The 72,089-nt window shown below is 37.1% G+C and overlaps 1 protein-coding gene and 1 long non-coding RNA gene across 2 annotated transcripts; one reads left to right on the top strand and one right to left on the bottom strand.

Moving 5' to 3' along the window:
* The first annotated feature begins 25,256 nt into the window (after positions 1–25,256).
* Positions 25,257–31,156, top strand: LOC131073724 (disease resistance protein Roq1). Its single transcript, XM_058010226.2, has 5 exons — positions 25,257–25,986; positions 27,199–28,333; positions 28,461–28,736; positions 28,857–29,846; positions 30,028–31,156. Exons 1-5 carry the CDS (start codon positions 25,445–25,447, stop codon positions 30,580–30,582), a joined length of 3,498 nt encoding a protein of 1,165 aa, XP_057866209.2. The 5' UTR covers positions 25,257–25,444; the 3' UTR covers positions 30,583–31,156.
* Positions 31,157–33,220: 2,064 nt separating this feature from the next.
* Positions 33,221–36,495, bottom strand: LOC131073725 (uncharacterized). The gene is made up of 3 exons (XR_009112966.2): positions 36,445–36,495; positions 33,675–33,770; positions 33,221–33,504 (listed from the first exon to the last, which is right to left on the bottom strand). It is a non-coding gene; the product is annotated as an uncharacterized LOC131073725 (long non-coding RNA).
* Positions 36,496–72,089: the final 35,594 nt, after the last annotated feature.

The following is a 72,089-nucleotide window of genomic DNA, read 5'->3' as shown; positions in this document are numbered from 1 at the left end:
AAATGTCTTCTTTCATCCAAAAATGTGAATTGTTCTAATCATTTGTGTGTTAAAAAATGAAAAAAATTATATATTTTTATGTGACTCTACAAAAATGTTAAAAAAAAAAAATTGAGTTGGCCAAGGTTCGAACGAATGCTAATAGTTAGAAAAGGTCAGTTCGTTCAAACCCAGTCATTACATAAATGTGTGCGTCATAATTTTGCATGTGGGTTCAAGCGAAGGGGGGTCTTTTTGCACCCCTTAGGGTTCGAGTGGACCCCCCTTTGCTCGAACCAGGGTTCATTCGAACCCTCTTGTTAGAGGTCTCTCCCAAAAAAATTCAGAGTTCTGAGGAATTTTTGCCTTCAGACCTCTGGTTTAAGGCACAAATGAAATAATCTTGATAACCCAAAAATATATGGTAGTACTTGGAGCAAGCTTTCTAAAGAGTATAATTTTATTCCATTGTGAATTTATTATGTTCTTGTTTTTTTAATTTTATGAAATATTGGTTTTTCACTGAACATGAACTTCTCTGTTCAATAATGCATTGGGAAAAATAGGAAACTAATTCAAAAAAATTCTGAAAAATATATATGCCCTAGGTATTGATGTCTTCTTTCTAACAAAAAAAATAAAATTGAATTTCGATATATATAGAACAAGTTATGTGTTCAAACTTAAACCTATGTCTGAATTATGACTAGTCGGACTTCAAAACTTAATAAAATGAAAAATATTTAACATATCACTATCAAACCAATTGCAAGCCCTAGATATTGATGTTACAAACCAAAATTTGAAATAATTGAGTTTTTATCATTTATAGAAAACAATTATGCATTTCGGGAGGCACATCACTCTTAAAAAATGCAGTTTGTTGTAAAAAACTACTTTTTGAGGGAGATGGAAAAGTTATACAAAAATCCTTCAAAAAAATTTGAAAAAAATAAATATATAATCTACATACAAAATGCTACAAATCACTAATTTACATCATCTTCAAATTTTTAATAGTTTAAAAGTTATAGTTCTCAGAAGTTGAAGATTACTTTAAAAATGTTCATCTCAGTGTCAAAAGTGGCAAAAAAGTGGGAACCATTATTGTGAGTTCACCCGAATCTAGTATGTTATTTATTGGGAATGGTAAAAGAATGATTTCATATTTGAAGTCTCAATTAGTAGCATAGTTTGAACTGAAAAATCTAAATGCAAGGATATATATTCTGGGGATTGTGATCATTAGAAAATAGAGCTAGTTGAAAGCTTTGGTTGAGCTAGAGTAAGTATGTTAACTCTATGTTGGGGAGATTCAACATGATAGCTTGTAGGTAGTTAGTTATTTTGGTGTTACAAGGGACAAATATTTCTATGGAGGATTGTCCAAAATCTCCTACTAAGATGGAGAACGTGTCTAATGTACTTTATGCAAGTGTTGTAGGCAATTTGATGTATGTTATGGTTTGTAATAGGCTAGACATTGCTCAATCAGTGGGTTTCCTTAGTCAGTATACAGAAAATCTTGGTAGGTGCATTAAAATGTGGTTAAGAGAGTGTTCAAGTATTTGAGGGCCTCTTGTGAGTATTCTTTTTTATTTTTATGATTTTCCTATTAGACCTTGAAATTTAGTTTGCATTCATGGATATGTGGATTCATAATGGGTAGGTGACATTGATAATAGAAGATCCACTAGTGGATATGTTCTCATGATGTTTGGCGGTACAGTGAGCTGGATAGAAAGTGGAAAGTTATAGTTAGAAGTAGAGTACATGGCAACTAATCATGCTTGTAAGGAATCCATTTTGCTTAAAAGATTATATTCTAATATTGGTTTTGATGCTACTATTTGTTGTGATAGCCAAAGTGTTATTTCTTTAGCGAAGAATCCTACTTTCCATGCCAGGACAAAGAATATTGATTATAGTTTCATTTTGTTTTTGATATAGTGGAAGATGAAAAAGTAAAGTGGGAAAAAGTTGATCAATACTTTGGTGAATATTGCAGATGCATACTTTGTTGAATATTGTAGATGCACTCACCAAGCTAGTAAATATTGAGAAGTCCAAATCATGCACACAAGTTATATGGGCCTTGGGGCCTTGAACAAATGACAAAATATTTTAACTCTTGACAATTATTTGAGAAGTGGGAGAATGTAAGGATTAAGGTGTCTCAACCTTAGAGTCCAAACATTGGTATTTAATTATTTATTTTATTTTCACCCACTTTGGAAGTCCTAAAGTTTAGGGAACTAGTGTCGTAGGTTTCTATCTTGAGACTATGATGAATTTCTTTTATAATTTTTCTAGTTCGATGGAAGAGTCATCAAGAGCTATTTTTTGGGAGCTTGCATTTGTGGTTTGAGTTCACTTTTGACAAGTGGTGTGAGGTAGGTGTTGCATATGGCAAGGTGACTATTAAGGAGGATATAGGCATTGTGTTGAAAGTTTCTATGTGAAACATGCCATGTGAATAGCAAGGTGTTGTTTGTGACACAACTTACCTCTTGGACATTGAAGATGATTTTGGAAACCATGGGTGCATGCTTCTTTATGTTGATTTCTATTTATATATGTTTGTCTTAGTTCATTTTAGGGAGACAAGTTGGTTATTTTATAAAGAACTGTTATGTTGCTGAATTTTTTTTGAATTATTTGTTGTAGCTAACCCTCAAGAGCATTGGCTGTATGCATTGTATTATAACTATTGGTGTTGCTAATAATAGAATTAAGTCTAGCTTTTGGAGTATGATTTATTTCCCAGAAAAGGTTTTTCCATGTGTATTTGGTGTTATGGTTTTATTTATTTATAATTATATTTTATAAGTGTTTATCTAATTTGTAATAGTTTATGAGTTTGTAAGAATTTTTGCATCAACTTTCTGATTAGATAGCATTTGGAAGCATTATTACGCACTTTGACTTCCCTTTAGTGATATTTGAAAATAAGTTCTATTGAAGACAGTCATTTATAAATTAAATTATTAATATGTATTTAATAATAAAAAAATATTTATATTGGGATGATGCCATTTTACAAATAAAAATAATAATATTTTATAATATAAAATTAAAATTTACATACAAAAGATAAAAATTTATTTGATTAAAAAATAAAATAAATAATGTAAATAATAATATTTTAGTGTGGATTTTTGAAATTGATAATTATCTTTGCTAAATTTTTCGAGCAAGAGAGATGGAGGCATTGTGTGTGGAGGGAGTCGAATGCAGGCAAGGGCATCGTAGCTTTAGCTCATTGGAGGGCCTGCATGTTGGTGCGGCAGCGTGAGGGTGGCGGTTACGTATGGGGGTGTTGTTGCGGGAGGGGTTGGCTTCGGGGCTGTGGGGGTAAAGGTGGAGCAGTGGCTGCAGGTGGTGGGAGGTGCTATGGGGGGCAGGGGATCAAGGTTCCTACGAAACTGCAGCTTGGGCATGAGGAAGGGTAGTGGGGGGCTCAAGCTGCACGGTGGCAAGAGGGTGTTTGTTGCAAGAGGGTGCAGAGTCATTGGCCAGTTCCTTTCAGGAGGTGGGCTCTCTGAGAGGTGCGATGTCTAGATCCTTGATTCCTATAGTGTGGATAATGATGAGAACTTGAGCATGAAGATAGTGATGGATTCAGATTTCTAAGACCTAGCACTAAAGCTACCTTGGAGTTGATTGGTTTTTTTTATTGTCTGTGATTTCCAAGATAAATAGAGGTGTTCATTCTACATGAGTTTCTTGTATCAAAATACCCACCAACACCACACAAATGTATCAAGGCGGTAATCTTCTTGTAGGTGGATACTTTAGCATATCATACCTAAATTTTAAAAATACATTATTTATGATTTTTTTTTTCTTTTATGTTTATGCAATGAACTTGCGTAACCTTGTATTCCTTAATTGTTGATGTTTCTTAAGAGCCTTTCTTAGAAGAATCTACATAGGGTTATCCCATGTTGTTTGTTTAATATATCATGTATGAAATATTTCCTCTAATTAAAACATCTTTGGAGGCGATGGAATTGATTTTTAATTAGTTCGTCACATGATCTATCATATAATTAAACTATTTTTAAGTCTTGGATAAGGACAATTACACAATAAAATTTAGTAAATTTTTTACATGGATTTCATTTTGATATGGTGAACTTTCTCTTGAGGATTCTTATTATTATCTGATTTTGTGTAACTTGTGATGTTATTGAATTGTGATGACCTATGTCCAAGCTAGAATTCTTAGTTTAAACTTGGATAGCATTTAATCATACCCATATAAAGACTACCACTATTCCAAGTACTATTCCTCCTTGTCATGTTATGATAATGCTACATTTATAGAATAATTTTTCCTTCCATTACCATTTAGTTCCCTCTTATCTCTCACTCTTTTTATACATCCTTCATTCTACCCATGCTTCTCATTGCTACCCACACTTCTAAACTCTCAATACACTAGTCAAATATTTTGATCAACTAAGAATAAAATTGTAACTTTAACTCTATTACTTTTAATTCTCCACACTGAACATGTTTTACATGTGTGGTTGTTACACATCCATTGCACATCAACTTTATTGTAGCTATATTTTACTTATAGAAAAGGTGGTCACAATATTGACCTACAATCTTTTAATGATACATGTCTAGATGTTACATATGAAGATAAAGTCTTACCTAAATTATTTTTATGAACCCTAAGGATTATGCATGCCCTTGAATAATTTTAATGCAAGAGAAGGATAGCTTCTATTTATATCCATTATTTTGACATGCTAGCCACCTCTTTCTTACAATGCTTATGTATCAATATGCTCTTATAAATGACTAACTAATTTAACTAAATATTCTAAAATACATACATTTGAGTCTACTATTGACTATGAAATCAGCTTACAATATTTATAGCTCATAATTACATAAGGTACTAACCATTGAAATGAATACTAATAGGTCCTAGAGATTGTCATGTGGCCAATTGATGGAGATTTGAAAAATGGATCTAATCTTTATATTCTTGTATTAAATTTGATATTATTGACTTGCATGCTAACAATAATAAATTTAGTAGCTAGATAGTATGGACCTCGAGTTGATTTTGGATCCTTAGTCCCTACATGTAATTAAGTTGTATTTTACCTTCAATGAAATTCCAAGTATTTTTAATATTGATTTATGAATGGATTTATTAAGCATCACACTCCATGTACAAAAATTAAAATTTCACTAGAGTTGTACCATCCCTTGGAGAGATTTAAAACTTTACAAATTATCTTATTAGGTTTTTATTATGGTAGTTATATATTGAAGGGAATACTTATCATTAGTGTCCTAAGGCTCTAATGTAATGTCATTATGTTCATGTGTGTGTTGTGTAATGTCACATAGTCAAAGATTTGACTTAGGTCCATATTTGTTTTTAATTTAGGACTAAGATAAGACATCAATAACTAATTTGTAAATTAAAAGTTTAGGGAAGAAAGTATAATTCATGTCTAAATTTGAAGATACTTTTCATGAGCTTATTTCTTGATGTATTTTTTCTTTTAGGTGCTTAGTTTTCTTAGTTCCTTCCTTGTCTATTTACAATAATTCCTCTATATTTTATTCTCTCCTTCCTCAACACCCTTCATATAGTAAAAGCATTTTCTACACAATTACCAACACATTGAAAGATATCTACACTAGCTTCTACCAATCCTCAAATTTTATAGAGGGTAGAGATCTTTTAGTTGTAAACTTTAGTCAATGTCATGTGATGTTTTCATCTCTCCACAAACCAAACCTTAGGCTATGAGACCAAAGTTTGTACAACTATAATGGGAGGTGTCAAGTGACAATGTGTCTAATCATATAGAAAAGAGACTCATAATAGAAAATATAGTAGCAACAAGAAATAAGATTATCATTTAATAAAATAATACATTCAAAACTTTAGCCCAAAATAGTACAAAACTAAAATAAGTAGTTCTAAACATGAAAAACAAGGATATAGATGAAAATAAGAACATAATGAAGAATTGCATGGTGAAAAATAATTTTGAATGAACTTACCATCTTTGTCAATAGGGAAATATATATTTATTGTAAAAATTAAGTTGACACTCAAAAACCATCAACCTTTATTGAGGGTATGTGCAGGATCATGGTGTGCCGAAACAGGCCCTTAAGTGGCAATGAAATTTCAGAAAATCAGAGTTATGCAACTCGACATGAAAATTTGAATCAATTGTGAACATTATTTTTAAAATATGTAAGAAGAGAATCTATAGAAAATTGGATGTAGTTTCTAAGCTACTAGTTGTTTTTTGAAAAAAAAAAATCCTATTTGATGAAAATTTCAAATTTCAATGCAGTGGTACTAAAATTTTAGGAAAAAGATAAGAAGTAGATGTATGTCACACCACCCTAATCACAATCAAATCATAATATTTATAATATAAGTATTAGACTCATGTCCGGATGTGACACATATATTTTTATAATTTTTTAGAACTTAGTAAATAGTTATTTATGAATTTTTTACTACAAATTTTCAGAAATTTAGAAACTCCTACGTCTGACCACCTTAACTTGGTCAAAACCTTATGAAATTTAATTTTTTTAAATTTTTCCCTATAGTAGATGAAGCATAGGATGTGATGCATGTTTTGGATTCAAAAAATGTTATACCATTTGAAAGTTATGAGTGTTTTTCAATCAGTCAATCAATTAGGACTATTGTTAGAATTCAATTATAAAATAAATAATAATTATATATTAAAGTCGAAATAAGACAAGCCTTATATTGTTGGAAATCTGAGAACGTCCTTAAAAAACTCTTTTCATTTTATCAATTTTGGCTACAAAAAAAGTCGTCAACCACAAGTGTAAAGTCTGGAAAATCAAGGAATACTGAAAAACAAATTTTTTCAGTTGACTTTCTAGGCTTGTCACTTCCAAGCCAAATCCCAAAGCATTCCCGAGCCAAAATTTCAAATTTGAAATTTGTACAACAAAAATCAGATATCCGATTGTAATAAGTAAATTCACTAACTAAATTTGCACATAATATTATTTATTAATATATTAATATATAATATTTTAATATATTAATTTATAAATAAATTATTATATTATATTAGGGAGAGGGAGAGGGGGAGTGGGTGTGAGAGAGAGAGAGAGAGAGAGGGGGGGTATAGAGAGATAGAAAGATAGGGAGATGGGGAGTGGGAAGGGAGAGAGAGATGGGGAGGGGTAAGGGAGAGAGATAGAGAGATTAGGGGAGAGTGAGAGAGAGATTATGGGTCCTATGGTGTCCTAAGGGGTCATATTGTGTCCTACGACCCCTTACGACACCATATGATCCCTTAAGACACCAAATTTTGTTGTTATGGGTCATATTGTGTCTTAAGGGGTCATGGGACACCATATGACCCCTAAGGACAACATACAACCTCTTATGACACCATATTGGGTCGTTATGGGTCCTATGGTGTCCTAAGGGGTCATATTGTATCCTACGACCCCTTAGGACACCACCAGATATGCCATGTCCAAATCGATATACAATAAAAATGTAGAATATATCTACATGTATTGGTCATTCTATGACCACAACTAAGACTATATGATCCTAAACTTGTGGTGGATCATCAAAATTGAGCCTCTTTGATGTAGTACATGGCTCTGTAGATGGCTGCAAAACCACAATTCAAAAGTCAAGTTAGAATTCTTTTGTAGAAAATAGTTCAAAATTAAAAACATAACTATGCATTTAACTATAATTTCTTTGCAATTGAAATGGAGATTACCTCATCGACTGATCTCGAAGCTAATGTCTTTTCTCTCCTCTCCTTGTCACTCTTAGGAGTTTTCTTGAAGACAAACTTAAAAGGATCCATGTTATGGCCAAACCGCGAAGGGGGCTATTGTAGATTAAATATACAATGAATACAATGTACTAACATAAATACATCAAAAACACTTAAAATCTATAATATAGAGAACAATGAGGTATCGGTGCCTGAGATGCTTCTCCAATGGATTGAGGATGGCTCACCATCGATGGAGAAATTGTCGCTATTACCTATACAAAAAATGATCAAAGATTAAATATAATTAATATAATGATAAGTATTGTAGGTTAAAAACAACTAATTTAATATATCAAAAAAAAATGTACCAGATCCTGAGATGCTTTTCCAATGTATGAAAGAGGGCTCACCATTGAAGAAGCAGTTATAGATATTTCTTGTATGAAAAAATTATACGATTATAATTTATCACAAGTTCACATGTACACGTGCATATAATCATGAAATCAAGAAAATAAAGTAGAGATACATACCTCCACCCTCTTTCGATCCACGGGTGAAACAGGTGCATTCAACAAATCCACATAGCTCAATAGTCGTTATACATGTAAAATAGCCAAAAAACACTAATCAATCTACAAACCCCAACTAAGACTTGATTTCAACATTTTAAAACAATTGTACAACTAAAAATGTGTTCAATTACCTTCTTCCCATGTTTTTGCGTCTTCGAGGAATTCTTTTGCTTAGGATGAGGCCTAGATGTAGAGGGGGCACCCTAAAAAAACAAAATTAACATGAGATATTAGTACAGATAATATATTAAACATAATTTTAAAAATTTAAAATGAAATGACTTGCATATTCCATCAAAACAATACATAAAAAAGGTTGTACAAAATATGATACCATATAGCCTTGTAGGACAAAATTGATTGCTAAGAGTGTGATGTCATGAATCTGGGACATTTCATCCCCTGTCAACACCTACAAACCAAAAATTGGACCAAGCATTAAAGATAGTTAGTATATCTTGTAATTTTTATTTAATTCAAAGTGTACTATTCTATTTTAACATGTTACAAAATTTGTACTTTAGGCATCGAAGTTGTAGTTGTAGTAACTGCGGGAGGAGTATGGGATACTACTACTACATCCTGAAATGCATATTATTTGTCTCAATTTAAATCAATGTATAAATGAAAATTCATTTATGTAATTACAAATTTAAAGTGACTAATAAGTAAAATGCTATGAATTCAAATCAATACACCTGTGTCTATCACCAATGGGCAAACACCATGTCCATCAACTCCTATGTTAGCGCCAAATCTTTAGTCATGCAAGCCTGACATCTACTCCCGCAAATCATGCACAAATGAGATGTGGATCCATCTGCAACAGCCTCGTCATCCATCCATGAGCATATCCCCGAGTAACTGACACACATATGCTGAATGGGCTCTCTGTCGCCACTTGGAGCAACTAATGGCTCATCATCCAGTACAAGAGGGTGTGCTAATGACGTCCCATGTTGGATGATGGCACTAGTCAATGTTGTGGCCACCTGAAGAGTTTGCAGCTCCAACGGCTCTTTCAACTCTACTAGGATAGCCTGATGCACCTTGGGTTTGGGTGCTAGGGGGTGACGACTCTCCGGGGCTACTCGCCTACGAGCTCCAAGTCTATCTTGGGTAGAGTTGCCACCTCTACCATGGAAATCTCTCATGTCAAAATAGTTTGGCCGCACATTGAGGACAAACTCATAGTATACTTTTCTCAAAAAATACAATGGCACCTCATAATTATTACAAGGTGGATCATTAAAGACCATCCACCACCTCTGCCAAAAAAGATTCTTCATCTTCACATTGGCACACCAATGTATGGGAAACCTCTTTGCATTAAGAGGTAATGACTCACTAGTTTTAGGATCAACAAAAAGGGCACATATTTGTTGGTTACTAATATTTTTGTTTTTCACTCCCTCATATGATAAGCCATCAACATAGTATTGACGACACCTATTCCTAAAGTTTCCCCATTTTCTAATTTGTGTGAAAACGGTTGTGGCACCACTAGCTAATGTTTCTAGGCTAGTGGCAAGGGATTTATGATGCTCAAGGTCATATTTTTTCAATTTATTATTCAGTCTATTTATTTTAGACGTGTTTTGCCCTAACTGATTAAATAATTGCTCATGTGTTTTAGGTGTACGATCAAAAGGAGGAACTGGAGGTGTATCTTGTGGGTTTTCAAGAGGTGCATTTTGTTGTTCTTGTTGTGGATTATCAAAATCTGGTTTTCGAAACAAAAAATTAAAAAACTAATCAAAATAAATTAAATTAAATTCAAAATGTAAAACAAATTGAATAAGCGGGAAAGAAAGACAAAAAATAAGAAAAACTAACCTCGATCCATACTGTCTGGAGAAGAAATGAGGCAGCCCGTTCATGGTTTCATGGAGGAAATGGAGGAAAAAATGTCATGGTCATGGGAAAATAAGACCCAGTTTTTTTTTTTTTAACTTTTTTTGATAGGTACCGCATATGCGGTTCTTTAGGGCTTATGACCACGTATGCGCTCACTTTCCTAAAAGCAATGCATATGCACTCACTTTCCTAAAGATAGCACATACGCCCTATCTTTTTTAGGCTCGAGAACAATGGACCTAAGCACATATGGGGTGATTTCAAATTTTAGAACCGTGTACGCGCTGCTTGTTTTTTCATGTTTTTTGGGGTGGTGTCCACTTTTTTGACCATCATCTTTGTGCACATACCCATAGGTCTCTCCACAACTATCCATCATTTATCACTCTTGCTTGCAAATTCCTTAAATGTGGTTGTCTTTACAATTTCTATCCACTATGGCAACTCCATCCTTCCAGATCGCTTGATATGTGCACCATAGTTAGGGAAAAATACAAGAGGAGAAACATCTTTCACTATGCATGTTGTCATCATGAAGGATGCAAGATGCATCATGCTACCCTGCACCGCCAATTCCCCAACCAACTTGCACTTACATATTCACTCCACTTCACTTGAAGTGTTAAGGTTGCAAATTAAAAATGAACAGAGCACACATAATCAAACTTTTAAAGAGACAACCAAGATCTATTCCAGCTTAGAAACTCTCTAAACCTGAGTGTATTTTACCAAATCTAAAAAATAAACCTTTTCACCTACAAAAAGAATCTGTTTGGAATAGTCTTATTCAAATCCAGCCAAATTTCCCAATACAAAACCCTCAATTTTCTCGCTATAACCTTTTTTAAATCTTTTACCAATCTACACTTCAAAAAAAAACTGCAAAATTCTTGCACCTTCGAGAAGATATAAAAGATTGTGAGAAAAAATGACAACGCACAATCTCTATTTTTAGTAATCAACCTCTCTGTTAACAATTCTTTGCCACTTCTTAAATACTAGATCATCATCCTTCACAGTGTGACACGACAAAGGCTCTGTTTTCTCCCTCGAATTCTTCTCTTCTTCTCTTTGCTCTCTCTCACCTAGCTTGGAGTGAGGGAAACATCTTCCACGTCATCCTTATCTCACTTTTGCGACACACTTTTTCCTTATATCATTTCAAACTCTTTTTGTTACGACCATGCTCCTACACCCTAAAATCCCATGGAAGAAAAAAATAAAAATAAAATAAACACTGGACACTTTCCTCATTTTGTCTTCTACTGACTATTTACATTCGGAGATTCTGTTGCAAGTGCTCCAACATGTGTACAAACGACTGCAAACTGCAAAGACATTTGTGGAATTGCATTATGACCTGCAAGGACCAATCAATTGAATATGACAACCATAGATTCAATGAGCTTCACAAATACACCAACACATGGAAACACTACTTTGGACATAGTTGTCGTCTGCTCTATCTTGAATCCTCCTATCTTTTAAAGCTTGCTCTCCCTAGATCTTGTAACCACTCTGATACTAATTGTTAAAATAATTGGATAAATTGGGAAATAAAAAAATATACACAAACACAAGAATTTAACTTGGTTCACCAATTTGACTACATCCAAGAAAGTAGAGCAGAGATCTTTAATATTATTGCAACTTACATACATAGGGCTTTGCCCTTATTTATATACAATAGCCTTCAAGAGAAGACAAAGAGACATGAAAGGGAATATGAAATGAACAACCGAACTTCAAAATCCAACACCTTGATTAGCCATGAAGTTTACCACTTTATTTTGGATTCTATAGCAATGAGAGATCCAAAAAGAGAAATTTTGAATGCTACCATCTAACTTTTTCTAAAATTGTTTTAATTTCTAGTTTTGACATTTTAAACCCACATAAAAACTATTTGAGTCCTCTTCAACTTCCATTTTTAAGAAATCTAATTTAAAGTACATTTGAACTCAATAATAAGAATTATCCATTCCACAATGTTGTCATTGCTCCGAAAAACAATAAAACTACTCTAACATAAAGCCACCTTTATTATTACATAACACATATCTAACTCAACCCTTTGATGGCTACCTTTAGATACTCCTTAAATTTCAATTTCACCTTCCACTTAAACCTTACCATCTAACATCTTCCTTCCACACCATTTTTCCTATTCACCATAAAAAATTATAAAAAGGAGCCGGCGGTGACCCAGGTGCTATTTTCTTTGCGAAACGCGTATATGTCACAACTAATGAATGTGCTATATGTCATATGATGATGAATTATGTGGGTACAATGGCAATCCATTGTCTATAATGAATGTGTTGCCTTGGTGGTAATGGTGGGCCTATTCTTCTTATGGAGAAGTGTGGTGGGTTCCATCTTCATTAATAAAATTCAACAAATTTTGTCTAAAATTTTGAGGGTGCCCCATGTATTCTCATTTGAAAAAGTTAAGAATGTTATAGGGCATGGATATTTATGGCTCAAATTCATTTTTATCATATGTTGCATGTTAAGGGAGGCTACTTAATGTATGATTCTATTGATGGTGCTAGTTTCTCCACATTTATCTGGATGAAATCAAGGGATAGGTATACCATGCTTTCTCTTACTCCACATTTGTTTGGGGTAGAACAAGGGGCACCATTCTTTCTCTTAAGGTTGTTTATTTATCTTGTTGGTGGCATACTAATTAGTTAGGTATTCATTTGTACGATATTCTAAAATGTGTTCAAATGCATTGGAAACAACCCTTTTACTTTATTAAATGGTTTAACTTGTTTACTTATTGATTTTTTAAATATGGTATATCATAAATGTTGTTAGCTATATATGAATATACTTAAATTGTTAGTTTGATATCTCCAAGATTATAAATTACATTTCTAGTTCTCATGTAAATTTGTCTTACCCATGTATTTTTATGTGAGGCCTGATGTTTAAACCAATTGTCCAAATGAGTAGTGCACAATTTCTTTTTCATGTTTCTATCCACCATTCCTAAAATATTTAATCATCTTGCTTCTATTATTAGCTGGTATTAGTACTAAGTTTTTTCATGTTATACAATTTACTACATAGATTATATCTATTAAGCATCTTGAGTTTTTGTGGGTGAGCATATATTTCATAGATATTTATTAGAGATCTTAATAGCACGTCTACATTTTATATGTTAAGGGGAATCACCTAGAGCAATGCATTTTTTTCCATTCATTTTTTTTATGTATTCACACATGATCCACTTTACATGAGGTTTTGTTGATCTTCACATGGTTGTGATGTGAATGATTAGTAAAGGGTTTTATATTTTGTTATCTTGGTGTGATCTCAAGAGAAAAACCTTCCCAAGTTTAGAAAATCCTAAATAAAGAAGAGAAGGTGTACTCTTCTACCAATTAGCCCAAGGTTGTTCATTTTTTGTTGTTGATTATTCCCTCATTTTTATAGTTCTTGTTCCATTTACATACCAAAAAGCATCTTCCTTATGGTGTTAGAGATACAATTTTTTTGGTTGATAATAATTGATATGTTATTAATATAAAAGTAAAGATTTTACAAAAAAGTGGTACTAGTATCTAGCTTTATCGACTGGTGTAAAGATCAAAAACCAATTTCTCTACCCTTAAAACCATCACTACCAAAAAATGTATATACCCTATCCCATCCATACATACTCTCAGCCTCCAATGATTATACAAATTTATAGTTCATATACACTTCCTTCGAACCCAAAATCCTTAATCACCTATACATTCAATATAGTTTCAAAGATAAAATCTACAAAAATGAATAGAAATTACATCAACCTATAATAAAATCTACCATTTATCTTCAAACCTGGCCTACTCCCAATGGTTCATTCACCCAATAGTCCTCAAATGAGAAACCATATTCCATAAACACCATCTTCTCCACACCCTTCGACCCTTCTGAACCAGCCACTTTCTTCATAGTCTTTTTTTTCTTTTTGGCCTTCTCCATTTATTTCTCTCACAAAAAACTCTTCAACAAATTCCAATTGATAGCTCGCTCAACTTTCCTTGCATTTGTGTTAGCCCCAATTGCTCATCTCATTAAAGGCATCAACAAGTGGATTTCTTCCTCCTTCATTTTCTTCTCCTCATCTCTGATGTCAAAACTAACACCCATTATAGCCCTTGCAAGCACCGATTGAAGACCATAGAGTTAATCATTATCAACATGTAAGCCTTCATTACCCATTCAATTTCCTGCTTTTGACCAACCTCTAGTCCCCATGCCACTATCATTGTGACAATGTGAGCGTTTATGTTGTACCTATGCTCTGTTTGCAAAATATCCTTCCCTAGAAGTGTTTCCAAGGCCTACACAAAGGGCTTCTCATCAAATTTAAATATTGACTTGATTCTCCTTTTAGAAATCTAACCAAAAAAATCCAACTGCAACTTTGGTGTGTATAGTGTGAAAGTCACCTCCATTGTATACTCCTTACTGTCACTCACATTGCACAATGGCCTCGCATGAATATAACTCCAAGTATTATTCTCTCCCTATAGATCCTCTATACATCACCTATCCACCTTTACCAGCAATGATTTCTTCTCTAAATGGTGGCGTATGATCAATCAAAAGGTTTGAGTACAAGATCTTGAAAATCCTCAAAAACACATTCCCTACCTCATCTTTGAATGAAGTTCCCATTTGGAAAGAATATCTACCACTTCATTCCCCAATTATCCTACATGCAAGATTTGGTAATCCTCAAAGGTGGATACAATTTTCTTGGGAATGAAGATATATTTATTCAAATTATAGGAATCTATTTCTCCATTTGTAATTGCATTCATAATAATTAAAGAGTCTCCCTCAAGCTAGATTTTTGATAGTCCCAATTGTTTGCCCATTTTTAGTGCTTGAATATAGTCTAGGCTTTAGCTTCATTGTTTGTTCCATATCCAATGCCATACCAATCCCATAGACGTCTATGTTGGCCAACACATCTATTTTGGGCTTTACCTTCCCAATCCCATGCCACCCAACCTGCACCTAATGAGCCTGGATTACCCTTCAACTCACAATCAAAATTTATTTTCTACCAGCCTTCTTGTAGTTTAGACCACTTGACCATTTTTTCCTTCCTATTTCCTAGATGAACTTGAGAAAGCCCATTAACAAGTCAATATTTGATACCCAACCATGATTTTTGGATCCAACCAATTAATACCCTTCCTCTAATGGCCAACCTTGTAAAATATTCTACATTTGGGAGGTAATGTTTACCCCAACATAGACATGTTGGCCAATCATTCATTGCAACTACAAAGTCAATAAGTTGATATCCTAGAACTTTTCACTAAATACTTACTATCCTTTTCTCCATACCAAACAACTTTATCTTCTTCTCCAGTCAGCAATATTTTTCTTTCCTTGAAAATGCTTTGCATTATTACTTTGTGGCACTCACTTAATCCTAATCCTTCTACGAATTTCCAACTCCATTTGTTCTTTTTCATTAATCTCCCTCTCCATATTTAATCAATAACTCTTGTGACCTATCTTTGTTTTAAAACTTGCTTCAAATCCTCCAACTTGCGATTTTTGCCCAACATCTAGAGGTTGTCCCAAGAATCCTCTCAAAAATTTGTAAATTGACCACTGCCCAAATGTAAAATTAAACGGTCTATGATCATTGGTCTACAAGACACAATCAAGTTCCATATTGTCGATCCTTTTGGTGTATTCTGAATTGTGAAAATTATTTCATTTGCATTCATTTGCTTTGTTATCAAGATACTCTTCTTTTAAAATTTCCACCCACAATTGGTTTGGGTTAGATTACATACTCTAAATAAACATTTCTCCCATTGCCTCATTCGTGATTTTCTAGTTGCATAGACCAACCCCTTCATCCTTCTTTGGCCCACATATCTTTTCTCATGCTAAAAGGGGAATTTTTTCTAGATCCCTAACTCCATTCCAAAAGAATTTTTGCATCTTGTGTTCTACAACTTCAATGACTTTATGCAAGATTTTTAGGCACATCATTGAGTAGATTGGAATTGTAGAAAAAATTATCTTAAGCATCAGACTTCTACCAATAGAAGAAATCCATTTACCTTTCCAACCATTGATTCTTTTCAAATAGCCATCCTTAAGATCTTTACACAATTTTGTTTTATTGACACAACCAAAAAGGGTAATCCCAAGCTACTTACCAAGGAGAGAACCCAACTTGATTTCAAGAATCTTTGATATCTTTCTCTATTTGTGAGCAGCCATAATAAAAAAAGAATCTTAGACTTTCTCTAGTTTTAATATTGTTGAGAGATTCATCTATATTTGTAAATCATTATCTTCATAACCCAAGCCTCACATGGAGATGCCTCACTCAAGAGAATGGTATCATTTGCAAATTAGAGGTGAGAGATAGGGTTTAAGAGCTAAGCAACTGTAATTCCTTTCCACACTCCATCCAATCTCTTTCTTGATATTAACCTCCCTAAAGCCTTTTCCATGATTATGAAATGGAAAGGGGATCTAGGGTCTTCCTATCTCAAGCCTTTAGATGAATTAAAAAAACCTTATGGGTTTCCATTAACAAGGATTAAACACATAGGAGAACAAATGCAACTTTAAATCTAGCCCACCCATTCAAAGTAGTAACCAAACTTTTCAAGCACTTTGAAGAGGAAATTACTATTCACTTCATCATAAGCCTTCTTGATATCAATTTTAACCATCATTCGTTTAGTACTGCTAGATGCACCAAATGAATGGCCTCATGGGCAACAAATAATACCTTACACTGTGGACTTTCTTGGAGAAAATCCAGTCTACTCAACCAATATCACCAATTTAAGGGTGCTCTTAAATCCATTAGCAATAACTTTAGAAACTATCCTATAAATTGTATTGCATAACGATATTGGTCTAAAACTATTAAAAGTAGATACTTCATTCTTTTTTCAAAATTAGAGCAATAAAAGTGTTATTCAAATCTTTCAAAATAAAACCACCTCTTCTGGATTCCTCCACCACTTTCCAAATATGAATTGCAAATTTCCCATAAGTTTTTAAAGAAAATTATAGGAAAACCATCAAATCTCAAGGCTTTTTCTCCACCCATCGAAAATAAGGCAACCTTAATCTCGTACAACTTGATTGGCTCCATAAGCATCTTATTCTGATCTTCAGAGATGCATTTTGGGATCATCTCCTAGATATCATCCTCTAACCTACCATCAACATTCCCTACATTCAATAATTTACAAGTGCATCTTACTACCTCATTGTTAATGTGTTCCTAATCTCTTAATACCTTTCTTGCTTCATTTTCATCAAAAATATTTTATTAGACAACCTCCTTGCTTTTACCAAATTACGGAAGAACTTTGTGTTGTAATCTCCCTCTTTCAACCAAGTATCTTTGGATTTATATCACCAATAAATCTCCTCCCTAGCAAGAATCTCTATACAACTTTGTTTCAACCTCTTTTCTTCAATAAAATTAATCTCCTCCATGCCATCACGAATCACTTTGGAATGAAGATGATCCTATTTCTCTTCCAATAAAACATTCTTAGAGAAGATATTTTTAAACTATTCCATATTCCATTTCTTAAGGTGCTCCTTTAAATACTGTAATTTTATAAAGAAGATAAATGCCATGTTACCATACCTTGATGTTGTTTAGATCCACTAGTTGATAATGAGCTCCTAAAGCCATCAACCCACATCCACATTTTATCAATCTTGAAAGGACATCTGGCAAGATCCATATCTTCATGAATTATCAAATTTATAGGGTAATGGTCTGAATTGGACACCAGAAGAATCTTAGACTCAAAGACCCATTGTAGATCTGCCCAGCTACTAGTAGCAAAGAATTGATCTATTTTTTCTGTAATATTCAAAAAAACCTTACCTATGGTTGGTCCAAGTATAGTCTCCTACTTTAAATTTTATGTCCAACACTTCATTATCATTTACAAAGTTATTTAAATCTTTCTCAATTGTTCCAAGCCAATCAACACCACCCTTTTTATTTGAGGGAAGAAGGGTGGCATGAAATCCCCTCCCAATATATATACTATTTCTTCATCATCCTAGATCAGTTCTGAAAGTTGTTGCCACAAAAATTTCTTGCTAATAGTGCTTGTAGGCGCATATCTATTTATGAAAAAAAAACCCTTATTAAGTGATTTTGAGAAAACTCCCACCATTAGCCAATTTTTGTCTTGCTTAACAATTGAATAAGAATTGTCGACTCATTCAATAACACACCCAATCCACCTAAAACAACCTTTGCTTCCATGAAGATCACATTCCACACATACATTTTTTTCTCGAAATCTTTGATATCATTTCTCTTAAGTTTTGTCTCTGTAATATAACCATATTTGGGTGCGACTGATAAAAAAACCTCTTGATCAATCAACATTTGTGAGGGGAATTGTAGCCCCTAACATTCTACAAGAAGACCGTCATTGCTCATAGGAAAACACGTAGCCTTTTTCTGATCTAAGTTTGCTTTCTCCTTTTTTATTTCCAACATTTTCTAGATGCATCTTAATATTTTTTTGCCCTTTCCTTCTTTTCTCTCCTATCTTAGATTTGTCCACACTAGTCTTAGATTCATGAAACAAATGCTTTTCTAGAATTCCCTCCTTTTCAAGATCTTTCATGCATCCATTAGGTGAGGAGCCCAAATCCCTTACTTCCTCTAAAGAGCTCTCCAAATTTCTAACGAGGAAAACTTGAATATCTTTTAAGTGAATATCATTCAACAAACCATTATTCCTTTCCATCTCACTATCCATTATTGTACTTTAATAGAATCTATCTTCTTCCCATTCCCCTTGAGAGAGACCACCTCCTTGGCTAATTTTTTTTTTTTTTCTAAATATCTCCCACATATGCTAATTTGAAGTATTTTTGTTTACTAGAGCATTCCTCTGATCCACCAATAGTTCCTTTCTTCTCATACCAAAATAGGTTGTATCCAATGATCCTTTCTCAAGATCAATGAGTCCCTAAGAATTACTTTGTAGTGTAGAAGGGGAACAAAAGCTTTGGGCTCCCTGATGCATCTCCAACACATCCCCCCTATCATCATTCTCTTCTCCTTCCTTCAGTATACTCTCCTTTTACACCTTAGAATCACTACAAATATTTTCCATTGATCTCTCAACCTTCTATGTATTCCTAGGAGATGTGTCATTATTCAGGGGGTTTGTAGTCAAGGTTCTTTCTGCCTCATTTATTTCATCTGAATAACTTTCCATCTTGGGGTACTTGCAACTCCTTTTATAGAGGACCATGCCTCCCCCATCTAAAGCATGGTATCTATTGATTTACTTTGTTCTCTAAGCCCCACACCTTCCCCATCCTCATGATTATCAGACCCTAATTATGTTGTTATTTTAGTTCCAACACACATTTCTTCGAGTTTATTTTGGATCCGGTCTTGTTCCAAATCTTTACATTTTTTATCAACAATATAGTACTTTGTATGGTGCCTTGTTCTTTTACATTTCTTACAATTCTCTACAATTTCTTCAATCTCTATCTACTATACCCATTCACCATTTGTGGTACACATTTCAATAGCCTTCGGTAAAGGAAGATGGGGCCTCCAACTTCTTCAATTTCTATCAGCTATTAGAAAAATAATTTTGAAATCTAAAAAATGACAACTATAAGCTAGGGAATATATTTTAGTGATTAACTTTCCTAGCCTACTATACATTGTCTGACTCTAGACTAGTCATGATCAAGCCCAATTTCATTTCCACTTAAATATTTTTCTTGCTTTAAATTTTTACCATTTAGTAAGTGGAAAATCTAATATATAAATTTGTATATATTTTACTCCAACAAATTTTTTCATAATATAGGTTTGATTTGTAGCATGTGATAGTACCCTATATGGTAAGAAGGTATAGGTCATTGTATTTCAATAGCATACAAAAATTTTAAAACCTAGATCCCAGTGAAATCAAAAAGCACTTATCAAAGTTCTATGAAAGAAGCGGAGATTACAATGACAAGAATCTTGAGACCTTCATTAACCTAACACATAACTATGAGGTAACAAATTAGGATATGGTGGTAATTGTTTTTGTTTAATCCTTACAAGTTGACGTTAGAGAATAGTATGGTAATTTATTTAATTTTTTTGTTTATATATGGGATGATTAAAAAGTAGTATTCTGAAGTATATTTCTTAGTATGGTGAATGCCAATTTGTCAATTAATATATTCAAAAACATGCAAAGAGATGAAAATGAATATATTTTCACATTTAATTTCACATTTTCTAAGTCTTTGATGGAGATCATAGATAATGTTATATCTATTGATATAATGAGTATAGTCTTATATTTTGGCACATTTCATTATGGGTTAAGTTTTCTTCTAAGAAATAATAACCCTACAAGAATTTGGAATGCATGTAGCAAATGACAAGTGACATTGATGAGAACGTATAAAGACACTTTGCTTATAAATATGAAAATTGCTTGTTGTACTTTTTTTTTACCTCCTACAAAACCTTCAAGTAGTTGGGAAATCTTTGCAGGTTGCACTCACCTTTAGTTTCCACTATATTTTATCACTATGAAGTTTTAGGATATACATGCGCAAAATTGCATATTACTTCCTATCTCTACAAACAATCTTTGCCTATAAACCTTTCTCACCCATTTACAACCTCTTGTTTCTTATTGTGCTCACTAGAATCGTCCCTCCCATGCATGATTTTGTTACTTCCTTACTTAGTTACCTTGATCTTATAATTTCTATTATATATGAACTCTCACTCCCTTCTCAATTTGTAAATGGTTTCTCAAACTTCAAGTTTTGCAACCTTTTCGAACAAACCTTTCTAGTCCATCTACAACTTGAAAATCCTTTTCCTCTTGCACCTCCACCATATGCTTGTTGTTGGGCTCATTTCTCCATGTGCAATTTATAAATTGCTTTCATGTTTTTGCCTCCCACCAATCTCCATATGCAATTTTGCCTAATTATCATGTGTTCATTCTTCATGTCTATCTAGATGATGGATTATGAGGGTACAATGATAATACATTGTCTATAATGAATATGTTGCCTTGGTGGTAATGGTGGACCTACTCTTCTTATGGAGAAGAGTGGTGGGGTACATCTTCTCTAATAAAATGCAACAAATTTTCTTTAGGACTTAAAGGAGACTACAATTATAATAGATGATTTATCTTTATAGATTTGACCCTTCAAATCAATTGTGATCATGTTTTGTTATTATTTGTAGTTGCATGTATGATATAAATTTAAACATGAACCTCTAACATACATTACTAACAATGACCCCCAAGGTAACTTAAATTATTTAAGATAAATTACACTTTTAATAAATATTCAAAAGGACAATATGCTCCATTGTTAAAAGTTTCTTATTCATACTATAAAAATGATAATGATATTATTATGTTGGTTGGTGACTCACATATATAGACCAATGGGTGATTTTCCCCTACTTAAAGTGTTTTGCATGCTTGGCCATGTGTTTCTAAAAGTATAATATTCTCTATTTTTAAAAGTTTCTTCTCCACAATGTGAAAATAATAAGGATATGATTATGTTGGTCTGTGGTTGATGACTAGCATGTATACGCCAATGGGTGATTTTCCTCTACTTAAACTATTGTTTATTCTTGGTCATATTATTTTTATGGATGATTTTTCATTGGCAAGTCCTATGTAGTGTACTTATTCTACCAAGATCAAATCTTCCATACTAGATCAAATTTGTTACATTGATGAAAGTGCAAAATATTATTGGTAAGAGATATGTGTGTAGGAGGATTCTTAATCAAATAAGAAATATTTTCCCTCATTCTTGGAGTGACATACTATGAGGATATCCTATTTGGTGCAAGATCAACTCCAATTGAGGATAGTTATAGTTGAATTTTATAATTGAGAGTTGTAACACATAAAAAAATCATGAAGGTTGTAGCACATCAATCCTTATGGCTCAAATTCAATTTTCTTATGTAAACGTATGTTGCAAGTCAACAAAGGGTACTTAATGTAGGAGTCTCTTCACAAAGTTATTTTCTCTAGATATTTAATTGGGTGAATTAAAGGGATAGGTATAGCATGGTTCCTATTAAGGTTGTGCATTTACTTTCTTGGTGGAATATTAATTAGTCGGGAAATCCTTGCAAGATTTTTTAAAATGCATTATAAACAATCGTTTTATTATATAAATTGGCACAACTTTTTCCCTTATGGATTTTCAAATATATGTTATATAAAAAATTTGCTAGTTACATATGGAAATACTTAAATGCTCATTCAAAGATCCTAGCTTATGACTTATAAATTATGTCTCTAGTACTAAGGTTTAGTTCAATTTCCCAAATGAATAGTGCACTGAATCTTTGTCATGTTTCTATCCTCCACCATTCCTAAAATATTTAATCATATTGCTTATATAGTAAATTGGGAATAATATTATTTTTTGTGTTATACATACTACATAAATTATATCTATTGAGCGTCTTGAGTGATTGAGAGTGGTCATATATTTTGTTAGATATGCATGTATCAAGGATCTTAGTAGCACATACATTTTATATGTTAAGGGGAGTTACCTAGCGTAAAGCAAGTTTATTTTCCATTTGTTGTTATATGTGTGCACATGTGATCCACTTTATGTGAGGTTTTGTTGATTTTCACATAGCTATCATGTATATGGCTAGTAAAGGGATTTACATTTTATTATCTTATTGTGACCTCAAGCAAAACACCTTCCTAGATTTAAAAAATCCTAAAGAAGAATAGGAGGTGCAAGCTTCCATCAATTAGCCCAAGGTCATTCATTTTTGGTTGTTTCTTCTCGCCTCTTTGTAGTGTTCTTGTTCCATTTACATATCAAATAGTATCTTCATTATGGAATTAGAGCTACAATTTTGAAAGCTAAAAGATGACAACTAGATTCTAGGGAGTTTATTGTAGTGATGATCTTTTCTAGCCTACAATATGTTGTCATATTCTACTGGTCATGGCCAAACCTAATTTTATATGTGTGCTTGAATATTTTTATTTCTTCAAGTTTTCCCTATTAGTAAGTGGAAACTCTAGTATTTCAAATTTAATATGTTTTACTCCAACAAAGTTTTCCATAAAACATTCTTTTTTTGTAGCATGTGAGAGTTACTTATATAGTTAGAAGGTATAGGCCACTGGTTTTCAATACCATCCAAAAATCTAATGTTATGATTAAGGTGCATGATGGTTTCACTTGTCTTGCTATAGACTTTATCACTCTTCTAATTGACCATGGCTCTAAGTGCTTGAATGTTACCTTAGCTATTATCCCTACTTAAAATCATTTTTTGTGAAGTTGGGACATCCTTGACCCTCTTCCATGAAAGCTATTCATTCTACCATACATAAGTGTTTTAATTTCCCTCATAATGGGTCTATTATCACAATCAATCATAGTCTTTACCAACCAGTTGACAACAAGATGTGGAAGTTTTACCCTTGATTACTTTTGGCCTCAACAACCTAAAAATTTGAAACCTCAAAATGATTCTCTTTTTTTATTTTATCAAAAATAGAAAAATTAGATTATATCGACCTTGAGTAAACCTAAGGATCCTTCACCTATTGATATTCCTCGTCCTCATCCTGTACCTAGACTTCTTCCTACTCCTTCTATTCATCCTCTCTATTTTGCAGTCCCACCACGTACATCATATAAAGGAAAATGGCCTCTATCCTGTATCTCTCAACCTAGTGAGATTTCTTCCATTCCTCCTCTTATGAGGGAAGAAAAGAATCCCATGTTGATTAATCCTCAACCTTCACAAGTTTTGAGTCAAACTAAGAGAAATCCTAGTGTGAGAGAACACCAACAAAGACTTCATACCAAGGATTGTGAACTTGCTTCCCAAACCAATTCCTCCCCAAAGACACCAAATGTTGACTTGGTCCCATTTTTCCAATCTTAGCTTGACCCTAGGGAGAAAGTTCAAGTTAATCCACCACATCAAAAGTTAAAAATATCTATTCAAAATGAATGTTCATTTCTTTTATGTGTTAAAGATCCTATTGTGATTAGCTTAGATGATGATATTGATGTTGATGCTAATGCTAACAATGTTGATCCCAATGATTTTGATGATATGTATGAGTTTATTGAGATTAATCGTGAACTATCTTTAGAATTTTCAAAAGCATTAACTCTAGTTGCTAGTGACAAACAAAGTGACTCATCATTAGATCATGGTCCTTGTCTAGAACATGATGTAGCTCCATCTATTTTGATCACTTTTTCTCCTCTTGCATCTTGTCCAACACATCTAAGTGATGTTAAGCAAGATTGGGGGGCAAACAATTTGCTTGACTAGCTTCACTTGTTGAATAGACTCTTATGTGTGTTTGCTTGTATGTAATGTGCTTCCCCAATAATGTGTTACTTGAAATTTTTATGCTAGGCTATCTTGGCCGAAGCTATTCTGGCTCCAAAACAGACCTTTTGTACAGCATGATAACGGCGTGTTAGTCAATCACAACCGTTTATTGCAAAATTGACGGTGTAAAACGCATGACTAACACACGTGTTAGTCAATCCGTATTGCCATTTTGGAGCCAAAATAGACGCATCCGGCTATGGCCGAAGCTATTTTGACTCCAAAACAGACCTTTCGTACAACGTGATAATGACGTGTTATCTTTGGATGACCTTTATTGCTCTATTGACATAAGGTAATAAAGAGGTTGAATATATTATGACATTTTCTTATTTGTATCTCAATACTTGTATATGTCATATCAATGTGATATTGTTCATAAATGTTCGTTTGTGTTACTTGAGGGACAATGCAAAATGTTGAGATCTCTCTCTTTGCTCTGTAGTTGTACCATGTTGACCGAAAAATACTTCTTTTTGTTCATCTAGCGTGTCACATATATTTGTTAGGTCACAGATCCAAACCGTACCTGCAAGAACGACATTTGTTGTCTTCTTATTGCAGATAAGTGCTGATTTTTTGCAATAACCTGGAACCAAGTCATTGTCGACTCGATCATGGGTTGTCGTGTTCTTGCAGGCGTGCCCCTGCAAACAACCTACCAATTTAAACTTTCATCGCTTTTTCTGCATACTTTACCTTTTGAAGCACTGAATTTCTTTTTTTCAGCAATAGGGCGTTTCTAACATATCCATTCTTGATTTTGTTTTCTTTTTCACCAGAGCATCAATTTTCTGTTAATGGCTTCCACTTCAACATCTGGTCGAGGACAACAGGAACGCGATCCATTTTGGGTGCTTGAACCTCCCAAAAAAAAGATAAAATCCTCCTTGACTGCAAAACAGTTTGATGTATTCATCAACCATCGAGGCCCGGACACCAAAACGAAGGTGGCTCAGCAGCTCTACGATGCTCTACAGGAAGCTGGGATCCGGGCATATCTAGATGCTCCAGAGACTGAACTCGGAGATTATTTTCCTTCTGCCATTAAGAATGCCATATCCTCTGCCGTAGTGCACATAGCCATCTTATCACCGCAATATGCAGAGTCTCCTTGGTGCTTAGCTGAGCTTGCTTTGATGTTCCAAACCAAGGCTAGAATTATTCCCCTCTTCTACCATGTTCAGCCATCAGACTTCCGCTACATCAAAAATGGAGTTGCGGAAGCATTTTCCAAACACGAAGAGAAGGGCAGATTTCCTAGTCATGACATTCAACAGTGGAAAGAATGCCTGCAGAATGTTTCATGGCTCAAAGGCTACGAACTCAACAAAGAAAATGAGTAAGACATCATCATGTGCTTTCCATGCATATATATTTCTATATTTTGTTAATTTTTGTTTTCCTAGAAACTAGTTTAACTAGTCTAGGAATCGTTTTGTATTTACTATTATAGCTTTTATACTTCACCCTGGACAAAGTGTTGGTTATGTAAGTCTAAAATGGCTATTAGTAAAATCAACTCTATAATGACGGACTTTCTCTCGAAAAGTTCAGGAGATCCTTTTGAACTTTGTTTTGAGCCTCGAATAAGATCTGTGTAATTAGAGAAAGGGGGCGCTTAAGATTTTTAAAGTAGTCCTGTTGGCTAACTTGCGTGGCCAGGAGATTTATTTCTCTCAATAAGAGTGTTTATTTGATCTGAATTATTTTGCCAATTTAGAGGACAATACCTAAAGCAGAATTGGTGGTATTGTAAACACATAATAAATCATATAAAAATTTCATTTCATTGAAAATATGTAAGAACCATACAATTTTTGGCAAATTCTGTGAAAGAGAGCTGTATGCCCTTGAATCTATCCAATTTGGGCAAACTCTGTGAAAGAGAGTTGTATGTCCGAGCCCTTACAAGTTAGGCAATCTTGTAAAGGAGATGTATGCCTGTGGACTTCATGAGAGCTGATACAAATTGGCTAACTCGACAGAAGAGATGCATGTCATAGCTTTGCAAATTCGTCTTAAGAGTTGTATGTCTATAACTTTGTAAATCTATAACTCTTCAACTCTTTGCAATTGGATTCGAATTGGGCTTATTTTTAAGCTTTCAAAGAAGTTGAACAACCACTACATTTATGTCCTCATCGGAAATCGAAAAGACAATCCAGTATTGAAAGGTCATTACATTTATATAAAGACAAAAATTAATTAAAGATTAGAATATTTAATACTCTGACTTATTTCTGATCATTATTCTTTCAAATTTGCTAAGCAGACTATTTTATAGTTCTTTATTTTATGATTTAGACTGAAGTGTTGTTCAGTTTTTAGATGGTTTTTTCGCCTATTCGCCATATACGGCTCTGTTGTGGAAAGTAAACAAGTTTTCTCTTCCATTTTACTGTACAAGTATTTTTATACGCTCCGACTGCTTTTGTGCTTCAGCCACTAAGCTTTTTCAATTCGATAAATATTTTTGTTTTATAAATTGAAAAAAACTAAATTACTTACAATATTTTAATTATATTTTTGTTTTAACTTTTCTTACTTTCAGCGATCCGAGCAAGCTGTGCGATGATGTTCTGTCCGCTGTAGTTAAGGAGAAGCAAAAGAGAAAAATTCCATTCCAAGTTGCACAATATGCTGTGGGACTTGACGAGCTTGTGAAAGATTTCCATAGCCATTGTCAGAGAAATGGGCAGATGAGAGACAAGATAATTGGCATCTTTGGAATGGGAGGATCTGGCAAGACCACTCTCGCTAAATATTTGTTCAATAGCAAACATTCAGAATTTAGTGGATCAGCTAGTCTGTTTGATGTGCGAGAAAACCATGTCAAAGGTAAGCTGACTTCTTTGCAAAGTAAGCTTCTCAATGATCTGTTTCCTGGAAATCATTATTCATTTTCTAGTATAGAAGAAGGAACAGCCTATATCAAGCATGAGCTTCAAGGGAGCCACGAATCAAGGTTCCTTATAGTTATAGATGATGTTGATCATCAAAAGCAATTGGATGCCCTGTTACCCAAGGATACCCTCAATCCCAATAGTTTAGTGATTGTCACAACCCGTGACGAGAGACTTCTTATAAAGTTCGAAGCGACAGTCCGTTATAAGATGAAAGAGATGAATCCAGAGCATAGCAAAGAACTCTTCTGCTGGCATGCGTTCCATACGCAATCTTGTAAAAGGGGATTTGAGAATTTGGTAGATAGCTTTGTCGAAGCGTGTGGAGGTTTACCTCTTGCTCTTCAAGTAATGGGTGGGCATGTTTTTGGAAGTGGCGTGGCTTATTGGAAGTTGCAATTAGATGAGGCTAAGGCAAGACTAGACAAAGACATAAGAGATACGCTTAAAATAAGCTATGACGCTCTGGAAGAGGATCAAAAACAGATCTTTATGGATATAGCTTGTTTTTTTACAGGGGAAGATGAGAGAAAAGCCATAAGTATATGGAAGGCTTCAGGTTGGAGAGCCGAACATGCACTTCAGACCCTCAAAGATAAGTGTCTTATTGAAGTGCAAGATGGGGTGTTTGCCCCTGTAGGATGCCATTATGAGCCAACATTTGTTTTGAAAATGCATGACCACCTCCGCGACTTGGGGAGGGAAATGGCAGATAAAGAAACGGTCCAGCCAACAGATAATCAAATGAGCCATCCTCGTCGGCTGTGGCGTCCTGAGGATCTTGTATGTGTTTTATGCAGCCTTAAATTTATGCTCCTAGTTGCAAATGATTTGTTTTCTGTAAGCTGTTAGAACATTTATAGGTAAGTTAGAGTGAACATTTTCTAACTACAAATAATTTTGAGTTCAGATTGGAATGAGAAAAATCAAGGGATTCCAAAGCACCCTCGCTGGGTCCGAAGGAAAAAGTTTCAGATGTTTCATAAATCGGGTCGACATTGAAGATGATTTTTATATGAGATGTTTTCTGGGGAGTTCAAGGACATCAACTGATTTACAAGTGCTTGAACTTTCCTCTATTTTTGGTCATCGGCGTATTCCTGAATACCCGATTCCTCTACAAAATCTGCACACTTTAAGTCTTGAAAGAGTATCACCTGTGATATTGTGGCAAAGGGATGACCAGGTACATGCTTTTTCTTGATCAAAAATTAAATTTTGGTCGCACCAGCAATTATTTCGGTCTTGTGAGATTTTTTATCATTGAAAAAAATAGTAGTTTGAACAAAGTGGTTGTAAATTCCAGGTTCTCCTCAAGTTGAAAGAGCTATCTTGCATCTTTGATAGTATCTTAGACTCCAGTCTTCAAAATATGTATATGAGCGATTTCAAGAAACTGCTGAGTTCGTTTGGAATGTTCAAAAATCTGAGAAGTCTGCAAATAGAATGTGGACCTGAGTTCTTAAGATGGGAAAGTATTATTGAATGGAATCGCTTGCAGAAATCTATAAGAGAACTCACCTATCTGCAAACTTTAAGCTTGAAATCCTTTAAGGTAGAAGGGGAATTTGCTCTAAGCAACAGGGGAAAGACAACTGTTGATCTGTTTCCTATGAGAAATCTTGAGGCCATAATTCTGTGCGGTGTATTGAAAACAACGGTGGTCTCCATTAGTGGACAGTTCTGTCCCAACCTTAAATCTCTTCAGCTTTGTTGTATGACAGATCTGATTGAAATGGATTTGACAGGGATAACCACACTGGAATGTCTGACACTGTTGAAATGTCAACAATTGAGAAAAGTATTGGGCAATGATCTGCTAAAACTTGAATTTTTCAATATAAAATTATGTCCGACTATGAGAGAGTTCCCAAATTTTGGGGGTGTCAATTGTCTCAAGAGGATCTATATTAGCCAGTGTGAGAACCTGCAGGATGTATCAGCTTTTGAAAGATTGGAGAGATTGAAGAGGATCTGGATCGCTTATTGTCCAGAGCTGAAGCGTATAAAAGCTATTGAACACTTGAAGGGATTGAAGAGAATCTGGATTCAGGGCTGTACACAGTTGCATGATGTAGTTTGTTTTAATGAATTGAAGGAGTTGAAGAAACTCTTCATTGGGAAATGTACAAGGATGCAGAATATGGAAGGCATAGAACATTTATTACGCCTGGAGAGCGTTATCATTGTTGAATGTCCGAAGCTGACGAATATAAGAGGCGTTGAAGAATTGGAAGGACTGAAGGAGATGATTATTTCAGATAGTCCTATTATAAGTTGTGTCGAAAGGTTGCAGGTACTAAACACAAACACATGTAGTTACTCATCATTTGTCCATTATTTCCTTTCAATATAGTGGCTATGTTGCGTGTTAATTTTTTTTGGAACAATTGCATCTCAATAAAGTATTTCTGTTCAGTTTTCGACTTTCCATATGTACTGTTGAAAATAATTTATCGAGGACACTATGATTTCAGAGATTGCCATCTGAGCATATAACTATGGTGGGGAGATCAGCTATGTCAGATTTTATTTCAAATGAGGGTGATGAAGATGAAGATGAAGAAGGATTTAGATTTGGCTATGTGAGGAGATCGTCCATATCATATTTTACCGCAGATAAAATTGGGAACACATTGTCTATGGTGGATGCTTTTTATGAAATAGAGCGTGAAGGAAATATAAATAATATTTTGGACTGGTTTCATAAAACCCATCGCTCACTCAGTACATTCATCTTCTGCGCTTTGGTTTGGGATTCTCCTCAGATAGAGGGCGATATTTTTAATGGGACCAGGATTGTGCGTCAGAGACCTCATCACCTAAGACATATAAACCTGTTTAGTGGTGCTGCAGACTGGATATATATGTGCGTAGTTAATGAAGAAAGGTTCTCAGAATATGACTCCTGGATTCCATCCTCTCATTGTATAAAGAAGGCGTTTATAATGGGAGTGAAGGCAGGCGAAGAAAGGAAAACCCTTCACATACTGCAAAGCTTATTTGCTAAACTATGCATTCACAACAGCTGAATATTCTGAAAAAGATCTGTTGCGCTTTGGGCGTGTTGATTGGTGTGAGAGAGTGACAGTGATCTTGATTGCTCTGAGAGATTGGCTGCAGAGGAGCATGCTCTTTCTGATTTCGCCGACGATGAAGAATACATTGGTGGTGGTGATGATGATGATCATAATGCAAGTGACTTTTAATTCAAAATTCACTTGTTGCAAATGAGATTATGTAGATCTTAAAATACAGATTTTTTAAAAAATCATATGGGTCTTTATATAGAATGATCTTTTATTGGAAAAGGTTTTATACTCAATAAAACTAGCAGTTGCACGTTTTTTTTCGTGCAACAAAAAGCCAATAGGCTGTGTTTTTTTGTGTAGAAGGTAGTTTGAGGATCAAAACATGAGAGGCAAAAAGATGAAAGACAATATCCCACAATCATAATACCAACAATTGTGATAAAGGAATTAATAAACACCAAAATGAATGGTGGGGCTGAATCCTTGCTCGAAAGAATAACCTATAATTTGGTGTTTATCGACTTCATTTGACATCAGTAACCTAAAAGTGACATTAGACTTGTAATTTTTCAAATAAATTTGTGAGGCTTGACAAATTATCAATTTTATAAAGAGGTATACAAACAATACCATTTTTCCTATGGCCCTTCCATACACAGATCAAGATGTCGCAGAGAAATATGTTATAGCGTGTTTTCCATCTGTGGCAGGGAATTGAAGGAGAAGTTCGATCAATGAAATAAGCCTTGTGTAGACAAGGTGATCAACAATAGACATGCCTTGCCAGATGGTAGGGAGTAAATAGGGGTGGTGTAGCTTTTCAAGAATTAGGTTTGATATTGTGTTTGGTATCTCTGTTCAGGTGTATATGCTGGTTGTGTTATGGTTTCTATGTCTGAATATGTGTTTTGTCTAGGATTTCAAGAGATTTGCTGCCACGGAAATTTTTAACAGTCTTTGTATAATCTTGCTAGATCGCAACTGTTCTTCGGAGTAGATTTTGATAGTTGTATCTATGTGATCAAAAATGTTATGCAATTGTTTTTATATCAAAGGCGTATGTACTTGAAACCATATGCATCTATGAGTACAATTAACAAGAACTTACGACATACATGTTATGGATTGAGCTCCACAACCTTTGTCTAACAAAATCATCTCTAAAACAATTCCAGTGTTTTGAGTATAAAAATAATATCTACAAAAAATGACAATGTGCTGGATAACGGTAACATAACAAAATGACCCTAACAAGATCTCCAGGGAATGAGATTATAAACAATACTAATCAAAGGAAATTATGCACGCTCAATACCAGAGAACCTTTTTTAAAAAAAAATAAATTTACAGATTACATAAAGGAAAAGTTCAGGCTACAAGTATAACTGTGATCAAACATCAAAACTAGAACACACACCCCAAAAAAGCCTTAGCAAAGTTGCGTTCGTGAAATTCATGATAGAAAAAGATAATTATGTAATGAGTGATAATTGTTACAGTTTTAGTGTTTAATGATACAAAAGCAATTGAAACCCCTTTGCAAATTCCAAGCATTGGGAAAATGCAATTCACAAATAAAATGGTTGTTTACCTTCAAAATTAATCTCCTAAAAATGGAAAAAAAATTTGTTTTGTAAGAGCTCAAGAAAAGACAGGACCCTCAGGGATCTGATCTGGTCAACTTTAGTAAAAGTTTATAGAACTAATTCGGGGTCAGGGTTAAGGGTTTAAGATCCCCTATGCATATGTTGTACACACATCTCTGAACTTCTAAAGAAAACTCGATAAAAATAATAAGCGTCCTATTCCAGTATTTCCACATTCACCACAAAAGGACTGAGTGGAAAATTGGTTGAACGCACTCTTCAAGGAAATGCAATACAATTCTAATTGTGAATAGTAAGAAAACAACCTAAGTTCATATCTCTGTTTGGCTCATTCAAGTCGGCTATATCTAAAAACTTGAACGAGGCTTAAATTTACTAATAATAACTTAAAAAGGCCACCGCTACATATGACAGGGATCAGCTTACCATAGCGGAGTAAACTCATTCATGCGATTCATCGAGAATAAGATTTGAGGCCTGATCAAAGCCCCTCAAAATACCCTGCATGTTATGTACTTTCAATTCTCCACCATAGATACAAAGCACATATTTGAATAATCTTTTTAACAGAAGAACCCAAACAAAAAACAAATATACAGTGTATAGAGCTTCTATTTGGGAACTCCGTAAAAAGACTGTTCATATGCAATTGATTGTCTATTGGCAATATCAGACCTTATGAAGCATGTAGATATTGTATTGTAAGACTTATGAAAGTATCGTAAATTCACTTACAAGTGTCTATTTTAGAATGATCTCCTCAACATCCCGTACCTTGAAATCATGAAAACAAATACAGTGTATAGAGCTTCTATTTTAAAACTCCATACAAACATTATTCATTAGCAATAGATTTATGATATAAAAGAAAGATTTTGTAATGACAAATAAGAATACATGCCTATATATTCAAAATTCTCTTTATGCCACAACTTAAAATTTATATATTCTTTTACAATATTCAACAATAAATCATATGATATAAGATAGATTTTACTATGTTTATATCTTATAGCCTATGTGCTAGAACAAACATACAACTTTATCTCCAATTTTCCTATTGAAGTTGAGTTCAATTAAGCATTCTCTCCAACAAATGTAGCATTCATGGTTTCTGTTCTAACCACTGTTGTATAATTGACTCATTATGGCCGGAAAACAACTTGTTCCCTGTACTGAATAGAGTAAATGAAAACACATAAGAGCTTGTAAAAATCTAGCTGGAAGTAAACAAGGACATTGCCAAAATTCGAGAAAACAAATTGATAGAGCAATTGACAATGATCCATTGTGGTTGAGAAACTTCTTCCCTGTACTGAAGAGAGAAAATGAAAATGTATAAGAGCCAGTAAATATCCACCTGGAAGTAAATAAGGACATTGCAGAAATTTACGAAAACGAATTGACAAAGCAAAGTATATGCCTCCTAAATCGAATCCCCCAAAAGATAATTTAAATAAGTAAGATGAGAAAGATATGTCTAACCAAAATAATAGAAACCATTCTCAAATTCACATGTGACCGCCATTTTTTATGGTGCTTTCTTACTTTTTCTTCAGAGAAATTTACAATAAGTGCATTCTGCATAAAAATACAAATATGCTTATCATGAGAAAGTAAATATTATTGATCCTAGCGATGGATAAAAAATGACTCTCTTTGTTTTGATTCAGATTTGACAAAAATAAGGTATAGGCAATCCGAAACAGAATACTGGAGCATATATGTTGTACTAATATTGTGTTATTTAGCAATCACAAATCTAAATATTAATTTAAAATTATTATTACTGTATTGGATATTCCAATCTAAAAAACTACTGTAAATGGAGATGGAGTAATGAAATTTCCCTCAATAATTGATTCATGATATGGTAAGGCAACAATATTTCAATCTAGTCCAAACCTATGCCTCATATTTCTCTTAACAACAATTGATAGAGTAGCCCATATATTATTGTTCCATGGTAAATGTACTTAATACCTGGATAAACAGGTATAGGTAAACCTACTTAATACTTGGATAAGCAATTATAATACTTAATTAAGTTTTGGTAAAAAACACTGAGCATCTCATACAAAGAAGGTATAATATTTGATTTAGTTTGGTCCATCCATTTTATCATCTATCTCCGAAAAATAAGCAATTGACAGTGTGTATAGTTGTAGCATGAAAAAACTAATTATGTTAGAATAAGCAGACAGGAATAGGATTGGTTACAGCCATGATAAGGTTGAACTTCTGACAGAAGAAATGAAGGAAGAATCACAAATTTTCATAGTGGTCATAGTGATCAAAGAGATCCTTGCATATTTGGAAGAGGTAAAAATTTTAATTCTTGCCATCTTAGTTAGAATTTCTGGTGTTCATTCAGGGCTTTCTCATGTTTTCTCAACTGCCCAATGATTTTACATTATCTGTGCTCAATTTAACTTTTTGGTAATGATATTGGGTTCTGCTAATATACATGAACCATAATAAATTTTCACTATTTTCAAGTCATTTTGAGTTATTTGTATTGAAGCTAGTGTTTGCTTATGTCTAAACTGATAGTTAGCTAAGTGAGTCATTATTAAGTATATTGGGCTCAATGTCATTATCTTTTGATTTGTATAACAGCTTTCTGGAGTTAGTTTTGAATGTTTGTCATGCACTTATTGCTTTTATAAGTTGCAATATGTGCAACATAAATGAATAGATGAATACTGATATAAATGTTGCTATAGGTGCAATAGCAGGTGGCCTCTCATGTTGGACCAAACAAAGACAATGCAGAGAATGTTATACTTAGTAATATAAGATGCTGGATATACAGGAAACAAGGACAAGTTCCCTTGATGTTAATGAGGGTCAACAGCAAAAAATTTCACTTACTATGTAGGCTACGGAAGGCAAAAGAGAAGCACACTTTCAGGGAAACACATTGGAAAACAAGAACTACGAAACCCTAGGAAAAATAATCCATAGATATATGTATACTTGGATTACTGTGTTGGTTTGGCAAGATTGTGGTGCTCTTAAATTTCACCTTTGGCGTTGCTATTGATTCTCTTCAATGTTCTCCCTTTTTATTGGCCTTCCCCTGTTAATTGACATGCGTGCGCTTAACTTTCCTTTCCAGGCAGTTAAGGTTTGAAGACTGGAAGCGTGGATGGCCGGCGTGCATAGCACAATTTGCCAAGTGCATATGTAGAGGAGCAGTGTGCACAACATCTTTTACTAGCTGCACGAGGTGAGTAAACGACATTTGGAGGTGTTGTTGTCTCCATACCGTCGGGGAAAAACACACAAGCATGCAGGCTGAATTGAATTGAGGCTACTTTTTTCATTTGTATGTGAGGTGATGAAGGTAGTGGTTCAATTACTAAATTGCATTTAACAGGACAACCAACTGTCAATAGAAAGGCCTATGCCTGGTATGAAATCATATGGTTAGAATGTTGGTCAATTGTCCAAACTTCAAAATTGTTAAATCCCCTATAGAGAACTGAAATACCTTTTTTTTTGTCTAATGCAAATGTCTGAGAAAAATGGAAACTCACAAATTTTCTAAGGAAATATGAGAAGCATTTTGTAAAAGTTTTGAAGGTTGGTCCTAATCATAGTATCTTCATTCTGAAGAGGAGGAGGTTTTATTTAAGGTACTCCACAATTCATAGAACTGGGAGAGAATATTGTGGGAAAACCTTTGGAGGGGGAGGTCATTTGTAAATAAAATTTAATAATATGATAAAGATGAGACGCTTCTAGTTTCAAAAGATAAGTTCACTAAGGTGATCTAAATTGTTGAGACATTGTTCAAGTTAATATCTACGCTTATTATGACTAACAGTCACAGTTGCCATCTTTTCAATCTGCTTTGGACTTGGCTCTCTACCAATGATGGAATCAGTTCAGAAAACTCTAGTTGGAAAAGGAGAAACAAACCCTCTGCTTCAATTGCAGTCCTTAAGTCTGGTAGGGGCAGAACAAAGCTATACCAATTTAATACCAAACAAAGAGGAAAACTATAAGAAATCCTGGGTTATGATAACCAAAGGTACAATTAAATTGCAATTCATCAATGAATGTGATAGGAAGTTACATTTGAATCCAACATTGACGAAAAATACAAAGTTCTCTGGCTTAAACCTTTTAAAATTAATAATTAAAGTATCTCTTAGAAATAGCTATAATTGGAGGGAAAATCTATAAATCTTCTTATAGAAGCGCCAAATGTAGTACTCAACAAGGAAAAAATAGCGAAATAAAATACCTAAAATAGTGTTTGACTTGAGAGGTGATCATTTTGTACTCAGTCCAAACCAGTGTTCCACGGGCGTTGGGGACGGGGGGACGGGGGGACGAGGGGGACGCATTTCCGGGACGGGGGGACCAAGGGCCTAAATTTGGGGACGGCGGGGGGACGGCGGCGAGAGGGTGGCGGGGTGGTGGTGCTCATATATATACATATAGTACTTGAAAAACTAGTTTTGAAAAGATGTATAACAGTATAACAGTATAAGAATTAGATTTCAAATGAAACTATAGGAAATACCAAGATTACTTAGATTAGTGATACGTAACTAATTGCTAAAACTAAAAGTAAATAAAATTTGACAAATGAAATTGTCAAATTGGAGATTTCTCATTTCTATCATATGAATATCGAAAAAGGAAAATGAAAAATATGAATATCTGATGCCATTGCAAAGTCTATAATAATAAAGATGATTACATGATTCATCATTACAATGAGTAGCCAAATACAAATACATGTAGCAATAGCATTACAAAAGAGACGAGTCAAATACAAAATGACAAAACTGAAAAGTGAAAACTCAAACTATAGCTAATGGAGGCCTCTAATCATCTGCAAACTCCTCCTCACTGGAACTGCTGGACTCCTGAGGATCAAGGTCCCTCAAGCTCACACCAACTAGCCTTGCATCTGAAGTGGTAGGATCATCCTCATCAATCTGTGAAGGCTCCTCTGGCTCTACATCCCATCGTGCCGCTGGACTCTCCTTGTACATAAGTGTCTTGCGGTCAATGAGACGCAAAGCACTATGTACAGCCACAAGCTTCTCTGCTCTCTTAGAGGTAAGTCTGTTCCTCTTAATAGAGTGGATGAAGCTATATGTAGACCAGTTCCTCTCAGCAGCTGAAGAATTGGAAACCTGGGATAGCAGACAGATGGCTAGAGTGGTGGTCAAAGATTTCGGGCCATGACAAGTCCACCACAAAAGTGGGTCCTCCTGTGCCATAGTGTCTATATCCATCTTTGCCGCATCTAAATAACCTCTAAGAGTGGCAAATATTCCCCACTCAGTGCGCATTGTGCCGACATCTCTGGAATCAAACATCTTCTCTATGCACCTAAAGAAACCCGCCTTCACCTCATCATCCTCAATCGGTGTCATTCTACCCGGTCTAGCCTTGTACCACTTAGGATTCAAGGCAAAGGCAGCCATATGCAAAGGAGTGTTCAACTTGTCCCATCTACTCTGAATGATAGGCCAGATTTGCTCATTGTAGAATGCTAGAGAGGGGTCCTTCACTCGCACAGCAGCCCTCATCTGGCCAAGCATAGAGTCAATGCACTCATACACCTCTCCAAGGTTAGGTGCATCCCCATCCCCATATCTGATCACCTGGAATACTGGAGAAATGATGGAGACAATGTATTTCGCATCAGTCCAAAACACATCACTCTTCACTATCTCCTTCACCCTTCTCCCCTGCTCTGTCTTGGCCTCAGCCCACCTATTCCACTCATTAGTCATAACCATGAGTTGCAATGCCTCTTGCAACTCAATCATTCTCTCCAAGAGAATGAAATAGGATGCATATCTAGTGTCAACTGGTTTCAAGAACTCCTTCTTCGCGAAGGTCCTGAAGAGTGCATGTGAAATGTGGTGGTTGCAGATAAACATTTGCACATCTCTCGCATCGGTGACCACTCCTCTAATCCAGTCAATCTTCCCCATTTTCTTGAGTGCATTGTTCATGGCATGCACACAACATGGGGTCCACCAAATGTGTCTATAGGCTGCCTCAACAAGTCTCCCTGCTGCTCTACACACATAGGTTGCATCTGTCACTACTTGGACCACATTTTGTGGCCCAACCTCCTCAATAGCCTCCCTGAGGACCTGAAACTGGAAATTAGCATCTTTACGATGCCTTGTACAATCAACTGCTCTAAGGAAGTATGGGCCCTCTGCACATGTGACCATGACGTTGATGAGTGAATGATGGCTAATGTTCGTCCACCCATCCATAACTATGCTGCACCCCAATGCCGCCCAACATGCCTTCATCTTCTCCATCAAAATATTGATCTTGGAATAGCTTTTATCCAAGATCGAGGTCCTCATTTTCGTCTCCCCTGGTGGCACATAAGATGGTCCTCCCTTGGCCACCATATCCATCATCTTCCTATAATAAGGAGACCGTGTAACATGAAATGGAATGCCATTGGCAAAGAAGAAATTGCCAATGGATTCATCTATCTCATCTCTCAACTGCACATTAAACATATCAACAATGGGGTTGCTCTGTGGTGTATGCAACTTACGTTTCCCAACCCTGGCAGCAGTAGAAGTGGAAGTAGATGGAGATCCAAACATCATTCCTCCCGCCTGCGAAGCATGATAAGTATGTGGCATTGGCACATTCTAGTTGTCGTGAAGTGATGCCCTAGCAGACAAAGTAGTAGGCATTGAAATATTTGTGTCATCTGGAACCCCCCAAAGCTTGTTAAACTCAATTCTATAATGTATATTTTTGGGTTCCTCCAAAAACTTACAATGTTTCACACCTTTTCCTCTCCAAAATAGAAAGTGTACATTCACCCTGCTAATGCTACCGAACCATTCTCTGTCACAAATATTGCACTTCCACTTCCTTGTTCCCCCACTTGAATGTGATGCAGTGCCTTGTACTGATATTTGTGAAGCAAACTGTTTTAGAGGAGACTTAGGATCAAAATGACCCCTAGCATATGGTGCCAACAACTCTGAAGGGCAACCTGTACTAGCTGCTGCACTTGCCATAGAACTAGATTGGGCTCCAGGATCAGCCCCATGGTCACCCCCCTCATTTTCAGGTTCATATTCTGAATCATTCTCACTATGAGAATGGATTTCCATGTTATCTTCACTCGTGCCTTGGGAGCTCATTGTGAAATTTTCAAATTGACACTGCATTTCACAAAATAAAAATAAAAATAAAAATAAAATCAGCCTTGTTTAACAATATATTTTTAAATTTTTTTCCTATTCATCTCAAAATGAGATTTGATGTTGAATCTTGAGGGCAAAATGATGAATCATTTTGCCCTCAAGATTCAACATCAAATCTCATTTTGAGTCTTGAGATGAAGAGGGAAAAAAAATTTAAAAAACCAAAAATGACATAGAACAATGAAAATCAGAAAGTAAAACAAAAAAAAAACAAGAAGTTGAAAAACCCTACCTTGTGCTTGAAAAATCTCTCCAAAATGTAGAAGAATCTTCTTTTTCCTCTTCTTCTTGCTTCTTCTAGCTCCTATCACGCTTGTAGTCACTTTTCTCACCCCTTCAATCAATCTTCTTCAAGTATTTCCTCCTCTTCAAGTTGCTGGAAAAAAAATCAGTTTTCCAAAATGAGAGTGAAATCCAAAATAAACATGTTTTTGTGTTGTTTTGGGGGGTAGGGTGGGGCCCACGTCCAATTAGGGTTACCCCTTAACCCCCCCCCAAAAAGCACATGTTATAAAAAAACTTAAAAAAATAAAAAAAACTGACTTTTCTCGCGTGGGAACGCGGGAGATGCCTGGGCGTCTCCCCATCCCTCGAGGGACGCCTGGGCATCTCTTGAGGGATGGGGAGATGCCCAGGCGTCTCCCACGGAGACGCCCAGATGTCTCCACGTCTCCCTGGGAGACGTGGGGACGTCTCCACATCCCGGCGGCGTTTGGGTGACGGTGGCGGGACGGCAGGGGACGTCGCGTCCCCGTCCCCCCGTCAGAGACCCGGCGGCGTTTGGGTGGCGGTGGTGGGACGGCAGGGGATGTCGTGTCCCCGTCCCCCCATCCCCAAGACGTCTCTGACGGGGGGACGCGCCCAAAAAGGGGGGGGACGCGTCCCCGTGGTTCACTGGTCCAAACCTACACCAAGGACAAACCAATGCTAGACATCAAAGCATCTCCTTGAAATAAACAAAGCGAGGCTGGATAGTGACGAATTTTTTTATTTATTTTTTAATGAGAATGATAAAATTGAAAACAAAAAAAATGAGCTTCCATATAATTAAAAACAAACAAAGTGATCTTTCATATAATTAAAAACAAACAAAGTAATTGGAGGCAAAATATATAAATCTTCTTGTAGAAGTGCCAAATGTAGTACTCAACAAGAAAAAATGGTGAAATAAAATACCTAAATTAGTGTCTGACTTGAGAGATGAATCGATCATCATTTTGCACTCAGTCCAAAATCTGCACTAGGGAAAAACAATGCTAGACATCAAAGCATCTCTTTGAAATAAACAAAGTGAGGCTGGATAGTGACGAATCTTTATTTTATATTTTTGAAATGACAATAATAAAATTGAAAACAAACAAAATAAGCTTTCATGTAATTAAAAACAAACAAAGTGAGCTTTCATAAAATTGTTACTATTGTTCTCAGTCATACCAAAAATAATCAGAAACCAAAAACAACCAAAAACTAATTAAAAAGGGTAACAAATAGTACATTTGTGCTAACCATTGAATTTTCTCCATCGACAAAAATACCCTTTTCATACAAACATATATATGTGTCATCCAAGATCTTCCATTAAAAAAATCTTGTGATACTACAACCCTAAGCTTGCACCCATTGTCAACGATTTACCCTTTGCAAGGCATCTAGGGATAGCTGCATTACGTATTGAAACCAACCGTCTAGGGATAGCTGCATTACGTATTGAAAGCTGCATTACATATTGAAACCGACCGAATCATGAACGGAAAATGGTGGCCAGAAAATAAATTATCGGAAGGCTGACACTTTTCCGGGTAAAAAACCCCATACTAAAAGCCTATCGGCTTAATTAGAATTAGTATGCTATTATAATTAATCAACTATTTTCCTCTTAATGAAATTTATAAAAAAAAAATAATAATAATAAATTTTTTGATAATTTTTAAAGTATATATAAATAAATTATGTACAGATCAGTAAATTTATATATTTAAAGATTAAGCTAAATGAATCAAGTAGAAATTGAAAGAAGTTATTGATAGAATTAAAAGTTGTGTGCATAAGTGATATAAATTCTTAGAGAATTTGTAGTTAGATATAATTTTTTTTGGAAACTATAATATTTTTATTGATTTGGATATGTTTATTTTAAGTATGATATTGTATATGTTTTTCGAATTCACTTAAGTAGGTTAAGATAATCAGTTGTACATTCTTTTTCTTTCATGAGATTCTGATCTATTCTTATTCTCGTAGATTTGGAAACTTGACTAAGCAATCTTTTGTTTTTTGTTTTTATGTATTATCCTACTCTTTATTGGATTTGGAAATTATAAGGTTGTTTATATATAGTTTTATTTTCTTCTTCAATAGACTCAATAGCTTATCTTTCTAATCTCTAGATGTAGATTTGTTATATTGGCATTTGCACATCTCTCAAAATCTCTATCTTATTTTAATTAAGGCATTATAACTTTATTGTTTAAATCTCTCTTAAGAAATTATTGGGTTATCCATCTACTTGCATACTTCTAAAATGATACTGTAGCTCATGTTAATTTAAGTACTATAGTTCTTGATTGGAAAATTACAGTTTGCTTTCCTAAAATCTTATAAATTCACATTTTCTCTTTTCTTTTGTTTTGAATGACATAAAGAATTAAGAAAGATCTATAAAAATCTATTAATCTCTTGTGTTATATATTTTCTAGTAAGATCTTGATGACTACATACTTTCTAGTTATATTACCAACATTTTCATTGATTCCAACATGTCTAAAATTCTTAAGTTAAAGAAAAGCTTTTCATTTGTGTTGGATGACATAATAACAAACAAGAGTTTGACTCTTACATCAAGTGACCTACTCACAAAAGACACATTTTTAGTTCAAACAAACCTCACCATTGCATCTACAAATCTAAAGGCATTTTATTTCTATATAAAGGTTGTCAAATTTAGACACAAAAACTATTTTCTAAAAGAATCATTAAGGATCATACAAGTATAGAATTAAAGGTAAGTTTTTTTTTTTATACAGATAAACTACTAGTTAGGGCTAGTCCCCTTTCAAATCACTTTCGATTGGAGCTATTAACCAGTGAGACCACATTTTTGAGGGGCTTCATCCTCAAACTTGATCGACATTAACACCCTAATAACTCCTTGTATCTCCTATCTATATCTCCATTTTATCGCATTATCCCTTCGAAGACCAATCCTTCTCTCTCCATTAATCTCCTTATCCCTTCGGTCCTTATCACACCCTCCTTATCTCTCCAATAGCACAATTCTCCTTATTTCTCCAAGGGCACATCAATTCTTAATGCACTCCTGCATTACTTCAGTCTTCTACACATTCATATTCTTTTTAACTCCTCAACCACCTTAAACCCTAGTCACAACATAAACCCTTTCAGCAATAGCCTAAAACCCTAGACATGATGTCCTTTTAAAGGAGTCTGATTTCATGTCAGTCCAATAGGATTACATTTCAATTTCCTAGATTCAATGAATCTAGACATACTCAGTAACACAACACAAGAAGCACCGCTAGTGTGTCAGCACCGTCAAACAATCGGTGGATTGATAACTCATCACAAAATGTCAGTTGATAACTCATCATAGAGTATTACCGATTCATACAAAATACTGGTTGCCAGTTTGACAAAAATGAAGACTGGTCGAAATGCGTAATGTCGCTTTAATCCCTCGCAGTTTGCATTCACCGCTATCGTGTTGCATTCTTTATTTTGTCCATGCTGGCTCCACCTCTTTTGCACGCCACTTGCGTAAGGATAAACAATATCCAACATCAGCAATGGCAGGGGGCATTGTCTCCTGCAATCCACCATGGCACTTTGAATGGCTAGGTAAGCAAGGTCGCATCTTGCATAGGGGTGTCACCCAGGCATCCTCCGTACGCCATTTTTACAGACAAGACCAAGCAAACAGTGTTCAAGGTAGCATGTATGCATGTTGTGAGTCAAACACATAACCTCCCCTCAGGCAAGCATGCAACACAATCGTTGCATTATGAGGTCATCCTCATTAAAGGTAAGTTTTATATATACAAAGTTAGTTAACTAATAGAGGCTAATATTTAGTGTTTACATCAAATGCTACTAGCTAGATTAGTACTAGTGAAACAATCATATACCCAAAAGTTGATGAATACTAAGAGGAGGGGGGGGGCGTGAATTAGTATACCAAAAAGTCTTGCAATTAAACACTTAAATAGTCTAAAGATAAATTGGTAAAGCAGTTTAATAGACAGACCAGTTATCACACATGCAAACCAAAATGCAAATAATGCATTCACCCACAAAAGCAATACAACCATAACACAAAATATTTGACGTGGAAACCCAAATGGGAAAAACCACGGTGAGATGGAACTCACAAGTCACTATCTGCAGAATAGAAACCAGACTGATTAAGGTCAGACCAGTTAAGGTCTTACAGTGTTCTTCACCAGAATAGATCGTGTTAGGAATCTCAATCTCTGTTAGGAGATAAGTCCGATCAAGGACTACCTTGCTAGAGGATTTTAGATTCACAGAGGCGAACCACCTTGTTAGAGGATTTTACAAAAGGCTTTTGGGCCTACCCGGTTAAGGGCTACAGACTTGTCAAATATGTGAATAATCAACAAGTGTTTGATCTATCTAATAGCATAGACTGCTCAATTAGATCCTTGATAGCTCGTTCTTAATGCACTCTTGCATTACTTTAGTCTTGTACACATTCATATTCTTTTTAACTCCTCAACCACCTTAAACCCTAGTCACAACATAAACCCTTTCAGCAACAACCTAAAACCCTAGACATGATGTCCTTTTAAAGGATTCTGATTTCATGTCGATCCAATAGGATTACATTTCAATTTCCTAGGTTCAATGAATCTAGACATACTCAGTAACACAACACAAGAAGCATTGCCAGTGTGTCGGCACCGTCAAACAATTGGTGGATTGATAACTCATTGCAAAATGTCGACTGATAACTCATCACAGAGTATTACCGGTTCATACAAAATATCGGTTGCCGGTTTGACAAAAATGAAGACTGGTTGAAATGTGTTATGCCTCTTCAATCCCTCGTACCGCTTGAGGTCAACATGCCGCTTTAGACCGGGAAACACATTCTACAAAACATCAATAGTCTAAAGACTATAATACAACATACGAGTTGGAACAAATACCTGTTGTGCCCAAACTTATACTTATAAAGAGGATCTTAATGCAAGTGTGTGTCCATCAATGACAATCACAACATAAACATCAAAAATGCCAACAATCTCCCCCTTTGGCATTGATGGCAACACTTAGGAAATAAAATTTTGACATCTAAGTGTTTTACAACAAAATCATGCCATTAGCAAAATTGCTCCCCCTAAGCATATACACTATCCCTTTAACAATACAATGAATAACAATGTTGCATACAGAGCATAAACATTGAGATATCAGAGCATATATTGAAGCATATAGAAAAATTTGAAACTAGATACTTCTCCCCTATACTTCTCCAAAATAGAGTACTTCTTCCCCTTTGCCAACAATGACAAAGTATCGCTGAACAACCCTTTTTCTATTTGATATTAAAACAATAAATGTTTATGACAATAAGGAGTAGTACTTGTCAAAAACAGATTTATAGTCTTGCAAGAATTGCTTCATTGATAAAGACCAGGACTCAAGTAGGGAGGTGGCCACTTCTTTCTTTGTTTGCATCTGGGAGACCTGTTCTTCCATGGCATCAATTGTGCTCATCTCCTGTGTAACTGTCAAGGCATCTAGGTTCAGATAACACTTCTGAAGAATTTGCAGATGTGGAAGTAAAACCAGTTGTAGCTCCTACAAATCTCTAGACCGTGTGTTGATTTCTTGCTCCATTTTGGCTGACTGGATATGAAATCGGTGAATGGTTTGCCCATAATTTGTGAAGGAATCATAAGGCAGCTTGAATGTGCTCAAGTAGGACTGCAAGTCCTATTCAAGTTTTTGCTTCTGAGCTAGCACATCATCATAGAACAAATGGGGTTGACAGATTTTGCTGAGTAGCATATTCCCCTCATCTAGAGCATCCCTTATGTCCTTTTGTTCTTTCTTTAGTTCAGACCGGAGCTCATTCAACTTTTTCACCAGAGCTATATTAAGAGCCTTTTGATGCTCCTTCTTGACATTAGCCTCTGCTGCCTCTTCAAGACTCTACACTTGATCATCTACCACTGTGCATAGGAGCTTTAGTCTAGCTAATGAAGAATCGGTGTTTGGAAGATTTGTACCGGGTATCAAACTGGTAAGCATATCCATAGCAGCTTGGATTACATCCTGCTCCTTCTTCCGTCGATTGTTTTCAAGGCACTCTTGAGCTACCTTGATGTTCTGCATTAGCTCCAATTCACTTCCAGACTGGAGATCGATAGGACTGGTGATATCAGCCGATTTGGCTTGACTCCTGGTTGCCTTCGGAGTCTCCATCTGTGTGCTCTTCTCCACTTCTCCTGTCTTGTCCTTTTCTGCTTTCTTTTTCTCCGCTTCCTTATCTTCTTCTTCCTTCTTCTTTTTCTCTGCTTCCTTCTTATTTTCATGATCCTTGTCTTCTTCGTCCTCTCAGCTTCCTTCCTCTTCTCCTCTTCTTTCTCTTCCTCTTCCTTCTTCTTCTTTTCTTCTTCCTTCCACTTCTTCACTTCTTTATCCTCTTCTTCTTTCTTTTTCCTTTCATCTTCTTGCCTCTTCTTCTCTTCACCTTTTCTTTTCTCCTCTTCCTCTTTTCTCTTCTCTTCCTCTTTCCGCTTTACCTCATCTTCATCCCTCTTCTTCTTCTCTGCCTGTTCCCTAGCCACTTCCTTTCTGTTCTCAGCTTGCTCATTGCCCTATTTGGCCTGATGCTCTTGTTCTGTTCCCTCAGAAGGTATGTCCTGAGTGACATCTTCTACGTCTAGGGCATCGACATCAATAGTGTCGATTGGTTCTACAACCAAATTTCCTTCATCATCAAATGCTTCATCTGGTTTGGATATAACTGATTCTTCTTCTGCTTGCCGGTTGGCCAAACGTGCTTTGTGAGTCTGGACAACAATTTGCATAAACAGATGGGTGTCCTTTTCGACATCAGTAACTCTACCTTCTAACAGCCAGAGTCTTCTTTTTCTAGTGAAGAAGAGTCCTTTATTTAGATCAATAACATCATATAATTCAGAATTTGACAGGTTGGAAAGTATTGTGCAAAAACCTTCTCTCTAATTTCCTGTTCTTTCTCTATGGCAATGCGCCATCTATTATCTAATGACATATATAAAGAATCTGATGTTTGAGACTTAATCTCTGAGGGCGACCGGTCATTACTACACAGATACTGAATTATTTCCTTTTCAACCACTTCCTTTTCATCCTCATTGAAGTCATCAAAACACTCAAGTAAATCATTTAACACTTTTCTCCTAATATTCTTTATTGCTCTTTGACAATGTGTCAAAGGTTTATAGGAGGAGATATCTATATTTACCGGTGCTGAAGATGTCGGTTCACTCTGTGTCTTCTTTCTTGTCTATCTCTCCTTTTTGGGTTGCTCCTTAGACACAGTTTCTTTTGAGTCCGAAGAATTGCTTCTTGTCTTCCTCTTTCTCTAGAACACTTTAGCCGGTGCAGCTTTCAGTTTCTTCTTGTTGCAGTAGTAAACAGTGTTGATGCTGCAGGAACTGGCTTTGCCTTCTTCACTGTCGGTCCTTTCTCTTTCACTGTTGGTGGTTCCTCAGCTGGTGCTATCCTCTCCAGGTAGGTACCAGTTCTCTTCGCCTTAGGATCAAGTAGTGAGGCAATAAGAGTAGAGGCATACCCTTTCAGCATGTCGTACATCACCTCATAACCCATTGGCTCCACTTCTTCCATTCTAGGCTCAACAACCTCCATTATACATTTGTCTACTTGGATGGTGAAGCAGATATCGTCTTCATATTTCTTGATGATGTATCCTAATATCCTCACTCTTTGGCTCATCTTCCTTCTGAACTCATCAAAATACTTGTTCAGAATATCAGGGTAACCAGTTCCAAGTGCTTCAATGCTTTCCTTGATTTGCTTGGTTACCGGTTGGTCACCAGACCACTGAATGTCTCCTACTCCTGGGAAGTATCCTTGAAAGTAAAAGAACAACCCAACCAATAGTTGTCCAAACTTGAAACTTAGTGCATTATCTTGTTTGATTTATTTCAGGTTCAATAGGAGTTGCCTCTGCATACTGGTGCATAGGTCAAATGATGCATCCTCCTTTATCATTCGGTAAGCGGCATTTACCACTGCAACAGATACAGAGTTGATTCTGCTGGCTGAGAACGTCCGGTAGCCTATCACCATGCAGGCATACTTAACTAGATCATCCTTGATTGAATTTATAGTCATGCCCCATGAGTCACTTATTGAACCGGTGAGCTTGGACGTCTCAGTTTTGCTAACTATCCTTAGGGCTGGTACTTCCCCTATATTGCAAAAACCGGTGATTGCATGAATTGCCTACGGTGTGATATCATGCGTCCTCTCCAAGTACATTTTGTCACCATGGACCCTACTCAGAATAATCCTTATATGATCTTTTGTGAAATCCTCCAGAAAGTAAACAACATTGTGGAGTTTCTTCTTCTCCAGAATACTATACTCCAGTTTGATCATCTTATCTTGTCCACAAAATAGACCTAGTTGGGTATGGATAGCTAGAGACCCTAGGTCTTCGAGTTTACAATCAATATAATCTGAGATTCCCTCTTCTACTATCACTCTAGCTGGAACTTGAGATAGGGCATTATACTTTGACTTCCATTGAATAAAACTTTCAGACTCAATAGATGCACTAGAACTGGTATGAGATGCGGAAGCCATTGTAGAAATTTTAAGAACTCGAGAAATACCTTTCAAAACATGCAAATTTAGGGATTTACAATTCTCCTTTAAATCTCCTTTACTCCTCACTTCGTCGATAGCTGAATCTTCGCTTTGTGTTCTCTACTTGACCATTTGCTATTTGAATTTGAATCTCCTTCACGATTTCTCAATTTCTCCAAATTTATGCTCAAAACGCCTTTTTGTCACTCTGCTCTTTGAAAAACTTTTCTTCGCTCAAAAACTAATAGTCAGTAATGATTTCAAAAATAGTTTTAAACATAGTCCTCACCTACCGTCATTAATGCTCCTCCATTAGGGCATAAACCCTAATTTTCCTTTTTACCATTTCCGGTCTTCTGCCAAGCAACATGTATCATACATCGGTTAAGGTCTTTTGCCTATTTAAACCAGGGGTTCGAAAACATTTTACCGTTTGCTCCCCCTAAGACTTTTGAAGCTTAGTTTGTCGGTTCCGATATTTCCACACTAGGTGCAGAAACCGGTTCCTCTTCCAACATTACTGGTTTCCTCTTCTAGGTTTTGTTCATGTCCGCTTGAACTGTTTCAACATCAATTCCTCCTTCCTGAGTGACCGGTATATCATTAGATATACTCTTTCTGCTTCTACAGAATCTTGCAATGTGACCCAGTTTGTTGCAATGATAGCAAACCAATCCAGGTGCTCTCCAAGGTCCATTGTTCATGTTTCCATTCTTCCTTCTACATGTTGCAGCAGTGTGACCATGACCATTACAGATCATACAATTTGCTCTCCATTCGGTTGCCGGTTCTTGGCTGGTGATTGAAGACATTAAACCGGTTGTGATTCCGGTTCACAAAAGGTTCAGGACCAACTCCTTGGGTCCTCTGAGGATATCTTCCAATGTCATTCATGACAAACCTGCATTCAAATGCTCTATGTCCATACTTGTTGCATGCATAACAATGACCATTGACCTTATTAGATCAAGCTACATTGTTAATAGAGTAAGGAAAATTATTGTAGGCTTTGCTCCTACATACATTGGCAATGTGTCCTTCTTTAAGATAGTTAAAGCAAACAGGTTTGAATTTTTGCTTACCTTTATCTTTGAATGCCAGTTGCTTCTTTGATGCTTCAGCATTTGTTCCTAAGGATTCTCCTTCCTCATGTCTAGAGAAACCAAGTCCATTGGTATTCTTTATCGGTCTAGCCGACTCAAGCTTTTGCTCTAGCTTGACAGTATTTTTGCTGAACTTAGTGTGTATGGTGAAAATGGATAACAATAACAACAATATTGAAAGGCTAAATGAATCCAACCACAAAACCCTAGCCCAACAATCAACAAAGATCCACCATAACATATGAAGATTACCTAAGACAATGCAAATAACTCAAAAATCACAAAGATTATACCATCACATGTCCAATAGGGTTTTGATCTCCATTCTTCCTATCTCCATTGATCTTGCTTGATATATATTTGCTCTCAAATTTTTGTATGCACAAGAGCTCAACAAAGAACGGAATGTGGTTGCAAGTAGGATCGTAGTGTAGCCAAGTGATCATTAGCATGAGTGATTAGGGTTTGACAATGAAGGAAGCATCTCCTTAAATAGAAGACACAATATGAAATGGAGGGTTAAGATTGAGAGGTGTAAAAAGAGAGGTCGGCTAAGATTAGAGGGTAGGTAAAAGAAATACCAAAATAATGAAAGAGGTAGGTAGTGTAGGAATTAAGAGATGAATGACATGTGTCATGTGTAGAAAAAGATAATGAATTAATTAAATAAATAAAGATTTATTTAATTAATAGAAGAAATAGGACAATTAAATAAATAAAATATTTATTTAATTTAAGAAAGGGATAATTTAAATAAATAAATAAATTTATTTAAATGAGAAATAAGGCTAGAAGAGGATAAATGAATTAATTAAATAAATAAAAATTTATTTAATTAATAGAAGAATTAGGCTTAGATAATTAAATAAATAAAATATTTATTTAATTAGTCGTGACAATTTTGGGTGTCTACATTTTGCCCCTCTTTGAGACAATGCGGCTTGTCGCGTTGTTTCAAAGAAGATAAGATGAACTGATACAGAGTTGCCCCAGAATGGGAATAATATGCCCCCTCGAGAGATTGGATGAAAATGTCTGCAAAGATTGCAGACAATCTCTCGATAAGAAAGAAAAGAATGGATTGACCGAATAAAGTGACAAAGTCACAGGATGAAGAATACTGACTCGGGAAATGAAGGCCAGGGCCAGGGTAGGCTATAAGATAGACCACGGGCAAAAGACATCCTCATTATCATCTACACCCTTACGAGATCACAGTGCAGAGCGAGAAAAGAGCAGCAGCAGTCAGCAGCGATGGCCTTCGTACACAGATTCGACCGCGTTCACCGATTTCAGAGGCCAGTAGAGGTAGGAGAGCCGGTAAGTACCACCAAACCTCCTCGTACTTTCACGCATTTCAATTTTTTTCATTAATGCTTAGTAGGTAGCAATAAATGCGCTTAGGAATAGGGCATTAAAAAATGCAAAAATGTGCAACCGCGTCTGTGTCGGTGCCAGGCGCGTCTGTGTCCAACAGGCGCGTCTGTGTCGGTTCCAGGCGTGTTTACGTCTGGGACTGCGTTTGCATTCAATGCGGTCGCGTCTACGTTGTTTAGGCGCGTTTATGTCCTGTAGGGGTGTTTAGGTTCCGAAGTCGCATTTGTGCATAATGTAGGCACGTTTATGTCCAGAAAGCGTGTCTGTGTTGCAGAAGCGCGTTTATGAGATTAAAGCGCGTTTATGTCTGAAAATGTATGGTTTTAGTCTTCTAGGTCAAATCGACAGTTCTGTGATGAACATACGCTGTCGATTGGATAAGCTGCTGAGATGATACAGTCAAACAAGTCCTCTAGGAAGACTAGGATAGATCAAGGCACTTTGTGATGAACAGGGAGTACCAAGATAGAGTACTTTGTGATGAATAGGGAGTACCCAAAGTATGAGCAGCACTTTGTGATGAACAAGGAGTGTGAAATGTGAGTAACACTTTGTGATGAATAGGGAATGTCACACACATAGTACTTTGTGATGAACAGGGAGCACTACTAGGATAGATAGCAACACTTTGTGATGAACAGTGAGCATCACTAGGATAGATAACCATTTGCATTTTGATAGCAAGTAGCATTTTGTGATAAACAGTGAATGCCACGATAACTGACATGATTCGATTGTTTGACTGCAGAAGTATCTGCCTATGTTAGAGTCACGGGAGAGATTCCCGTCTACATAGAGATTGCGACCAGAGTTGTCGTTTGAGGATAGAGCTGCTATTGAGGAGATGGGCCTCAAACATGTGCTATATGTGCCTGAGTTTCGGGCAAACATGGGTTTGTTGACTGCACTGGCGGAGAGATGGCACTCCGAGACTTGCACGTTTCACTTGCCGATGGGGGAGATGACAGTGACCCTCGAGGATGTATATAGGATATTACACATACCGATCGATGGAGAGCTGATCCCATACGATCGAGATGGAGACAGAGAGGCGCTGAGATGGGTGTTCCAGGATCCCGGGCTAGAGATGAGAGTAGGGCACGTGGCATGGGATACCATGACCGCGATAGGGCTAGCCTTGCTAGCTGTGATCGGAGGAGCCATCAGTGGGTTCTTGTGTCCAGACAGAGCGACACGGGGGTTGGCAGTGGGCTGGGGAGGAGCACTAGAGACATTGGTGATTGAGCATACTAGATATGCATGGGGTCCATGTGTCCTGGCGCATCTGTATTATGAGCTGCATCAGTTCGTCTACCATGGATCAGTGGGCTTGGGTTGCGGAGTGACACTGCTACAGGTGTGGGCATATGAGCATCTGCCGATCACACGGCCTATACACTTTAGGGGCAGAGGTCATGGACAGAGCTTTGTACACCTGTATGATATGATTACGTCATAGCCTCGGATTGGCAGGTTAGAGCACTAGAGGCGTGTGATAGATGACATTGATGTAGTCATCTGGAGGCCGTACCTAGGGTGCGAGGAGTGGGAGGATGACGCAGTGGAGCTGCCATATACATTCAGGAGCAGATATCTGATTGGGTGGACGCCCTACATTTTGGAGAGACAGCTGGTAGACAGGGTTGGCAGATAGTTTGGCAGGATCCAGAGGATGCCACGAGGCTCGGGTATGTATGCCCGCACAGTCAGGGATTAGGCACAGTTTGGGCCATTGTTATCGTATGATCAGGCCATCACACAGCTGACAGAGATGATGCCACTACCTTGGGATATGTGGCCGGAGATTGAGGATGCAGGTATGGATGCAGAGTACTCTGCATATTGGGCAGAGCATCCGTTTCCACGGTTGACAGATCCAGGAGAGCTGCTGGAGGGAGAGGTTGGAGGGGATGATGATGATGATGGTGGGGGTGATGGAGGCTGAGGCCGACGGAGGTGGAGGGGAGTAGTGGGGGAGAGGAGGGTGGCACCTTGGAGGGAGGGGGGACAGGAGGGACCAGCCCAGGTGGTGGTGAGGGGTCGCGGTGGATTGCCCCTGTAGGTACCAGTAGCACAGGGTCCTAGAGCACAGGGACCTAGACAGGGACAGGTGCAGGGATAGGCACAGGGACAGAGACAGGTGCAGGTTCCCAGGCATGTACAGAGACAGGTACCGGTTCAGGCACCGAGACAGGTACAGGGGCAGGCACAGGTACAGGCACCCGCAGAGGGAGAGCCACAGGTCGAGGCTGAGGGTGGGGATCCAGAGGAGGATGAGCTGCTAGAGCTGAGGGAGATCTGCCAGGGCCAGGCAGACGAGATCCAGGAGTTGGAGCGGGAGAGGGATCGTCTCAGGATCAGGCTCAGAGATACTAAGCGGGAGAGGGATTAGGCTATCCAGCGCTACACTGAGGCTGAGACATCTCTGAGGGCAGGGAGGCAGGCGGTAGAGGACGCAGGGGCAGGCTACGCATATGTCTTGCGAGCCGGAGAGGAGATTGGTTACTGGAGGGACTTGTACTATGGTGTAGTGCAAGCGGATCAGCGGGCGAGGAGCTTCCATAGACCATCGCGGACAGCGACGGCTACGGGAGGGAGTCAGAGGAGGCAGGCATCTAGTGGTGGGGTCATGGGTCCTCCACCACCACCAGACAGGCAGGGTGATCCTGGAGCGTGTCCTTCTACAGCTCAGCGTCCATCGAGGCCAGGCGGCTCCGAGGGAGGGAGTTCATCATAGCCATAGAGGGCTCCCCTTTGTATCAGTATATTGTAGCGTCGTAAATTGTATGCACTTGCTAGAGTGGTATAATTTCACACCTAGTTTAGCACCCGCCTTGGCGCATTTTGTAGTTTGCATTGCATTTCCCCTTTAGCACTTAATTAATTAAATTAATTAGGTCTAAGGTCCTATTTTATCATCTCCCACATCATAAAGTTGGGCCCTTTCATTAAAGTGTGCCCTTTTCATTTTATTCCCCCAATACATCATTTAATCAAAAACCCTAATTAGGTCCTATTTTGAACTTGGGGGCTTGATTTTGGGGGTCAAAACATCTCGAAATCACCTGTAACTTCGGGATTCTCTCTAAAATCATCATATCTGACAGTCCTGAAAATTTGGTGAAAAGTTGTCGGGACCATGGCGCCCGGAGTGCAACATGGCCCCGGACATTTTTCCCAAAATTTTAGGAGCGTGATCCAATCATAAAATAAAGCTTAACCCCAAGAAATTGGTGTGATATTCAATCTCTAGGTCGGCCAAAAGATGAAATTAAGACCTAGGGTTTCATATATAAGAGCTCTCTTTCTTCATTGGAAAGGATCCGATTTTTTATTTCCAAGACCTTCTATGTAGCGAAAAGAGAAGATCTTTGAAGACTTCAATAACATTCAACATCCATCCATCAAACATTCATCAATTTCATTCATCCATTTAGGGCTTGGAAGACATTGAAGAATAATAGGAGATTACCGACTGAAGATTGGCTTGTACTCCTTCCTTGAGGGTTGGGTATGATTTCATGTTGTTTTCATGTCTTTGCATAAGCTTCAATATATCACTTATTCATGCTTTAGATCACTTTGCATCTTGATTTAGAGCATTTATCTTATCATTTACAAGCAATTAGGGTTTACTTTCTAGGTTGCTCTAGTTTGCTTTCTTGCATTTTAGGACCTTGCACACACACTAGGTCTGCACACACAATACATTTTACAATACAACTTGGCTATTCGTGGAGGTGGAAATCACCGAAGTGGGGGTTTGACTAAGGCAAAACCCTATATAGCCACCCAAACACCTTTTCAGATATAAGTGCAGGTTTCGGGACTCGGACGACACCGCAGGTTGCAGATCCGGGAGAAGCAGACTGAGACCGACCTTCCCACCAAATCTCAGAGAAAAAGACCAGGATAGGGGCATGGGGCGCCCTGGTCCTGCCAGGATAGGGGTGCTGGGCGCCCTGGTCCCTGGGACAGGGGCGTTGGGCGCCCTGGTCCTCCTGACAGACAGCATTTTCAGCATTTTTGACAGCTTTTTCCAGAGTGCAAAACAACAGTTTCCAGAGCAATTTCAGGTGCAAAATCAGGACAGTGGCGCCCGCACCCCCATCCCGAACATTTCCACTCAGATTTTGACTCCAGGTATGCATTTGTATTCTTTTCTTATCTTTTTACTTACAGCTTTTCATTGTTTGAGTTCAATTCTGCAATCTTGTTAGTAGTTCATACTTGCACTTTGGGGTTAGGGATTGAACTTGCATCATTTCATCTTTCAATTACAACAAAGGAATAGAAATCCTAATAGGTAGCCCGTGGCTCTCTCTTCCACAAAAAGAAGTAGCCAATTGTGTGATACCTCTAGGCCCTTTCGTATTCCACAAGTGTGTGGTTGAAAGTGAGATTAGGGCCTATTTGCTTAGTGTCACTTTTTCCCCCACACATTTTGGTGAACCCGACGTGAATTCCAATCTTCTCTAATTCTGATCTATGTTTTCAAATTTGAGTGTTTATGCTATTTCAAATTCAAATTTGTATTTACAAGTTTTAATTTCTTGCAAAATTCAAAAATTTAGAGGAAATTTTTGCTAAAACCCTAATTTTTCAATTCAAAGTTGAACTTGTGGATAGCTTAATTGGGATCACTAATTTCAAATCTGATTTAGGAACTCATTTGAATCATAAATTTCATTTTCTAAATCTACATTCTAAGTGCTTGCATTGGTTAAAATTAAACATTTCCTTCTATTTTGCATGTGTTATCATTTGAAAGAGGAAAATTGTTGTCATGATGCATTCATTTCATAGATGTGATAATGGGTTAGCTTCCCTTGTTTCAATTTTTCCTTCTCCTAAAGAACCTCCCCCCATCTATAACAACATTTTAGTGCCTAAAAGAGTTGCTACCGATCCCTTTGAGACTCTCCCATGCTCTAAGGATGAAGACTTTAAGAGTGATCTTGACAATTCTCCTAAAATGTGCCCTTCCTATTTAGCTATCCTAAAGGAAGAGAATGATATCATAAACACCTTTCTTAATGTTACTTCACCCTCCCTACATGATGCCTCTCTAAGTGAAAAGGTATTGATGGACATTGAATTATTTTCTCCTAAAGTTGGTCCTTCCAATGGGGGCATGTTAGTGCAACAAGAGGTTATGAACACTTCTTTCAAAGATCTCCTTCGTAAGCATGAATCTTTGGAGAAATATGTTCATGTTCCTCCTAAAAAACACTCCCTTCATGAGGATCCTTTTGTGCAAGAAGATGACATTATCCCTACATTTCCTATTGATGGCATTTCCTTTTCTAACAAAATTCCCACTAGAGATGATGAATTAATGATAAATGCTTACCCTTCTCCTAAAGTTTGTCTTACCCATAAGCATCACTTAGAGAAAGAAGATGAAATAATAAGCACTTTCCTTAATTCTCTCTCTCCTAAAGATCATATTGAACATATTTTGAGGAAAGAGGATGAGTTTAACACATCTATTGATGCTCTTCCTCCTAAGGATGAGGAATTAATAAACAATGTTATCTCCTCTCCCAAAATTGACAATACTTCAAACATTCCTTTCAACAACCACTTCACTATTTGGGATGAACCATTAGAAGAAGGTGTAGATTATTCTCTCTCCCTTGATAATTTCTCACCTTCCTTGAATCTCAATTATTCTCCCTCTAAAAATAAAGCATCTCCCTCTCCTCAACTTGGTTCTACTCATAAGGAAACCCTAGTTCAAAGCAAGATGGTTAACATTTCTTTCAAAGATCTCCCTCTCAAAAGTGAGACTTTAGAGAGTAGTGTTGATCCTTCTCCTAGAGAGTTTATTCCCCATGTAGATCCTATGATGATAAAGGATGATATGACCTTTCCTAGTGTTACTCTTCCTACTAGAACATCAATGCCTATCCCTTGTCTCTCTCCTAAAATTGATTTGATCCATGATAAGATTTTAGTGCAAGAGAAGACTATCAATAATTCTTTCAACACTTTTGTTCATTCCTCTAAACCATCCTCAATCAATTTAATACATGTGAATGAGACACCTAACAAACCTCTCTTCACTGTCCAAGGTGCTTGTCCTTCTCAAAATTCTCAACCTTTAAATAAGCCTATCTTAGTGGTTCAAGGTGGTTATGTTAATGATTCTTTTTGCACTCCTAAGAAACCTATGATTACTATGCAAGGAGGTTATTCTTCTAAGAGCCCTTATGAGTATGCTAAACAACTGACTAGAGAGAGTTATCATGCGGTTGCTCATACCTATAACACAAGAAACAATAGGCAACCTAATCTTCCTCCAGTTATCCCAATTTCACTTCCTCCTTCTCAACCAATTCTTCCGCAAGCTCCACGTATTTCACAAGTTCTTGGTAAGGAATATGATCTCATAGAACAACTTAAAGCTACCCCTGCTAAGATATCCCTTTGGGATTTGATCCAAACTTCTTCCGCTCATCATGGAATGTTACAAGATGCCTTGAAAGATTTGAATGTTCCTCCACATCTAGTAATATAGTGTCTTTGGTTGACTCTATGATGAATCCTAAAGCTCAAATTGTGTTTACCCAAGATGAGTTGCCTACTAGTGAAATTCAACAACAATATGATCCCTTGATGATTGTGGTTATCATAAATGACACTGCTATAAGACGAACATTAGTAGATAATGGCTCTGGCCTTAATGTGTGTAGCATTAATCTATTGCATAAGATGAATGTCAATACATCCCTTATTGAGCCTGACTCTCATCCCATTCGAGGCTTTGATAATGTGGCTAAGTCTTCATTAGGTATTATCACCTTACCCATCATAGTGGGACCTGTTACTTTGCCTACTCCTATCCATGTTATGTCGGGAAATCTAACATACAACTTGTTATTAGGGAGACCTTGGATTCACAGTATGCAAGTTGTCCCCTCTACATTGCATAGACAAGTTAAATTCATTTACAACAATAAGACATATACCTTGATAGGTGACACTAATCTCCAAGCTTGTTTGCAAACATCTAAGCCTTCCTCTTCTAGTAATGACTCTTTGAACAAGATACCTATGGATGAATCCTTACCCTCTGATAATCAAAATTCTTTGGATGAGTCTGAAGCTCCTGAAGAAGGTCCTTCTCGACTTGAGTCTACACATGAGGGGGCTTTTGATCCTGAGAAGGTTCTCACAAAAGATGATTGGGGATCTCTTGATTTCAATCCCACCTTTGTAGGTGAGTATAGGGTTCCTCCTAGAGAGCTTAAAGTTAAAAAGAAGGAAAAAACTAGAGATCAATCTGTCTTACCTGAGCTTATGAACAATAATTTTGTGGCTGCTTCTCAAACTTCTTCTCCTCACACCTCTAATTCTGAAGAGTTTGATTCTTTGTCTTATGAAAAACCACCTTCTCTTCCTGAAATGGCTGATCATTATGGTCGTGGTTTTCGCATTTTTGCTAAGCATGGGTATCATGGAAATGGTTGTGGCGCTCATGAACAAGGGATAAAAGTTCCTCTAGAGACTAATTTTCACAATTATGCCTTTGGACTCGGCTATAATCCCTGCAAATGTACCAAAGCATCTAAAAGACCATCTCTCAATGTGAATGCTATATTTAGTAGTGATGATGATCTCACTTCAACTAAATCATCTTCTACTTCTATCAACTCTCATTCCCATCATAAGGAAATCTTGGCGATGAACAAATCTCTTTATGACTCCCCTCAAATTTCTAAATCCACTTATGAATCTTTATCTCCTATTCATCATAAAGTCCTTTCCTCCAAGGATAAGGCTCTAATAAATTACACTCATCCCTCTTCTAAGATTTCTTGTGACTTTTCTTCTTCAATTTTTATCATTTTATACATGTTTTTGATCTCACTTATAGTTGAGCATTTAGCATGTCATATTCAAATACCTCATTCAATCTATCATGTCTTTAAATAACATTAATGGCTATTATGTTGCTCATCATTATGTGACATTGGTAGCTCATTTACTGGGGGCTCATTGTCATTCATGATGGTACAATTTCAAGTGCATTCATATTTTTGAAGCAACATAATAGCCTAATTTTCTTGTTCCTATGGGGACAAGAGTGATTTCATACATCTCTTCTTTTGCTTATGTCCAAATCTCTCCCTGGAAGATTGAGTAAGTCCTTCTCATTGACCTTATCCTTGGGAGGCAATGATCTTTCCTTATTTTTATCTAAGGATCCACTTTTTCCTATTTCGTGGATGGTGTGAAATTTATTACTTGATGTTATTCCTTGTATGCATTTGTTGTTGTTTGTTCAAGGATTCTCTCTTACAAGAGGTGTAAGTCCTTGACTACAACCTCTTTTGCACTTGGTAAACTACATCCATAATGAATTCACTCTCCCAATTAGGTTAAAAAGAGCATCATCCTTCATTAAGAATCACTTTCACCGCGCAAAAGAAGGAAGTATTGCATTCTTATTCTCTTCTTTGTCTTATTCTAGAAGATGTTATATTTGTCTAAGACAATTCCTCTTGGGGATAGGTGTCTTTTGTACAAAGATCTCTTCTCCTCTAAGGATCTCCTTTACACATACTACAAGATATCCCTTTTCAACTATCTTATCCTTGCTTAAAGAGTGCAAAACCCTCTTGCTTGGATCTATGACATTGTTTCATTTTTGGGGTATCTTCTTTTATGATGAAGGTAGGTATCCTTATTCTACTTTGCTTATGACATAAACATTACACTTTTTGAGCAATGGATTATTCTCGGAACCAGAGCACAGACTCTTAGAGCGAGATGTCTCCATTTTTCTTTTATGCAAGGTGATTATTCTCGGAACTAGAGCACAGACTCTTAGAGCGAGATGTCACGCTTTTTTTACTATACATATACAGGTTGTAGCATACTCGAGCATAGACTCCTATGAGATGCTTCTAACCTCCCTTACACACACATGCACGAGGTTGAGTGGAACTAGCGGCATAAGGCTAGACTTTCTCACTCTCCTCCCTTACATGGATCACCTAGACAGACTCTGGGGGCTAGTTTTCCATGTCCTTTTTCCCATGGATCACCTAGACAAGATCTAGGGGCGAGAAGTCCATGTTTTCTCTCTCATGGATCACCAATGTGTGTATTCATGCTTTTTCCTTTCTTTTCTTCTCTTTGCATTTTGTTTCCATTTACATCTTTCATCTTGTGTTAGAGAACTCTCAAATCCTCACACTCTTTGTTGTGTTGGAATTGAGATTTGGTCCTCTTTCTTACCAAATGATTCTCCATTAGTTTTTGATCTCATATCAAATCTTCTTGTGAGCATTTGTCATCAATATTCTTTAACAAATTCGAAGTGGTAAACATGATACCCTATTTCAACTCACTAAAATTAGCAAGCCGAAACAGGGGGGGGCATATAGCTACCCTTGAATTTTCATCACCTTCCTTAGTAAGCATTAGGTGATTTTGTGATCTAACGTGTGTTTTGTAGGGTGCGGTTCCTAACTGTGTACTGCAGATACCACTGGGGGCTTCGTTCGGCAGACTTATGGATATATCCTTTTTCAAATAATGTTTACTTTTCTATACTTTAGCTTGCATATGCACGTAGTGTTCATATGACCGCTAAAGTGGGGGCTAAATGTAGCGTCGTAAATTGTACGCACTTGCTAGAGTGGTACAATTTCACACCTAGTTTAGCACCCGCCTTGGCGCATTTTGTATTTTGCATTGCATTTCCCCTTTAGCACTTAATTAATTAAATTAATTAGGTCTAAGGTCCTATTTTATCATCTCCCACATCATAAAGTTGGGCCCTTTCATTAAAGTGTGCCCTTTTCATTTTATTCCTCCAATACATCATTTAATCAAAAACCCTAATTAAGTCCTATTTTGAACTTGGGGGCTTGATTTTGGGGTTCAAAACATCTCAAAATCACCTGTAACTTCGGGATTCTCTCTAAAATCATCATATCCGACAGTCCTGAAAATTTGGTGAAAAGTTGTCGGGACCATGGCGCCCGGAGTGCAACATGGTCCCGGACATTTTTCCCGAAATTTTAGGAGTGCGATCCAATCATAAAATAAAGCTTAACCCCAAGAAATTGGTGGGATATTCAATCTCTAGGTCGGTCAAAAGATGAAATTAAGACCTAGGGTTTCATATATAAGAGCTCTCTTTCTTCATTGGAAAGGATCCGATTTTTTATTTCCAGGACCTTCTATGCAGCGAAAAGAGAAGATCTTTGAAGACTTCAACAACATTCAACATCCATCCATCAAGCATTCATCAATTTCATTCATCCATTTAGGGTTTGGAAGACATTGAAGAATAATAGGAGATTACCGACTGAAGATTGGCTTGTACTCCTCCCTTGAGGGTTGGGTATGATTTCATGTTGTTTTCATGTCTTCGCATAAGCTTCAATATATCACTTATTCATGCTTTAGATCACTTTGCATCTTGATTTAGAGCATTTATCTTATCATTTACAAGCAATTAGGGTTTACTTTCTAGGTTGCTCTAGTTTGCTTTCTTGCATTTTAGGACCTTGCACACACACTAGGTCTGCACACACAATACATTTTACAATACAACTTGGCTATTCGTGGAGGTGGAAATCATCAAAGCGGGGGTTTGAATAAGGCAAAACCCTATATAGCCGCCCAAACACCTTTTCAGATATAAATGCAGGTTTCGGGACTCGGACGACGCTGCAGGTTGCAGATCCGGGAGAAGCAGACTGAGACCGACCTTCCCATCAAATCTCAGAGCAAAAGACCAGGATAGGGGCGTGGGGCACCCTTGTCCTGCCAGGACAGGGGCGCTGGGTGCCCTGGTCCCTGGGACAGGGGTGCTGGGCGCCCTGGTCCTCCTGACAGACAGCATTTTCAGCATTTTTGACAGCTTTTTCCAGAGTGCAAAACAATAGTTTCCAGAGCAATTTCAGGTGCAGAATCAGGACAGTGGCGCCCGCGCCCCCATCCCAAACATTTCCACTCAGATTTTGACTCTGGGTACGCATTTGTATTCTTGTCTTATCTTTGTACTTACAACTTTTCATTGTTTGAGTTCAATTCTGCAATCTTGTTAGTAGTTCATACTTGCACTTTGGGGTTAGGGATTGAACTTGCATCATTTCATCTTTCAATTGCAACAAAGGAATAGAAATCCTAATAGGTAGCCCGTGGCTCTCTCTTCCACAAGAAGAAGTAGCCAATTGTGTGATACCTCTAGGCTCTTTCGTATTCCACAAATGTGTGATTGAAAGTGAGATTAGGGCATGTTTGCTTAGTGTCACTTTTTCCCCACACATATATGTACCATTTTTTTTGTATTGTAGACACCTGCTGGTGATTTTGTAGCCATATGATTCTTTTGACATCATTGTATCATGACACATTTGATTATATATGAGAGATGATTCATTTTTGCGGCAGCTATATGCATGTGTACCTTATGTGATGAGATGTTTTTATGTGATACATGTTTTATGATATGGATGCTTATATGATGCAATGCAGTATATTTTTGTTCTTTTATGTTTTATATGTGATGCATGATACAAATGTGAATGTATGTAATGCAGATGAATATGATGTTGCAAATGATTATTTACATGATGGAAATGTAAGATGCGCTAACATGTGTTGTATGCAGGATGTGATGCAATTGTGATATCTACATGTATGTACGAAATGCTTATATGTGGTGATGCAGGTGTAAACTATATGAAATGCAAATATTTTTGGGGTGTCATTATACTCAGTCATGTGATAGCGGGTTACGCGGACTCGAGAAGGACGATGGAAATCAATCAAGAAAGGGGGATGGAAGACAAAAGATTTGAACGTGAAAGAGCTTCTTGTGTGTTATCATCATTGAGCTTTATTATGGCAAAATAGGTTATGACAATCGAGGCATTTGTTCGACCCAGAAAGTCATTGTACCTGTTTGCATGGAGATAAGACAATCACAAACAAGGAATGCCCCAGTTCATACTAGACTCACAGTGTCCTCATATCCTTGGACAAGTCATAGCATTACTAAAAGACAATCCACAGACAACAAACAAAATAGGTGACGATACCCCATCCTCGCCTTTCTAGTCAAAGACATCCTGGAGATAGAATCTCTAGTCAAAGACATCCCGGAAAAGCTAAAAGACATGTCACCAAAAAAAAGATGAAATCAAAAGAAAACCAAGACTGGACACCAACATCCACTGTAGTTCTCAAGTTTAGTGTCTCTTGTCACTTGTATAAGTCATGTTTGATTGTGGTTGCAATGTTCACTTTCACAAAAGGGATAGATTAACACTGAACCATAATGTTGTCTGAGTCTGTTGAAAGATTTGATTTTGTTGAAGCCCATTGGTGCTGCTGTGTCTCATCTGAAACTGACTGAATCCATGAAACTAATACTTTATTGCGGAGAAGACGAAACTTTATTGCGGATCTTCGATGCAAATGTTGCTTTATTGCGGATTGTGCGCAGATAGACTTGAAGGAAGCTGGAAGAAACTGTACTCCTCAAAACACGTGATGTTCTTAGTTCCATACCCATCACTAGACGTAGGATTTGCCTTAGTCACAGATAGGATCTGATTTATTATGGATGGAAAGGGAGTGAAAAGGGGGGGGTTATGGATGGCTAACCAATCTTAGGCAGATCAATAATAAGCCATGATGGGAATAGGTAAGTTTATTGTGAGTGAATTGGTCGTGAGTGTGTGCAAAGTGAAAGATGAAAGAGAATCCTGAAGGATAGAAGAGCAAAGTCTCTAGGCATGGCGCTGGTGACCCAGTTTTCACCATGGTACTTGCCCAGGGCGCCACCGAAGTGGTTTTCACTGTTGGACGAAATTATTTCTCTTTACTTTTTTTGATTTTCCAATTTTTTTGTGTCACAAGGCGCCTCTTTGCCAGGTTTTCACCAAGTAACGATTTTTTTTTTGTTTTATAATTTTTTTTGTATTTTTGAAATTTTTTTTTGGTTTTTTTGTATTTTTGAATTAGGATGTTCCGAAGAGCTATGTGTAGAACCTGCGAAGGTGCATGCTGTTGATAGGATCCTCCAAAGGTTCACCTTCTGTAGTTGAGAGCTGATATGCCCCAGATCCATATACCGCTGTAATGATGTAAGGACCAAGCCAGTTTGGTTCAAACTTGCCTTTCTTATCTCTGTCTTGCTGATTCTTGGGGTTCTCTCTGAGGACTAAGTCACCTACCTCAAATGTGCGAGGCTTGACTTTGTGATTGTAGCTGCGACTCATTCTTTGTTGATAAGCCTTGAGATGATTAAAAGCAGTTTGTCTCCGTTCATCCAGCAGTTCTAATTCTTGTAAGCGAGAGACCCTATAGTCTTCATCGTTGATTATGTTTCTCAAAGAGACCCGTAAAGAAGGTAACTCAACCTCAATAGGCAAGATGGCTTCAGCGCCATAGACAAGTGAGTAGGGTGTAGCTCCTATAGGTGTGCGGACACTTGTGCGATAGGCCCAAAGTGCAGGATTGAGTTGGATATGCCAGTTACGGCCAGCGTCGTCGACTGTCTTTTTTAGGATTCTAAGAATTGTTTTATTAGATGCCTCAGCTTGGCCATTACCTTGGGGGTAATATGGTGTGGAGAAACGATGAGAAATATGGAAACGCTCACAGAGTTCACGAACATCCTGATTTTTGAAGGGACGCCCGTTATCAGTGATAATGGAATTGGGAACACCATATCGGCAAATGATGTAGTTCAGGATGAAGGTAGCAATTTGTTTCCCTGTAACTTGTGTGAGAGGCACGACTTCAATCCACTTTGTGAAATACTCTGTGGTTGTGATAATGAATTTATGACCATTGGAAGAAGGAGGGTGAATCTTGCCTATGAGATCGAGTCCCCACTGACAAAAGGGCCAAGGAGATGCAAGTGGTTGTAGTTCTTGTACTGGTGCATGTATGAGGTCTCCATGAATTTGACACTGCTTACATTTCTTGACAAACTGATATGAATCTCTTTCCATAGTGGGCCAGTAATATCCAGTCCTGATGAGTTTCTTGGCCAAGGTAGGACCACTAGTATGCAGACCACATATCCCTTCATGCACTTCATGTAATGCAATCTGAGCTTCGTCGCTGTCTAAACATCTAAGAAGAGTGCCATCTAGACCTCGTCGGTATAGGATATCAGCTAGAATGAAGTATCGAGAAGATTGGCGAATGAAAGTGCGGCGTTGGTTGTTCGATAGATCGGGAGGTAAGATAATGTCGCGAAGGTATGTGAATATGGAACCATATAACTGGGATTCAGGACCAACAATGCATATCATTTCAGTAGGAGTGATCTCGTATGAGGGAATCAATAGATTGTCTACCAGGAACTCATAGCAGGTCTTGTTCTGCGGTAGATCAATTAGTGAAGCAATTGTAGCCATGGCATCTGCAGCACGATTCTGTTCTCTTGGTATCTGCTCAAAATCTATCTTTGTGAAGTGTTGTTTCAAATCATCTACCAATTGTTTGTAAGGCATTAGTTTTTCATCCTTTGTTTGGTAATTATCTGTTGCTTGACGGATGACAAGTTGAGAATCCCCAAAAACACGAAATTCCTCGATCTTCCACTGAACTGCGATTCGTAATCCAGTTGTTAATGCCTCATATTCCGCTATATTGTTGGTGTAAGGAAATGATAAGCGGTATGATTTTGGTATAGAATCGCCCTGAGGAGTTATAAATAGAATACCCACTCCTACTCCATGCTGTGTGTATGAGCCATCAAAGTACAGTTGCCATGGCTTTGCAGGTAATATTGTTAAAATTGCTTCATCTGGAAATTCTGACTGTAGAGGAACATCATCTATCATGGGAGCATCTGCTAATTGATCTGCGATTGCTTGTCCTTTTATTGCTTTTCTGTCCACGTACTCGATGTCGAATTCACTCAGAATCATTACCCACTTGGCCAGCCGCCCAGTAAGTGTAGCTTTGTTGAGAAGATATTTTAGTGGATCAATTCTTGCAATCAACTTAGTTTTGTGAGTGAGCATATAATGTCGTAATTTCTATGAAGCAAAGACCACAGCGAGACATGCACGCTCGATTGGTGTGTAGTTTAGCTCATATCCCACCAATGTGCGACTGATATAGTATACTGCTTTTTCCTTACCATCAGCTATTTGTTGTGCTAGGAGTGCCCCCAGTGCTGTTGGAGTAGCTGATATGTATAGTAGCAAAGGTTGATCTGGAATTGGTGGCATCAAAACTGGCGGATTCAAAAGATAGTCTTTGAGCGTCTGAAAGGCTTGTTGACAGTTCTCGTCCCATTTGAACTTGATGTTTTTATGTAGCAAGTGCTGGAAAGGATTACACTTATCTGCAAGTTGTGCTATGAATCTTTGTATAGACTGGAGTCTCCCTTGTAAGGATCAAAGTTGACTGATATTCCTAGGTGGTGGCATGTCCAAGATAGCCTTGACTTTTGCTGGATCGGCTTCGATTCCTCTTTTAGACACAATGAATCCTAGGAGCTTCCCGGAGGTTACTCCAAAGACGCATTTCTTGGGGTTTAATCTTACCTTGTATTTTTCCAACCGATCAAAGATGACTGAAAGTATGTCCAAATGTGTATCTCTATCTATTGATTTTCCCAAGAGATTGTCAACATAATCTTCCATAGTTATGTGCATGAGATCATGAAAGATAGTGGTCATTGTTCTTTGATATGTAGCACCTGCATTTTTCAGCCCAAAGGGCATGACATTCCAACAGAAAGTTCCCCATGGACAAGTGAATGATGTTTTGTGTTGATCTTCAAGTGCAATCTTGATTTGATTATAACCAGAGAATCCGTCCATTAAAGATAACATTTCGTGACCTGCTGTGAGATCAACGATCAAGCCGATGTTTGGTAATGGGAAGTCATCTTTTGGACAAGCTTTGTTGATGTCTCTGAAGTCTGTACATATTCGGATGCTGCGATCTGGTTTACTGACAGGTACTAAATTGGAGATCCATTCGGGATAATCAATTGGGCGTATGAATCTGACATCCAATAATTTCTTCAGCTCTGCTTTGACTAGTAATGCCACTTGTGGATGCATTTTCCTTAATTTCTGTTTCACTGGCTTTGCCCCCGGTTTGACTGTCAAATGATGCATTACCAAATCTAGATCTAGTCCAGGCATATCAGCGTATGACCATGCAAAGTTGATTTGTCGTTCCTTGAAGAAGTTTATGAATTTTGCCCTCTCAGACTCTGTCAATGATTGAGCCAAGAATATGTTGTGTGGAACCTCTTCTGTACCAATGTTTGTCTTTATAGTCTCCTCTACCAACATGGATGACTTTTCCTCATATGATGCTGGGAGAATGTCGAGCCTTCCATCTTCGGGTGCCTCAGAGAGGTTTTCACCCTCAGATACGTCCTTTCCTTTTACTTTTTTGGGATCAGATAGCGCCACAGTGTGGTTTTCGCCATAAGATCCTTGTTTTGTTCTTATTTTCACATTTTTACGACTGGAAGGTCTGACACCCTCACCAAAGTATGCCATGTTGTTGAGCTCTATGATGTATCCTGCTTTATGGTCTCCAAGGGGAAGATCATCTCGTATGCCAAGATAGTCGATAATGGCTTCGTCATTTTGAAATGTATCAAATTGTGCTGATCCTTCATAATCCCAGTCAATGAGTTGGGGGTGAACAAGGGGAAGGTCTTTAATGTTTTCGGAATTTGCAGGGCGAAGAGTGAAGATGTGGTTATATTCGGGTATATCGAGGCAATCATCGAGGTCATCGATGGCACTCTCCTCATCATTTTTGATCGCGAGCGAATCTAAATTGTCATCACTAGTAGCGCCTTCCGGGACAGGTGTCCTCATCCTATGCGATTTCGACCTAAGACCTTGAAACGAAGACTGTGGGGAATCCCTATGAGTTGTTTCCAGACCAACTCTGAACTTTTTGTAAAATTCCTCCTCTTCTGTGGGTTCGTCTGGCTCTCTGAATGTCTCGGTGAGTTCATAGTCACTGGAGGATTTGTCTGAACCCCATTCCCATTCATTGGAGTCTGTGGAATAGTAATCCTCTTGTTGAACTTCGGCAACTTTGATTTGCGATGCCTCTTTTATCCTTTTAGTATGGGTCTTGGAAGTCAGAAAACCAAGTCCCTTTGAACGTTCCCTTCTTACAGTCAATTTAGGTTGTAAGGGCTCCATGACGCCTTCTTTGCGTAACCCGAGAGGGCTTTTTCCATCATACCCGAATCTTTGTATAATTTTGAAGCCTTTGCCACAGTTCTCACAGGGTATATTAATCTGATCATGTCTGTCCTCTTCAATATCTTTGTAGAGCATTTTATATAAATTTTCCTCTTCTAGTTCACCCCATCTTTGAAAGGTAGTAGGATCCCATTTGAGTATCATGATGGAGATTTGCTTGTTGGGATGTGGCCTCCCATATTCTTTTGGAGAACTCATGACTTGTCGTAAAAACATGGTCTGATTCAAAGTGTATTCTCCCATGCCTTTGTCTTGAAATTTGCTTTTAAGTTCACCTTGTCTTGAGGTCGAAGGTTTCAATGACTCAGGATCAATGTATACCGAAGAAGGAGTAGCCTCACGATTACTAGGAATGATAGTTTCAGTATGTGATCTCAAGTTATTGCAATATATGAACGGATTTGGATCATCGTTGACCGTTACCTCGACTCCATTATGAGGAAACTTAATGCATTGATGATATGTTGATGGGACTGCCCTCATTTCATGAATCCAAGGACGTCCTAGCAATATGTTATATGTGAGATCCAGATCTAGGACTTGACAAACCACATCCTTTGTGACTGGCCCTATTCTTAGCGGTAAAGTGACTATGCGCTTGGATGAGCGCTCTTCATCATCATAGGCCTTGATGGTGATTTGATTTGTAGAATTCACAACCTTGTCAGAATATCCCAATTGTTTAATGGTGCTCAATGTACAAATGTTTAGACCCGCTCCTCCATCTATCAGGACTCGCTTTATTCGATGTTTATGTATGAAGGCTTCAATGTGTAAAGGTGCATTATGAGGCTGTCTTACAGAGGCATCATCAGCTTCTGTGAACGTAAGGGAATGTGGAATGGAAAGGTATCCCACCATGGCTTGAAACTGGTCCACGTTCAGATCAGTAGGAACAGCTGTATCTCTCAAGATTTTGTCAAGAATAGCTTTATGAGCGGGGGATATGCGTAGAAGCTCAAGGATGGAGATGAGTGCGGGTGTCTTCCCTAACTGTTCTACAAGGTCATGCTCAGGTTTGGTAGATGAAGAAGCGGTGTTTTTAGTAGAGGCACCTGGCAACGTAATCTTACCTCGACGGGTTGTAAGATGACATTCAGAGGTAGATTCGGACGAAGATCCAGCACCTCTTAGGACAATCTTAGGTCGCTGAGGAGGATTCTTAGGATTTTTGTTCTTGATAGTAATAGTAGATATATGATTGTCCATTGAGATGTGGTTGATAGTAGAATCATAATTATAAGGTGCTCTAGTGTAATTGGCTTGATCATTCGTGACTTTGGCTTTTCCTTTGTCATGTTTTGGGAATGGTTCCTTAAACATCTCATGTTCTTGATTAGATGAATGTCCCTCAATCTCAATATCGCCTCTATCAATGAGATCTTGTACAATGTTTTTCAATCGATGGCAATTACCTGTTTTATGACCCTTTCTTTTATGAAATTCACAATACTCATCATCATTCCACCAATTTGGTTTGACCTTTGGTTCATATGGAGGAAAATCTGGAACTGTGATCACTTTGTTTGCCACAAGCTTTTTGAATACTAATTCGAGTGGTTCTCCCAATGGAGTGTACTTCCTTTGTGGTTTAGAAGTTGTTTGAGTATTCACTTGATTGTTTGTAGAACTCGATCCAGAAAAGATGAACTTGGGTCTTACTGTATTGGCATCAACAACACCATCATTAACTGTGTTCTTGTTCTTATTCCAGAATCTTGGCTTGTCTTTTCCTTTGAAGTCATCTTTGTTTTCCTTGAATATCTTGATGACTCCTTGTTCAATTAAGACCTTTTCTGTGGCTAGGCCCTTTTCAATAACATCCTTGAGCGTGGACAAACAAGTCTTCCTGAGATCATATCCAATGTCCTTATTAACGTTTTGAGTGAACATTTCTACCATTTGTTTCTGTGGGATTTCGCAAGAGCATCTACTAGCTAGATTTCTCCATCTTTGTAAAAATGTTGCGAAAGATTCTCCTTCCTTTTGTTTAGTATTGCACAAGGTAGTGACTGAGACATCTGTTTCTATATTGTAAGAGAAATGCTGAATAAATGCTTCTGCTAAGTCACCCCATGACTTAATACCAGGAGGTAATTGAGAAAACCATTCCATAGCTTGATCACCTAAGCTCTATGGGAACAGCCTCATCAAGTATGTTTCTTCTGCCGCTACCTCCATGCAGGCTATGAAAAATTGTCTTATGTGTGCCTTGGGGTCTCCTTTCCCTCTATACTTGTCAAATTTTGGTGTCACAAAGTGTGCAGGAAATGGAGGCATTGGAATGCTCTTATCAAAGGGATAAGGACATATATCTCTCATAGTGTATGTTGGTTTTGATGTACTCATGTCCTCCATTTTCTTTTGTAAATCTCTTATTTGTTGCTCCAAATTATTCTTGGGAGGAGATTGATTTCTTGTAGCATACCCCGTGTTTGAAACACCCATTTGAGGAGGAGCTTGTTGCATGTATGGATGATACTGATCGTAGACATGTCCATATGGAGGTCTATATTGATGCGGCATATATGGAGCACTTGGCATAACTTCATGTTGAGGGACCCCATATCTATTTTGTGCATATATACCATATTCAATAGGCATTTCATTTTCCATTGTGTTGCCCCCAATTTTGACATGAGGTCTCCTTGTGTCAAAATTTTGAGGATGCCTTGGAGTATCTACTTGTTTTGATTGATCCATAACTTGAGCATGTGATTGAGCATATCTATCTATGTAAGGATTCCATGATGGTCTTCAAAGGTAAGTATCATATGTTTGAGCTTGTGTATGTGGGATTTTTGGTTTTTGAAGTAAAACTGATGGTGACTCTGGCATCATATTCGGTGCTCTATTTCTTCCACTATTTGGTCTCCTTTGATCCATGTTGGATTGAGTTTGTTGCGAGGGTCAACTTTCCATAAGTTGAGACATGTCAAATTCATGAGGTATTTTAGCTCCACTTTGTGCCATCATGTGTAATAAGTATTGTCGATCTCTCCTCATTATCTCTTCAACCAATCTATTGAAATGAGGATTCATTATGGATTCTTCTATGTCTGCTGATAGTATTGAAAGGCTGTCCACATTGTCATTGCGTGTAGCATTGTTGTTTGTAGTGTTTGTGTTTTCCACATTTGGATTGTTTCTATAAACATCCATGTCTGGTAATGTAGTGTGCTCAGGATTATAAAATAAATCATTGTCATACTCATAAGAACTCATGTTTGCGGATTCTTGAGCTTCTTTAGCTATTCTCCTAGATCTTTGAAGACGGGTTTCAACCATGAACTAGGTGTTTGACCAATATGTGAGAGACTAGATGAAAAAATGACAAGAGTATGGAAGACCAAGAGTTGTATGGAGTGTAAATGAATCTTGAGGTGTATTTGCAATGTCCAAAGTGTAAGACCAAGTATGTAAGTAGTAGAGTAGGTGTGACTTCCAAAGAGATGATTGTTTCTCTTGATGAGGTAAGCTGACCTTAACTCTAAGTAAGACCAAATGAGACCCAAAGGTAAGAAACCTTGATGAGGGACCACTTAGCAAAGTATAGTTGTATGTAGTGTGTTGAAAGAGTATAGTGAGGACAAGCAAGTGACCTTTTTGACCCAAGTTTAGACAAGTATGAATGTAAAATGAGATGTGAAGCAATGATGGACTATATGAGACCTTATAACAGGTTGAATGCTAGATGAAACCTGAAGAGACAACCTAGGAAGCTCAAGTATGCCGAAACCGATTTCCTCTATTTGCTGGACTGTCAAAATTTTTCAATTCCCGACACATACGCTTCTGTATACTTCACAGACGCGATTCCCAGACACAGACGCTTCTCTGTTAAACACAGACGTTGATAAAAACATAGACGCTATTCTTCCCTTCACAGACGTGCTTAAATTACCCAGACGTGGTTAAAACAGACACAGACGTGTTTCTGTAACTTTGTGCAATTTTTCCAATCTATGTAGTTGTCTTGTTGTGACCAAATCCGACTGTTTGACTGTTTTTCGTGACAAGAGGACACAATGTTGATGACTCAATGTTTGCAAACTGTTTAGACTCCAAAAGTGTGTTGTGTGATGT

This window comes from Cryptomeria japonica, chromosome 1, assembly GCF_030272615.1.
Source record: "Cryptomeria japonica chromosome 1, Sugi_1.0, whole genome shotgun sequence".
In the NCBI taxonomy this organism is placed as follows: domain Eukaryota; kingdom Viridiplantae; phylum Streptophyta; class Pinopsida; order Cupressales; family Cupressaceae; genus Cryptomeria; species Cryptomeria japonica.
Note: the sequence above shows the minus strand (reverse complement) of the source record. Positions and strands in the feature narration are given on the sequence as shown.

Coding starts and splice junctions, on each gene's coding strand:
- LOC131073724 (XM_058010226.2), top strand. CDS start 25,445: ATGGCTTCCACTTCAACATCTGGTCGAGGACAACAGGAACGCGATCCA. Junction 25,987..27,198: donor GAACTCAACAAAGAAAATGA/GTAAGACATCAT, acceptor TCTTACTTTCAG/CGATCCGAGCAAGCTGTGCG. Junction 29,847..30,027: donor GTTGTGTCGAAAGGTTGCAG/GTACTAAACACA, acceptor CTATGATTTCAG/AGATTGCCATCTGAGCATAT.